Source organism: Hordeum vulgare, chromosome 2H, assembly GCF_904849725.1.
Source record: "Hordeum vulgare subsp. vulgare chromosome 2H, MorexV3_pseudomolecules_assembly, whole genome shotgun sequence".
Lineage (NCBI taxonomy): Eukaryota > Viridiplantae > Streptophyta > Magnoliopsida > Poales > Poaceae > Hordeum > Hordeum vulgare.
Window position 1 is genome coordinate 404,353,829 of NC_058519.1, and position 72,089 is coordinate 404,425,917.

A 72,089-nucleotide genomic window follows, 5' to 3' on the forward strand; every position below is an offset into this window, starting at 1 on the left:
GTTCGATTACCTAGCCGTAGGCTTTAGCAGCATTCCTTACAGGGAAATGCCCCTTTGTGATCCAACGAGACATGGTAGTTCGCTTCTGCTTCGGACACATTGGTTGACCGGCCTGTGTCCTTCTTAGCTGCTGTGTCTGTCCCCTTTGCGGAAATGTCACGTGATGTAACGGAGTCCATGTAGCTTGCTATGACTCGTCTACATTCGTTGGTGACCGACACCTGCTTTGCTGGGTCATGTATGCCTATCCCTGTGCGGAACTGCCGCTTTGGTTTATGACTAGACATGTCGATCCGGGTTCTCTGTCACTGGATTGCTAGCGACACAATTGCATACGCGAGTCAAAAGGCGCAAACGGTCCCGACCAAGGTAAGGCTGCAGCCGTGGGGATAACCGTGTGTGAGACCGCAAAGAGATGAGATGTGTTACCGGCTGGATTCCTATGACTTAGCATCGGGGTCCCGACACCGGGCTCTTTCCCTCTACCTCTTAATTCTCGGGACGAGAATTCTTGTTAGTAGGGGAGAATTGTGACATCCTTGACTTTATCTACAGTAATGATTGTAATTAAGCGACAGTGATCCCGCGCTAATGATGCCACGTCATCGTTAATGATATCAACGATCTCGTGTTGGTTGAAACCAAATCAAAATTCGATACTTTAAGATGAAGTCAAACGAGGAAAGAATTTGGTTGATGAAATGAAAATGTCATGGGAGTTATAAAGATTGCCTAGAGATGTATTAAAATGAATCAGGCACTTTTGGAATTATTGGTAATCCCAATATATTTAAAAATGAAGCTTTAAATAAAATAGAGAAAATAAAATATAGTAAATGTAAAATAAATAAATAAATAAAAGAAAGAAGTAAAAGTATACATAATAAATTATAAAAGATAGTAAATAAAATTAAGTATTAAAAATAATTAGAAATAATAGAAAAAGAAAAAAAAAGAAGGAAAAAGAACCCCGCCCCCCACCCCCTGGCCCAACTGGGCCTAAAGGCCCAACCGGCCAGGCCACACCCACCGCAACGAGAAAACCCTAGCGCACCCGAGCGTCCCCCCCCCCCCCCCGCGCGCTTCCGAGCGCCGCCGCCAGCCTCATCCCCTCGAGGGGGCCCCTCCCCACGATCTCCTCCCCCCCCCCACGTGTCGCCAACCCCCGATCCCCACATCTCTCGCCTCACCCACCGCATGAGAGAAATATCTCTCTCTCTCTCGGTAGCCTACCCCACCCCACCGACGGTTCCCCCCCGAGCCTCCTCCTCTCATTCCCTCCTCTCCCCTGGAGACCGAGAGAACCCCCAGATCCACCTCTCCCTCCCGAGCCTCCCTCCCATTAGACCCTCCCCCGTCGGCCTCCCAGTCCCTCCTCACCGAGGCACCAGCCCCCCGCCCCCCCCCCCCCCCGCCGGCCCCTCTACCTCCCGCCCCCCCCCCTTACGGCCTACCCCTCCTCTCCCTCGGCTCCTCTTCCCACCGGAGGGACCGAGCCCCACCTCGTCTCCCACCTCGCCTCCCAGCCTTGAGGAGACCGGCCGGCAGAAGCCCCTGCACCACCTAGACCCCCATCGGCCCTTCCTCCTGCTCGGTCCAGGAGGGACCGGGCAGGGAGACGCCCCTCCTCCCCGTCACGCTGGTTGACCACCTCCGGGAGGTCTCTCCGGCGACCATCCTCACCGGCATCACCACCACCGCGCCACCACCATCACCGTCTCGTCTTCCTCCTCGCCGTCACCTCCGCCTCACGAGAACTCCGGCTTCACCGGGCCCTCTCGTCAACGTCGATGAGCCCCTCCTCGGGCTCCTCCCACCATCTCGTTCCCCTCGCCGTCCCGGTTCCGTTCCGACGAACGGTGCTCCGTTCCGATGACGTGATGTTCGCGTAGGAGAGATTGAAGTTAGTGTTTCTTCTCTGTTGAGAAGAGGAGAAGCACAGAAGAAGACTCTCTGTTAACTCTGTTAACAGAGAGAGGGAGATGAGAGTTTTTGAGAGAAATAAAAATAAAACTATGTATTTGCGTATTTATTTTTGTATGTATGAGATGCACGTATGTATGTATGTATGTATGTATGTATGTATGTATGTATGTATGTATTTCGGTATATGGCGGTATACGTTATTTGTTTGTATATATATCTGTGAGTAAAAAGGTGTATTTGGCCTAAGCCACTGACCGGTGGGGCCAACGCACCCCGCTGTCTATGACAGGGAGGCCCCACACCCTCTTTTAAAGAAAAGTGAAAAATAAAAAAATAAAAATAAAAATAAAGTTTTTATTAAAAAAAATAGATATATTAATTAATTAATTAATTGGATAATTAGAATAATTAGAGTATGACGCGTGGGTCCCCCACTAAATTAATCTGATTAATTAATATTTAATCTTAATTAAAACTTGTGCCTATGACGTCCGGGACCCACTGGTCAGTTGACCAGTCAACTACTGATGTCAGCATGACATCATGCTGATGTCATAATAGCTTTTATTAAATTATTTAAATCTGTTTTTAATTCCTAATTATTGAATAAAACTTTAAAAATTAATATTAAATAATCCGTAAGTGAGATGAAAATATTTTCAACATGGAAGTTGATCAGCAGAACGAGACGAACCCGGATACACGGTCCATTCGTGTGTCACGCGTCCCTAGCATAGCAAACGTGGAACATTTCCATTGTTTTCCATGTGTCCGGTAGTAGCCCGAGACCCGGAAAATATCGTCAGGTATTCTTCCGACCCGTCTATGACGGATGTTGCTGCGTTAGCTCATGTCTAGCATGCATCTTGCCATGTCATGCATTGTGTTGCACCGTTGCTATTATTTATTGTTTCTTCCCCCTCTTCTTATCGGTAGACCCCGAAACTGACGCTGTTGCCGGGTACATCTACGACCCTGCCAATTAGTCCTTTCCCGCAGAGCAGCAAGGCAAGCAAACCCCCCTTGATCATTCCTATATCGCCTATGTCTTTCTTCCTACTGCTTTAGTAATTTTGCTACTGTTGTAGTTAGCTCCTATATCTGATGCATAGCCTATTTTTGATGAACTGCTTCTTTCAGTCATGTACTTTAATCTGCTTAGTATAGGTGGAGCAGTCATCCCCTCTGACCCCGTAGTCCAGTTGCCCCGCTTGTTTTCAAATCTCGATCCCTGATCGACGAGCCAGACCCGACACATCACTTACACCCCCCTAGTTGTACGACGCTACAGAGATACTATCGGGTACCGAGGGTGACACCTCGCTAGGTACTCCTGATGATATCTCTGTAGTATAGCTAGTCGGTCGTGGTTATCGAGGGTGATTCCTCTTTCACCATTCCCGATGATGCCTCTGTCGTGCAACCCCTCAAGTGTGGGACCCCCGAGGGTGATTCCTCTAAGCCCACCTTGATGGATACATCGTTCGGAATCCAACGAGGGTGATACCTCGGATTCCCCACGATGTTACAACCACACAGTTACTCGACAATGTTCTGGGATCATTGGTGATTAGATGTAAGACGGGTGGATTCCCGTGAGACTGTGTTGTTGACCTAATTAAAATATTAATGGATTTGTGTATTTTATCTGGGTTGGTCGGAGACCTTTTCGCACTAACCGGCTATGCGGGAAGAATTATGGGTACTCGGCGTCGCGGTATCAGTCGAAGCTTTTCAGATGTCAGCAATCGTAGTGGTGCGCGCCCGAGTGGTCCCGAGATGCATTGCGCTTGTGATTAAGGGATGCTAGGACTGACGTCGGCCGCCCTCGCATCATGCAGGAGCGCGGAGGGGAACTGGGCCCATGAACCCTTTGCGCTTAGGATTTAGACCGGCGGGTTGATCTCTCTGATTAGTCTTAGGTGGGGCTGCGACGTGTCGATATTCCGAGGCCGGGCAGGACCCAGAAAAGTGTGTCCGGCCAAAGTATTATCGAGTGTGACGGGACATGTGGTGCACCCCTGCAGGGATGAAAATTAACTATTCGAATAGCCGTGTCCACGGTTACAGGACGACTTGGAGTTGTGCCCTGATATTATACAACTACAATTGTTACTTAACTGGATTTAGTTTGCCTCGGGATTGCTCCCTCGTAGGGAGTCGAGGGAGGATCTTTGGGCGTGACCTCACTTTAATAATGCTGCAACAATATGACTATTAATGTTTTTACCCCTGTTCTACTCTCGTCTATTTCTGCAAGACCCTGAAGATGCTAGTCTTCGATAGGACTAGGCCTTCTCTCTCTATTTCTCGCATTGCTGTAGTCAGTCCACATATAACCCCCCCTTCTTTGATACTGATGCATACTTAGAATAGATCTCATGTAAGACTTGCGAGTACTTTGGATGAGTACTCACCGCTGCTTTGCTCCCCCTTGTCCCCTTTATCCGTTTGCTGCGACGAGATGATGGAGCCCGGGAGGTGGAGGTCCCCGCCGACGATGGCTGCTACCCCGACGGTGCCTACTACTACGTGGAGGCCGCTGATGATCAGGAGTAGTTAGGAGGTTCCCAGGCAGGAGGCCTCGCCTCGTTCGATCGTTGTATCTTTTGTGCTAGCCTTCTCTAAGGCACCCCATGTTTTATGTCTGTACTCAGATATTGTTGCTTCCGCTGACTCGTGTGTTTATCGAGCTTTCGTATTCTAGCCCTTGAGGCCCCTGGCTTGTAATATGAAGCTGATGTTATTTTATTTGTGTCTAGAGTTGTGTTGTGATATCTTCCCGTGAGTCCTTGGGTTTGAACGTACGCATTTGCGTGTATGATTAGCGTACGATTAAACCGAGGGTGTCACAATTCGGCCCGCCATGCAGTGTGATCGATTAGTGGAGGGGCCTATGTATTTTACTTTACTGTTGAGTCATCCTCTTCTTATAAAAACACCAACTGTTGAGAGCATAATTGTCATTCTGAGTGTAATGTGCATTGTCCCAAAGTAACACATTGTCTTCTGCATGATTGTGATATTACTCATTCTGAAATATTTATTTCTAGTCTCCATTAAGACTCTGAAGGGGCGTCTGCATTTATGTTTTGCTTCACTCTTGGGGGCTAGCGAGATACCACTCTAGTATGTCCAAGTCATGTGCATTGTGATCTCGTCAAGATTTTCAGTTGTATATTATTCATTCTTAGTTGTTTGAAACTCTTCACATGATCGAAGGATTGCTTCGTGCATTGTCTTTGTAGCATTGCTTCAATACTTGTTGGACTTGTTCGTCATAGATGCTTATATACATCTAATGAAGCAAAAGAGTTTGTCAAAGTTTTCTTTGTCGCGTCTAGTTCGTTGAACTAAATTTCTTGAGGACAAGAAATATGCTAAGCTTGGGGGAGTTGATACGTCTCAAATGTATCAACTTTTCCAAACACTTTTGCTATTGTTTTGGCCTCATTCTTGCATGATTTGAATGAAACTAACTCGGACTGACGTTGTTTTCAGCAGAGCTGCCTGTATGGTTTTCTTGTGTGCAGGAAAATGGATTTTTAGGCATCTTAGAAAATTCCAATAAAAATAGAGAAAATACACGCACCAGGAGGAAACCTTGACCAGAAGATCGTCCAGAGGGGGGGCCACCAGGCCTCCACGCGATCTAGTGGCGCAACCTGCCCCTTGGACACGCAGGGAGGCCGCTTGGGTGGGGCCCACCTCCTCTGGTGCCCTACCTTGGCTCCTATTTTTACCCGTGACAGAGAAATTCCAGAACAGAAGTTGTTTTGCCAATTCTCGACGCGGAGCCGCCGCCACCCTCGATTCTTCTTTGGGAGAGCTAATCTGGAGGCTGCCTTGGCCTCGGGAGAGGGGAAATCATCGCCATCGTCATCACCATCGCCACTCCATCACCCTTCCATGGATTCCCCTTTCATGTGTGAGTAATTACATGTTGTAGGCGAAGGGGATGGTAGGGATTGGATGAGTTAGATCATGTAATAGTTCGTCAGATTGTTGGGGGCATGTTGCCTATCATCTACTATGGTGTTTATCATATTTGCTACTACTTGTTGCTCTTCATGCTTGTCACTTTGGGCCCGAGTGCCATGATTTCAGATCTGAATACCTTATATTTTCATGAATATATTTGTATTCTTGATCATATCTATGAGTAGTATGCACCTATTATAGTACGGAACTGGCGATCCCAATGGTGACAACTTGGGACACCAAAGGGGATAGACTATAGTTTGATGCTTCCATGTATCCATTGATTGTTAATGCTTTGTTCCGGTGCTCTTTGACAGGAGCACCTTGATCTCCATAAGTTCCTTTTGGCCCCGTTGGTAGCAGGATGGTAGGACAAAAGATGTTGTGCAAGTTCGTATTGCAAGCACGCACGACTACCTTGGGATACATGCGTAATTTTTTATATTTGCCTAGATGATAATTACTTTTCTGTGTGCCTTTCCCCAAGTTAAATACATGATATATCTCATCCATGACCAACCATCCATCTCCCTAGCCTACGGTGTTTTAATCCTGCTCGTTACAAGTTGCTTTACTTTTGTTGTTTTACTTTCGTTGCTCTGCCACCATTATTTCCGTTGCCATCATCACTTCCATATCACCGTTGCTACTAATATTTCGATGCCAAGCAAGTATCTTTCGGGTGCGGTTGAATTGACAAATCAACTGTTAAAGCTTATAAATATTCTTTGGCTCCCCTTGTGTCGAATCAATAAATTGGGTTACCTTACCCGCGAAGACTATTGCGATCCCTACACTTGTGGGTTATCAGCGAGCCGGCGCAGAACAGTCCCTCAAAAAAATTAGGCACGAAAACTTCTTTTTTGGGCACAAAAAAGTATGCACTTTTCATCTTCAATATAACATACATATTGCATACAAATAATATTGAACGCAACTTAGTCCACGATATCAAATCATTACTTAGTTTATCAAATCCACAACATCAATGGCTCGGCGGCAGCTAGATGGTAGCCAGGTAGGTGTGAAGAACAACAACAATTTCCTCCGTGAGCAGCAGAAGAGTCGATATGGTTGCCGGGGAGGAGATGTCGAGATGTGGACCGCCAGCCAAAACTTGGTGGGAAATTTGTTGGACCGACGTGTTGCGTCAGCCATACAGGCAGCGGCAGCCCAACGGTTGGGAAAAATCATTGCGGCGGAGGGGGCTCCGGTGACCCTGCAAGGCGGCACAGCCGGGTCATGGACTCATGGTGGAGTGTGGATGGGTGGCAGTGGGGCCGCGATGGCTTGTGGGGTTGCGGTGCGGTGGTGTAGTGGCGGCGATGGGAGGTGTCAGGTCGGGGCGAGAAAGAAAACCGACACCACTTGGTGCCTTCTTTTTTAGGTTGCCCGAAAAATTACCTATATTTTTATGATAGGACAGCTTGAGGCTGTTTTTTGCCCCCGAATGACCATAAAACTGCCCTATTATAAGGCTGCTATTGAAGATGCTCTAAATTTATAATAAATACTGCATCCTAATCTCAATCATATAACTAGAGGATACCACGTACATTGTTACGGCAATTGGTGGATGAAAAATTAGGTTTATACATGAGAACCAATATTAAAAATACACAGGACTTACTATAATTGATTATGTGTATTTGTAGAATATATATTGAATATAAGCATAATAATTTAATGGAAAACATTCTCATGCATGGTTGAATATTGTGGTGAGTCTGTTTTCGTGCATGCTTGCATTTGAGGTGGATCTTATCCCGTCATAATTATATGATAAGATGGCATGTTTGTATCTTGAGCAAAATAAATTAGTGAGAATCACTCTCTTATGCATATATAATCATAATAAGCATATAAGAGGTATAGGTTTAAAAACCAAAAAATAAAAAACTGGCATTCCATGGATGATTGACAAAGTTCTCTCTTCAAGAGAGAAATTCTTCAGTAATGTGGGTCACATTATTGAAGCTCTAAAAATGTTGCAAGACTGAAATTGTGCTTGCTTGATGAGATCAAAAGAAAAAATATCAATATCTTAACATGTTAGGGGGTTCCTGCAAAAAAAAAAAACTTTTTCCGGTTGTCCCTTTGATCCTTATGAGAGCTAATTCCCGCAATGCCGAAGCCTTGAAATCTATTTTGGATTCTTATTGTGCAGCTTTCGGTTTAAATGGTCAGTGTTGATAAATCAATTATCCTATTATAAGTCCAAATACGAGAGTGAAAAGTAGGAACAAATGTGTACTGGTCTCAATATCTTGATTCGATCTCTCAGTTGTAAATATTTGGGATTGCTAGCAAATGTGAGAACAAATGTGTACTCGTCTCAATATCTTGACTCGATCTCTCAATTGTAAATATTTGGGATTGCGTGCAAATGTGGGCATGGACAAGATTGATTATTTTCAGTTTCCTATTAACATGAAAATTCATGGGCGGAAAGAAAATATATTATATAGTGGAGATAAAAAATCTCCTCAAATCTGTTATCCAACCTATTCCCGCATGCGATATGTCCGTATTTGAACTTTGAAAACAAACTTGCAAAGGAATAATAGACGTGATGTCGCAGGTTTAGTGGGGTGACGAGGACTATCAGAAAATGATGCATTGGATAGCCTAGTGGAAAATGTGTGTCCTAAAAAATCAGGGAGGGAAGGGTTTTTGTGACATTGTTTCAATTTGGTGTTGTTGGATAAACAAGCTTGGCAGCTTCCTAAGAACCCAAAAAGTTTTGTGCCAGAATTTGAGTGCCAAGCACTTTTCTGATGAATGTGAACTTAAAAAAATTCCTCTTTTACTTCGCAAAGCAATGGTCGGAGTCAATTTTCTGAAGCATGATTATATATGACGAGTAGGTAACGGACAAAAAAAACGGGAATGATGTGTGGATCCTAAGTTACGCTAACAGAAAAATTCTCACTTCCAAAGGGGGAACCTTCTCTCAAAGGTGGTTGATCTTATTAATCCCCTTACAAATGTTTGGGATGATGATTTGGTGAGAGAAACTTTGTGGTCAATTGATGCTCAACATGTTCTCGTAATTCCTTTCCCGCTCCATGATAGTGTTTGCACACAAACACGTCACCGTGTACCCCCGATGTTGAGCATGATACGCGGGACACGTCCGAGGAGGAGTCTCGCCAGGAGTGGGATAAGCAAGACACGTTGAATACACATATGCTCCCTTGGTGGTTTTGATAATTCATGACAACATACATTGTCTTTTGAACTAACACTTTTACCTAGTATATTTCAGGTATAGTCCACACAGAGCTTTGGATATAGGATTGTGAGGAGAAGCCACTTTGATGAAAAGAAGGAATAGGATTGGCTAAAGCTTCAAGCAAGAAGACTCTTCATTTTACACTTTGTGAGAAATCACATTTGAGTCCATAGGAAAGACAATACTATTAAAAGGGGATGAGGTATTATGATGAATTAGTTGCTCAAGTGCTCAGAGATAGCCACCAAAAATACTCAGCCACTCTTCCACAATATATATCTGTCCCAAGCCAAATATGGAAAATCTGTGCCACCAACATTTCTCACTCGGCCCTACCGATTTTACACCAGATAGATCATTTGCCAATCCCACCATCTCGGTACAACCAACATTCCTATCGGTGCCACCGTGATTGGGTGACCAACTTTTGATTAAGCTAATTTCGAGTTTCAGAAATTTTGAGTTTGAAGTCGGTCTCACCGAGTTTGGAAATCCAGTCTAGGTTATCATATTTGTACCACCGAGATTTATGGTCTCACCGAGAATTCAAAAGTTTCCACATTTAGTGCAACTCGGTACCACCAAGAATCTTTTCGTTGTCACCGAGTTGGGCAATAATGTTGTAACGGTTGGATTTGGGGGGTTGCCTATATATGCCCCTCCACCCACCTCTCATTCGTAAAGGAAGCACTCATAACACACTTACACTTGCCAGATCCATTTTTCTGAGAGAGAGCCACCTACTCATGTGTTGAGATCAAGATATTCCAATCCTACCATTTGAAACTTGATCTATAGCCTCCCCAAGTTTCTTTCCACGAGATCAATCTCTCCTACCCCTGGCAAATCTGAGAGAGAGTGATTTAGTGTTGAGGAGGCTATCTTTTGAAGCACAAGAGCAAGGAGTTCATCATTCTACCACATTTGTTACCTTTTGGAGGGTGGTGCTTCCTAGATTGGTTAGGTGTCGCTTTGGAGCCTCCTACTTTGTGTTGTGGAGTTGAACCAAGATGTTTGTAAGGGCAAGGAGATCGCCTACTTCGTGAAGATCTACCGTGAGTGAGGCTAGTCCTATGTGGACGGAAGCCGTGGTGGAATAGACAAAGCCACTTTTTCATGGACCCCTTGTGGGTGGAGCCCTCCGTGGACTCTCGCAGTCGTTACCCTCCGTGGGTTGAAGTCTCCACTAACATGGACGTATGATAGCGCCGCCTATCGGAACCATGCCAAAAATCGTCGTGTCAACTTCTTCGTGTTTGATCTTCCTAAACCCTACTCCTTACTACATGTGCAAAAGTCTTTACTTTTCACTGCCATATTTGTTGACTAGCATGTGTAGGACGCACTAGACTTGTTAGAATCGCTAAAACCTGCCAACCATTAAATTGGGAATAGCTAGGCTTTTAATTTATGCAAGTAGTCTATTCAACCCCCCCCCCCTCCTCTAGACACTTCTTCTATCGATCTCACACATGTCGGTGAGGTCTTTTAAAGACTTGAAACCCCACATGCCTAGAAGGGGCACCGTTAGAGAGTGGGACGGCTATGAGTAAATAGCATGAAACTACACTTTACAGGCTAGGGTTCCAAAAAACTATCGATTTTTTATTTTTCACACATAACTACCAAATGGTGGTAGGCTGTTTCAAAAAACCCAAATCATCGAGTGCTTTACGATTAATCGTGATTATGATAGTTGGACCCCACGTGTAAGAGCTCTCATTGTTTGACCGTTTGTTTGACAGTTAGGGGTGGGCCTACACACAAATCAAAAAAGCAATCAAGTTCTTGTAAGTTTGTAATAAAAGCAATCGGGTTCGTACCACATCACGACAGCCATTGGCGCGAGTCTGTCGGACCTCGCGATGCCGCCTCCTTTGGACGGCAACGAGCCTGGCGGCCCCGCGGGCGGCGACCCCTGGGCGGCTCCCCATGGCGGACGGAGGTGCGATGACCCGAGCGGCGCCCCATGGCAGGCGGCGCCTCAAGCCGCTCCCGATGGTGCGTGGAAGCGACTCCCGCCACGAACGAGGCCGGTGAGCTCCTTGTCACCAGGAGCTTCAGCGAGCTCTCACCAGCAGCAACGGCAGAGGGAGGGGCGACGTGGCATAGGGAGGCGTCCGGACATGGCATATGACGGTGACGTGGGCCAGCAGTGTGGCCGGCAGCCATGGCGGTTCTCCGGTGTTCTTCGCGAGCAGAGAGAATGAAGGAGAAGAATGGAGGCAGAGAGGAGGAGAAGAAGATGACTAGATAAGAAGAGACACGAAAATGTGGGCCCCACATGTCTCTTAACGGTCAAACTAACACGACATTTAGGTGTGGGTCCGACCTGTCATAATCAGATTAATCATAAAGCACTCGACGATTTGGGTTTTTTGAAACAACCAACCACCCATTTGGTAGTTATCTAAGAAAAATTAAAAACAGATAGTTTCCCTAGCATGTAAAGTAGTAGTTTCATGATATTTACTCGACGGCTATGGGCTTCCCTACATCGACTGATCGTCCCTTGGGCCTCATGGATCTCCGTTGTCGAACACGAAGAACAAACAAGAAGAAAATTAGGATAGAGAAAAAAAAAGATTGTATGTTAAACGAAGAAGAAGATAATACCTCTCATCTATATATGAGGCGGCTGGACTTCCCGTAAAAAAGACTTCAAATCACGTCCAAAATCAACCGAACTCGAATTACGTGGGCGTGAGACAGTTGTTTGGTGTTTGATCTTTAGAATTCGCATATGAACTCGGATAGAGATGACTTCAAAAGCAAATTTATCTGTTTCAACGAGAGAAACAACTTTCAGGTAGAACATTTCTCGATTTAGGTCATATTGAGGGCTTTTTGGCTTTTTGTAACTTCTGCATCATAAAAAACAAACTTTCTTAGCCAAACAATTGCCTGGATGGCCAGGTTCCACACATATGTTTGGCTTAAATTTTCAACATTCCGTTCTTCCTAGATAATATCTCGAACGTATCGTCCAATCTTGGGCCGAACATCCGGCTACCTGGCCGGACAGACCGCCCATTTGTTGCCACAACGTACAGTTTTGGTTATAACTTTTGCATACGATTTCGTATCGAGATGATTCAAAAATCAAAATCATTCGCTTGGATGAGACCAAGATTTTTCATGCATATCACTTTCCCATCTAATCTCGTTTTGAGGGTGTTATCATGCAAGCCAAAAAGTGGTGTCAACACGTGCATCTATGAAATTGTCATAACTTTCACATCTAAGCTGTACTTTGGACCATCTTTATATCTATTTTGATCTTCTTGGAGAGGGTCATCCAATGGTGACTTTCAATCATAAATTTAACTTCATATTGCTATAGCTTTAAGCCATTTTTGAGCGTTAACGGATATGTCAGATTTCATTATTGGGGTTTCACAAAGAATGACACTTTTATTATTCGTTCAACTTATTTTGTGGAATGGGGTTGCTAACATGGGAGGAAACTCAGACGAATCAATAGGATGGGAAATGCTGTTGTTAATTCTATTTGGTGTAAAATTTGGAAACTATCTTCTCTCACCAAGGTAAAAGAATCTCTTTGGGATACACTATATGACACCCTTTCTTACCGTGTTACAATAGACATGTCAAAGTTTCGCCCTTATGCCCCACTTGTTCTAATGGACCCAAGACACTAAGCATCTTTCGTTCCAATGCCAAAAGGCCAAGTGTGGAGATTACTGAGGCTGGCCGCAATGATTAAAAAAGCTTGTGAAATTGGCCACGCTAGGGAAGTTGTTTCTTGAGTTTTTATTTCATATGTCCAATCATGAACTATCTATATTGGGTATTCATTATGTCCATGAGTTGATCACCATCACCTCTTGGTATTTGTGGTGGGAACGACTGGTCCATAAAGAAATTACCCAAAACGTTGATCAGATTACTATGGGGATTCATATCTTGGCGGCAAATTTTGTTATGGCCCCTTCCCCTAAGGCTACCATGAAGAAAGGGGGTTAGACTCGATCACATTTGGGTTTTGTTAAGCTTAATGTTGATGCTTCTTTGATCTACACATGCTTTAGTACTATGCATATTTGTATATTTTTTGTGGCAAAATAAGTAAATTGTGTTCGTGCTCCACAAGGAACACAAAGTTAAACACAATAAACTAATGAATTATGTATATGAATTAATTTTGATAACGAAACAAATAAACTATTTACTCTATAGGAAAGCTAATTTGAAGACAAAAGGGGAATAAAGTGTGTTCTCTGAGGGGATAAAAATTTAAATGCAAAAGCAGTTTCTTTCTGGACAACAAAATCTCTGTTTCTTTTAGTGTGCAAGAGTAAATATCTACTGATGAAAAATATAAAGACCACAAACAGATAGTACATTTTATGGCCTCTTTGGAACAAACAAAATTTGGAGGAAAATATAATAGCAACCCTATGGATCACAGAATTGTACCATATAAATTTCAAGGATTTGAATTTAGCTTGGCACAAGGGTGTGATAATACTCCTTCCCTTTCGGTTTACAAGGCAAAGGCACATGTGTGTTCCTAGATCATCCAACAAAAATATGAGTTATATACCCTTAGAAACTTTTTTCGAATATGAATTGCTGTGTTTTTTGTAGAATGTAATACTCCGTAGGCCCTCAAATAGATGGCGTATAAACTGAATCAGAAATCGATGCTTTCTAAGTTTGACAAAGCATATAATATAACAACATGGAAATGACAATGATAAATAAATATCTATATATCCACCATTAGATATATTTTATAATGTACTTATTCAATACTTTAGTTGTTAATAGTTTCTTCTATGTATTTGATCAAACTTAAAAAGTATTTGATCAAACTTAAAAAAAATAGTTGACCTTTTAACTAAACTAGCAAAAAAGTCTGTGCGTTGCAATGGAAGAGAAAATAACACGCACTCTTAACCCAATAACCATGACTCAAGATCTTAATATACCCACGTCTTTTAATTCCGAATGGCATCACATTTATATTACCGAGAGTGGCCTGAGATCTCATACAACGAAAAAACGTTTCAATGTGGTCAATCCTAAACATAAAACTATTCTTTCTAGTCAATTTAAAAGAATAGAAATCATATATAATAGGAATTTTTAAGGGTGCATCCAAAACATAATTTTAGAAATAATTAACATACATGATAGTAGCATATTTGGAGCGTACACATTTTTCTAAGGATTTTTCATAAATTAAATGTTTAATTTAATGTTAAGGTTTGAAAGATATACTTTTTTAAAACATTTGATTTGTCAAAAAAGAAAACAAACCGTTGCAAAACTAAGTAGCTGGGCCGACACAGTAACATTGTACGGTCCAGCTACTTTACTGGGCTGATGAAAATTAAAGAAAAAATGCAAAAATATGAAGTAACATTGTGCAGTCCACCTACTTTTCTAGGTTGATGAAAATTAAAGAAAAAATACAAAAATATGATAGGAGTGGAAGGGATTCGAACCCAGGTCCCTACGTAGAGAAGTGAGGCCCAGGCCACTGGGCTATTCGTCTGCTAAGGACAGCATGGATTTTAACAAAAAAAAAGCATTCTTTTCACTTACCGGTGGCATAGGGGGTAAATTCATGCAAACTTTAGGGGTAATTTCACGACAGAAGCACTCCAATTATTATTAGGGAAAGATTTATACGCCGTCTGAGGGCCTACATCCTTGATTGGTCTGATCAAGTTAGGTTGGTGTTTGGTTCTAGCCACACCTAAAATAAGATTCTTTTTGTAGAAAATAGGTCCCACGTGTCACACACACACACACACAAAATGTGACAATATTTTCTAAGGCAAGCCAAAGTGTCGCTAAGAACTTGAGCACTTACGATAAGGGACGTGTGACGAAAACAAGTGGCAACCTATAACAAAGTTGGCCACCAACCACACAGACCCTATGTGACTACAAACTTGGCGTTGCTCCAAAGGCACGTGACCATTTAAGCATCATGAAATCTATGGAAGGATCATACACCAGGGAACATTTTCATCCCAAGAAACAACAAAGCTAATGAGTCCCAACAGGCTAATGCTTAGACTGCCGTGATTTGAAGATGTTCTCCTTGTAGTACTGCAGCTCCATGATGCTCTCTCTGATGTCGTCCAGTGCCCTGTGGTTTTTCTCCTTTCTTGGAGCTTGCTTCCTTTCTGTCAACAGTCAGATAAAAAACATGAACAATGTTTTGTCGTGTGGAGAATTTCACAAGTATTCCACGTATATCCCAAAAATGGAATTAAAAAAATTACTAGGCCTGCTCTGCTTTGGAAATCAGTGGTTGTGAAGACGACGGAACACATAAGGTCATTTTGAACCAATTTCAGTTTCCAAACCACTATTGAATACGATCACGAGGAAATACACCCAGATTGGATGAAAGCCTTATAGTCCAATCATACTCATGTATGTTTCCCATCTCACTAACTGATCTTAAGGCTACCCCTACGTAATCGTCAGTTCTCTGCCACAGGAACATCTTCAAACCGATTAAATCAAACCAAAACATCATTGCAATTTGCAAACACTCGAGAACTGTTCAAATTTTACACCACCAAGCAATATTTTTCAAAATTAGCAAGATATGTTTCAGACCAACTTTATTTTCAAAATATAGGCATACAAGCTACCTCACAGTACATTGTCAGCATTTGGCACATTAATGAAAATAAATACCAAACGAAATGATTTCACAATAAATCGACCTCTAGAATGCATTTTGTTGGGCTTTGAGCCCCCCAATGGAACTCCGCCGGGGATGAAATCAAAATTCATCTTCCGTTTTGAATTAGAGACACTAAAAAAATCAACTAATGTCGACTATAAATCACAATAGAATGCTCAATAATAAGCTTTTATTTCATAATTGTGATCTGCAGACCTTTATGTTTTGGTTTATGCGCCATTGCATAACAGGTGGCCTCAGAGCCTAGCGACAGGCTATATAACTAAAAAGATTCTAAGTTACTTTTTAATTCAACTAGAGAATATAATTTTTTTCTATGTGAAAATGCTAGTATTTGTATGAGGGTAAAATATGCAAAATACATGGATTTATTTGTTTACAAAAGTGAGTCCACTAGCGATACCATACTTGTATAATCTGGTAATGATGAGAACACACAACAATCAAATTCTGCAACACTGCATTGACAAAATACTGAGGAATAATTTACCCTTGGGGAACCAGCGGATGCACAGAGCCGTTATGCTGCTCACATCAACTATCACATGAGGGAATATGCCTGCAAGCTGTGGCATATACTCCTAGATATAGAAAAACACAAGTGTCAGCAAAGAAGTTGCAACGAAAAACTGGAATCCTACTCAATTGGCATGCAAAGATACTGGATTAATTTTTCACAATAATATCTACTGGAGAGTAAATAAATGTATTTTTTATTGACAGTTAAATAATATATTCGGTATGTGTACAAATCAGGAGCATCGATGGTAATAAATATGCCAAAAAATCTAAAGGTCACCCAAAACATCTAGAGAAGTGAGGACATGATAAAATTGTATGAACCATTTCATTTTTAGCAGATGGCTAAGGGAGTTTTTTCTCTTGCTAACCTTCAAAAATAGTAAATCTGTATAGATAGAATTCCCAGCAATCAATGGAGTCGCTGAACCAATATACCTCCTAACAAAGTCTAGCACCTGAAAATAGCTAACACAAGAAAAGTTTGTTGGGACACATTACAGTGGATAAAGAAACATGAAAGAAGCAGATACAGACATTTCCGAGAAACATAATACTGGCAAGAATTAGAAGGGAACAACAAAATACTTGTACACAATAGACTAGCAGCTTGCCAGCATCACACGCCAGTATTGACCAAGGCGAGCAGAGCAGCAACTAGTGCCTAATCACTGGCAGGATAGATCGGATAGGCAGGTGACGTGGCATGGTGTTGCCTAGCACTACCTAGGCGGTTAACTTTGAGAACACACGTGCACATTAGGACAGTTCTTGGAACAACCATGGTATAGTGTAACACTAAACATATAATCTACGGATAAAATTGGTGTAGGAATTACAGACAAAAATATTGCATTTCGTTTGAAATAAACAAATGAACAGTCGTGTTACAAGGTTTCCTTTAGCTAGGGAAGTATGGAAGGTAGGCAGACACATACTCCCTCCGTTTCTAGATATAAGGTGTATCGATTTTTTGAGAAGAAGTTCAGATTATATGGTGCATTGCATTAGTGACATTTTTGCCCTTCCACTAGCTACAGTCCATGCGCATCACCTCCCCAGAAAAAGGAGATGGCACAGCCCGTCCTGTCCGTTTTGTGCATGCGTGTAGGTTGTTAGAGTTTGAATAGTATACCTATTGTAATCTCAACTGTCTCACGGTCTCTCTCCCATATTCTATCCTTCTCCTGTAAACTTCTGGACTCCTAGTCCGAGCCTTGTATTCCACGGCAAGTTTTGCCTCAATATATGCACAGCAGTGGCTCTCCCCGAGGAGAGTAGAAACGCTTATCAGTCTTACATGGTATCAGAGCCTAGCCTCTTCCTATCATCTAGCCAAACACCCGAACAAAAACCCTACCATCGTCGCCATGGCTTCAAGCTCGAACACCATCGCCCTTAACCTCGGCACTCCACCAACAAAGAAGCTCGCAAGAGGGAACTATCTTCTCTGGAAAGCTCAGGTGATGTCGGCATGTGCAGATTTGGGCCCCAGGCAGCCCAGGCCATTGCCTGGGGCGTCCGAAAATTTCTAGGCCCATGTTCATATAAAAAAGAAATTTGGCCTGGGGCGCAGCCCAGTTCCAAGGCCATGCAGCCCAGGCCGACTGGTCCAGCGGCCCAGGCCTGCTCACCGTATGAACCTCCACGACCACGAACCAGCGCACGCACAAACCCTAAGTCACGCCTCGCCGTCACCGCCTGCGCCGGTCGGACAGCTACGTCCGGCAGCAGCCCCCGGATCCTTCCCTTCCAGCGCCGCCCGGTTGCGCCACTGCGGCTACTGCCCTGTCCGCCCCGCCCGCGAGTCGTCGGCGCCGTGCCCGATGCGGGCGCAAGGAGGCAACCCTGGCTAGGGCGCGAGACCGCAGCCTGCCCGACGAGGCGAGGTAGTCCTCTTTCCTCACTTCCTGCAGGCTGCCACATTGTTTTCATTTGGTGATGATTTTAGTTGTAGAAATCGATGGCTTGATGCCCTGTTTTTGTTTGTAGATGCCACATTGTCACAGTTTGGTGACGATTTTAGGTGCTAAGATGCCATTGTTTTCTGCTTGTTAGATGTAGAAACCGATTTTGACATTGAATTTTTTTTTGTTTCTCTAAAATTTTACAAGAGCGCAATACGAGTAAAAGGAACAAGACATTGATTTCTTTTTTCAAGTTCGATTATGCACTGATTTGCATCTATTATTAACTAGTTTTACCTGCTATATTATGCACTGATTTGCATTCCAAAATTGATGATTGAAGGTTTAGCTTCTTCTGCTATTGAAGATGTAGTCATGGGAGGCATCAACCAATCCTTTGATGTGGTATCAATCTTTTTACCATCTATCTATGCTACATATTGGCTTTTGATTTGTCTTGCTTTATTAGTTGACCCATCATGGAACAAATTCTGCCAATGAATATTATGTTTGGTTTCTTATTAGTTATGCAACATAGATTGACTGTTGTATGCCTTGAAATTGGAGTTTTTCTGGGTTGTTTTAGCCTTTAGATTATCGCCTTTAGATTATCGACTGGGACGTCAGCTAATCCTGGGTCCGCCACTGGATGCCGGCACTGCGAGGAGCGCAGGTAACCGGCCTCCTTGATGGCGGCGATGTCGAGTCCCCGAAAACGGCAGAGATCACAAAGGCTGACAAGACAACAGCCATTGAGGCGAACCCTCTGTATGGCCCGTGGCCGGCGAAGGATCAGCAGGTTCTGAGCTACCTACTGAATTCGCTGACCCAAGAAATCCTTGTGTAGGTCATTGGTAAGGAGAGTACGTTTGATCTATGGACTGCTCTTACCACTTTGTTCGCTGTGCAGTCTCAATCCCGGATAACAAATCTGAGGATAGCCATCTCCAATACCAAGAAAGGCAACATGTCCAGCAATTCCTTCATTCGCCAAGATGAAGAGCCTGGTGACAAACTTGCAGCCGCTAGTCATCCAGTATCTGATGGGGAGATGGTTGACTATATACTCGCCGGACTTGATCGGGATTACGATCCCATTCTTGCAGCAGTCGGCCCAATCAAGAATTCAATCACTGTTGATGATCTCTTCTTGCAGATTTCAGCCTTTGATCAAAGGATGGAGATGCTAGGCGACGGAGCATCAGGTTCCGCTCGTATGCAAACACCATCTACAGAGGACGTGGGCAAACCCGCACTAGAGGAGGCCGCGAGCGAGGAAATAGAGGGCGCGGCCGTGGTGATCGTGCCTCTCCATCTCCTGCTCCCGGTGGTGATCGACGGCGGCTACCAGCAACGCCAGCGACAACAACCACAGCAGCAACAACAACAACATGAAGGTGACTACCCCGAGTGCCAAATATGCTACAAATATCACGCCGAAGGTGCAAGGGCCTGCTGGCATCGCTATGATGAGGACCAGGAAGAGAAGAAGAAGGCCAACCTCATCACCAACTCCTACGGGATTGACACAAATTGGTATGCAGATTCTAGCGCTACCGAGCACATCACAGGGGAACTTGACAAATTGACAACACGAGAAAGGTATCATGGGGGTGAATCAAGTTCACACGACAAGTGGAAAAGGTATGGATACTACTCACATTGGTAACTCAATTGTTAAAACCCCCAAGAAAAAATTGCATCTCAATAATGTCCTACATGTTCCTTGTGCTTCAGAAAATCTTGCCTCGGTTCATCGTTTTACCCTTGACAATAATGTTCTCATAATATTCTATCCTTATTCTTTTGTGGTTAAGGACTTGGCAACGAAGAGAGTCATTCTTCGAGGAAGGCGCGAGGGAGGCCTCTATCCACTCATATCATCAATTTCCTCATCATGGTCAAATAAACAAGCATGGAGTGTCACCAAACCATCTTCGGCGACGTGGCATCGTCGCTTGGGTCATCCTTCTTCAACTTTCGTTCAACATGTTCTTAGTAGAAATAAACTTCCTTATTAGTCTAGTGTTGAGTCAGTTTGTGATGCTTGTCAACAAGCCAAGAGTCATCAATTACCATATCCCATCTCAACTACTGTGTCCACTGCTCCTTTGCAACTTATTTTCCGCAGCTCCTACTTCATTGGTAGATTCTCATACTATGTAAGCTCTATTGATGATTATAGTAAATTTACTTGGATTTATTTGCTGAAGAAACGATCCGATGTATTCCAAGTCTTTAGCAATTTCCAAAATCTTGTAGAACGCCAACTGAACTCTAAAATTCTTGCTATGCAAACTGACTGGGGTGGTGAGTACGAGAAAATCAATTCCTTTTTGTCGGGACCCCGATCCTGAGTCATAAGAACCTAGCCTGTAACACATCACATCACTTTGCGGCCTCACGCACGGTAAACTCCACGGCTGCCACCTTACCTTGGTCGGGACCGTTTGCGTCTTTTGGCTCACGTATATGAATATGTTGCTAGCGTTCAAACGACAAAGAACCCGGGTCGACATGACTAGTTATAAACCCCAACGGTACAACCATACAGGGACAGACATACATAACCCAGCAAAGCAGGTGTCGGTCATCAGCGTGTGTAGACGAGTCGTAGCAAGCTACAAGGACTCCATTACACCGTGTGACATTTCCCCGAGGGGACAGACACAGCAGCAAAGAAGGATACATGCCGGTCAATCAATGTGTTCCGAGCAGTAGCAAACTACCAAAGCTCGATGGAATCACAAAGAGGCATTTCCCTGTAAAGAGTACTACTAAAGGCAAACAACTAGGTGTCGAATCCCACACATATAATGCATTTCAAACATACACACATTGTGCACGATATGTGTAGATACAACATGGCATCACAACATAACTCTATGACTCAAGCATTTATTAAAGACTCATAAGAGTCATCATAGTATTATATTACAAACAGGGGTCTCGTGACCCGACACTCAAGTCATACAAACAACAAGCGGAAGCAAATCATGTCTAGGTACAGACATCTACTAAAAGTGGCTGGAAGAGCCTGAAAAGCTACTACGACCCTACCAAAGGAGCCAGACCTCTGTCTGGGATTCCCAAGCTATCCCGGTCAACATCGAACACATCGCGTAGAACCTTTTAATGAGTCTAAGTCTTCACTGCAAAAACATAAATAAAGCAACCGTGAGTACAAAGGTACTCAACAAGTCTTACATCAGAACTATCTACATATGCATCATGTTTCAATGAAAGGATTGTGGGGTTTGATTGCAGCAAGCCAGCTTTGACTCTTGGCTAACCTGTACTACGACTACAAGTTCTTTCTTTGAGGTGGGATAACGCACACAAGTCCACATATTCACCAATGCAATACACCACTATGGATCCACTCTCGTCTCCCAACGAGAAGACCTTCCATAGCACTCACACTTATCTTGCATGTTTTAGAGTATCCACTTAAATTGTCTATGTACCACGTAATGTTTCCAAGTAGTCCATATCCGAGGACGCGGCTATTCGAACAGATTAAATCACCCTGCAGGGGTATACTTCTTCACACATGCTCCCACCACTTAGCACCATATGCACGTCATGCATCTCGGCAACCTTCAAGCGGAAGCACTGGCGTGGGTGTCGGCCACGACCGTTAACCACACAAGACCCTAGTCCAGGTTTATCGCCTATTTGAGACTGAACCCGCAAGGAAGTCCGGCCGAGGTTTCCTCTACGGCCCCAAACGATGTGCGCAGGGTTCCCAAGCCCACCATTCGGGTGCCACTTGGTACACCGTGCCACTGTGTATCTACCGTAGTGAAGCCTACCCCGTCGGGCAGAGCTAAACACGGCCGCCAACACTTTTCCTACAAAAACCAGAAACTAATTTGCAACTCCTGGACAGAGATCTAGGCAATTAATAAGCCGAGCGGGGTCATATTTCAGGGCCCAATGCATGGTAGTATCTTGTCTTGGATAACATACACATAACTCAGTTCTTAAGGACGGTCCCAATGAGACAACCCGCCATGTACTCCTACATGGCCTCTCATCACTACCTTTACCAAATTAGATTCACACCTTTACTCTCACACTGTAGGACATGAACACAACCATTCCGATACATCATTCAGATGGATCAGACCCGACACGACACTAAGCATAGCAGGCATTGTAACAAGCATGGATGAGTAAGCACAACAAGGCTCAAGCAGTTGCTACTCATGCTAAGTGGTTTCAACTATTTACTGTGACAAAATCAGGTTATGCAAAGGAATGGGTTCAACTACCGATAACATGTACAGTTGAATCGCGTTTGTCCTGATGCGGTAAAAGAGAGCAGAAGCGAGAGAGTGGGTTTATTTCAATATGCTCAAGGGGGTTTGCTTGCCTGACACGTCTGAAGATAGCAATGGGTCTTCATCAATGTCAACGATCACATCGTCGGAAACATCGTTTACCGAGAGGGAACAACACCGGCAAACAAGAAAGAACAACAATTACTTCACGGAAATGCAACACTATGATGCATGCTCAAGACATGAAATGAAAGGTGGCAGGGCTAATGTGGCTATCATTTCTTATGTTGAAGTTGGTTTGAATTGGGATCCAAACATCACTTCAAGCCGGGTATCTTTCCAAGTACCCTTATAATTGATTCGACCTGATGCTCATAACAAATTGTTCCAACCTGCATGGGGTTAGTATTTTGAGGTACTGTTGCATTGTCCAATGTTTGGTCATAACAGTTGAAGTGGAAATCAAATAAGTATCAATTTCCAACTCCAAACTATTTATTAAATTTACCCTATTCATCATTTTGCCAATTTGGTGTTGTTAACTTTTTCAAACATGCATGAAAATGCCATAATCAGATTCTTTGGATTTTTCTGATCCTTTTTCATATATAAATTATTTTCATTGGACTTACAGATTATTTTCTATGATTTTTAAAAGTTTTAGGCATTTTCTGGAATTATCTTATAATTGAAAATCAATTACTGCGTCAGCACTGCATCAGCATTGCGTCAGCAGTCAACTCGCTTGGTCAGAGTCAAACCTGACAGCCAGGGCCCACTAGTCAGTGACACATTAGATTAGTTAACCTATTTATTTAATTTTTGAGATTAACTAAAACTTAACACGGGCTAGGCCCCACCTGTCTGTGACCCTGGGAGGTCAAACCCCTGGTCGACGGGGTCAGACCCACCGGCGGCTCGACGCCGGCGAGGTCCGAGGCGGCGGAGGCACGCCGGAGTTGCCTAGATGGCACTACAGGGGCCGGAATCAAGCGCTGAGAGCACTGGGGCGTAGCCCAGGCTCGACCACATCGTGCAGGGGGCTCGAAGGGGGGGCTAGGTCGCCGGAGAGGCGCCGGCGACGAGCTCGTGCGGCGGCCAGATCTCGGGTTCTTCATAACTGGTGCTAGAGGGGACGGACGTCTGCGAGAAGAGGAGAAATGGAACCGGTGGCTCACGGGGGGCTCGACTGGCGGCTCGGAACGCTCGAGGTGGCCCTGCTGGCAGCGAATCGACGACGGCATCCGGCGGCCGAAGATGAGGACGATGGCGACAGTGGCGGCGCTCCGAGGCTCCCGGGCCCGATTCCGGTGACGATGAGGAGCAGGGCGACGCGGCGGTCCTTATGGGCTTTTTGGAGAGGCGAGGGGAGGCCGTAGGCTGCGGCTACGACTGACGGCGGCGACGGCCTCGCTGGAATCCATGGGGGAGGGAGAAGCAAAGAGATAGGGGAGAGACTGGAGAGGGGGATGAGCTCGGGGGTCTAGGTGGTGGCCGCAGACGGATATGGATGCATGGGTGGCCGCCAGCGCGAAGCAGGAGCTGGCTCGCCCGGCGCCGTGCCTCGTCTCGCCTCTGCCTTCTTGCAGAGGTAGAAGATGACTGGCAGAGGCCAGTGGGCTGGGCCATCTCCTTCCTGGGCAAGGTAACAGGTAAGGTTTTCTATTCTCTTCTCTTTATTCTTTTCTGTTTTCTGTTTGCTAACATTTGTGTTGAATTGAAAATAAATCCAAATCATTTTGCAAAATCCTTATAATATTTTTATGTGGCATAAATATAAATGTCCAACACCACATAATAGTTTCAGAATTTATAAAGCTATATTTTATATATAGAAATATAATTCCATTTGAAATAGTTGTTTGATTGAATCAAAAATCCAATATAAAAAGTTTCGGTGATCCAAAATATTGGTTGACATTTTTATTTCAGTCCAATATTTTATTGGAAAATCAGGGACATTTCCTTGAATCAATTTGAAGCAATATTTATGTTGCTTGTTTGACAAAAATTTAAATGATAAGGCTTGATCACTTCTCATTTCATTTCCAAAAGAAAAAAATAGGAATGCATGCATGAGATGCAAAAACAAACAATTCTAGGTCTGGGGCTGTGACACTTTTTCCAAAAATTGAGATTTTCCGTCATGTTCCATGTCCCCATGCTCACCAACAGAATGGCTCTGCTGAACGAAAACATCGTCATGTTGTTGAAGCAGGACTCGCATTATTAGCTCATGCATCTATGCCTCTCAAATTCTGGGATGAAGCTTTTCTTACTGCCACATATCTTATCAATATTCGTCCTAGCAAAGTAATCAAATTTGAAAATCCTATCACACGTCTTTTTGGTGTCACTCCGGACTACACATCTCTTCGAATTTTTGGCTGTGCATGTTGGCCAAATCTTAGGCCATATAATACATGCAAACTTGCGTTTCGCTCCAAAAGATGCGTCTTTTTAGGATACAGCCCCATGCACAAAGGAGTTAAATGTCTTGACGTCTCTACTGGCAGGGTTTATATCTCTCGAGACGTTATTTTTGATGAATCGGTTTTCCCGTCTGAATCTCTTCATCCAAATGCCGGAGCCCTTCTTCGAAAAGAAATACTCCTTCCGGATTTTGATCAAGAGGGTGATAACAATTGTGCTAACCAATCTGATAATATTCCTACTTCTAATGTTATGCCTGTGCAGGTGGCTGGAAAAAACGGTGGCCAAAATGATCAAAATCATGAAAATCTGGCTCAAAATGATCTATTATTTCATGTCAATTGAGAAGAATGGGCTGGCGCAGAACACGAGGTTGATCTGGCAGCGCCTGCCACGCCAGTGCGCCTGTCAGCCTCGGATCAGGCACGCAAATCCTCCTCGGATCACACTCCTGCCAGCAGCGGCAGCAGCCAGGCGGGCCAGGCCGACCAGACCACAGCGGGCCAGGCGGCAGCAGGCCACTCCACAGGTGTCGTGTCGTCACGTAGAGACGCAAGGGCCAAGCGCATGCAGCCAGAAGCTACAGTTGGTCCATCTGCATGCATGCAGAGCGCAGGATTTATTGCAGACGCGGACACTGCGGCTGAAGAGAATTTCACTTCAGATCCGGACACAACAATGACCACAGGATCTTCTAAGTCCATTCAGTCTACACGTTTGGAACTATCCTCTGGATCATCTGCAGACAGTCAAATTGTGCAGCCTCCAGTGCAACCGCAACGTCAACCTGCCACTGCTTCAAGGGTCATGACTCGACTACCAAAGGATATTAGAAATCCAAAGCAGAGAACGGATGGCATTGTACATATGGCATGTTGTGTGTTTCAGGTGAACCAGCGAAACTGAGTGATGCATTTGGAGATCTTAGGTGGAATAAGGCTATGAATGAAGAATATGATGCACTCATAAAGAACAAAACATGGCACTGGGTATCAAGTAAAAGAGGTAAAAATATTATTGATTGCAAGTGGGTTTACAGAATCAAAAGAAAGGCAGATGGCCCTATTGATAGATACAAGGCACGTCTAGTTGCAAAAGGATTTAAGCAATGTTATGGTATCAAGTATGAGGACACTTTTAGTCATGTTGTGAAAGCTGCTACCATAAGGCTTGTGCTAGCTATTGCTGTTTCCAAGGGATGGAGCCTTAGACAGCTAGATGTTCAGAATGCGTTTTTGCACGGTGTTCTGGAAGAGGTGATCTATATGAGGCAACCACTATGTTTGCAAACTTGACAAGGCTCTTTATGGTCTGAAACAGTCTCCTAGAGCATGGTTCTCAAGGTTGAGCTCGCAATTGGAACATCTTGGTTTTGTTGCATCCAAAGCAGATACATCTCTCTTCATTTATAACAAGGCAAATACTGTCATGTTTGTACTTATTTATGTTGATGACATCATAGTTGCAAGTTCCTCACAAAATGCTGCTAATGCTCTCTTGCATGATATGAGCTCAGAATTTGCTTTGAAGGATCTTGGTGACTTACACTTCCTTCCTAGGTATTAAAGTTACAAAGATTCAAGATGGCATAGTGTTGAGTCAGGAAAAATATGCCACAAAACTTCTAACTCGTATGGGAATGAAGAACTGCAAGTCTTCACCCACACCTTTGTCTTCTTCAGAACAACTTTCAGCGCATGAAGGAGAACCACTTGAGGAAGAAGAGAGCACAAAGTATAGAAGTACTGTCGGTTAAACCATTTGAAGAATTCAAGAGGAATCTTAACATAGGATAGTTTAGATTAAGGGAGGGTCTTAGAGTTTGAATGGTATACCTATTATAATCTCAACTATCTCACGGTCTCTCTCATGTATTCTATCCTTCTCCCGTAAACTTTTGGACTCCTAGTCCGAGCCTTGTATTCCATGGCAAGTTTTGCCTGAATATATACATAGCCGCGGCTCTCACCGAGGAGAGTAGAAACGCTTATCAATCTTACATAGGTTAGTTAGGAAAGAAAGATAAGATGTGGTGCATATCCATTCAGCCCTTAGTTTTAGGGGAAAAGAAATCTTGTTCCATCTTTTTCTTCTTTCGTTCGTGTGAACATATCCGTCCATCTCTCTTCCTTTGTTCGCATGGAGAATCAACACGGCAAGGAAGCGAACTCCCATCCCATGGAGCCGGCCACCTCCCTTCTGAATGACGAGGAGATCAAGCCGGTGGACTCAGTTCCCATGGACAGGGAGAAGGTAAAGTCTGTGACCTTAGTTCATTGGACAAAGATCAGATGAAGCCGACGATCGTGCCATGCTTCATGTGTCTTCAAGTGCCTGGAACAACGAATGACTTAGTAATGAATTGGCTCACAGACATGGCTTCCTACAAGTATTCCCGCTGCGGCGAGGCTCGAGTTTTGTTCGAGCCGCCATCAAAAGAATCTTCAAGGAGCAGCTCCGAGTATAAAGGTAGTGATGATGAAGAAAATGCCGGATCGAAGATTAGAGTTTGTGAAAAGCAAGTACGGAGCACCGAACATGTAAGAGTTGATCGGTAGCATGAATACAAAAATTGTTCACATGTCCGGTGTCGCGTACTTGCTTTTCACAAACTCCATAATCTTCAATCCGGCGTTCGAGTAGCTGCCATTGTTTTCATTGTCGCTACCTTTATATTCGGAGCTGCTCCTTGAAGATTCCTTTTGTGAGCGGCTCGAACAAAACTTAAGCCTCACCGCAGCCGGAACACTTGTAGGAAGCCATGTCTGTGAGCCAATTCATTACTAAGTCGTTCGTTGTTCCGGGCACTTGAAGACACATGAAGCATGGCACGGTCGCCGGCTTCATCTGATCCGTTGGCTTGATCTCTTCGTCGTTCAGAAGGGAGGCGGATGGCTCCATGGGATGGGAGTTCACGTCCTTGCCATGTTGATCCTCCATGCGAACATAGGAAGAGAGACGACGGATATGTTTGGTAAGCTTCATGCACTTCCCAACGCAACCAAAAGTCTGAACTGATGAAAAGGGCTAGTGCAATCCACATATACTATAACACCCCCTCTCACGTGTGACGAGAAATACAAGTCAACACATGACTCAAGAGGCCTCTACGTCAACACAAAGGGGGGCTACCAACAATTTTTTAAATAACTGCGAAAGCCAGAACTTGCACTCGAGACCTTAGCTCCGATACCATGTTAAGCTTCATGCACTATCCAACGTAACCAAAAGTCCGAACTGATGGAAAGGGCTAGTGCAATCCACATATACTGTAACAATGTTCACACGAACGTAGGAAGAAAAAGATGGAACAAGGTTTCCTTTTCCCCTAAAAGTAAGGGCCGGCTGGATATGCACCATGTCGAATCTTTCTTTCCTAACTAACCTACACCCATGCACAAAACGAACGGGATGGGCTGTGCCATCTCCTTTTTTCTAGGGAGGTGATGCGCGTGGGTTGTAGCTAGTGGAAGGGCAAAATTGTCAACTAAGCAATACACCATATAATCTGAACTTTTTCTCAAAAATCTATACACCTTATATCTAGGAACAGAGGGAGCACATATCAAGTACCTAGTGTTAGAGTTATAATATAAGTCATGTACCCCTTTGTATTTATCCCGTCGTATAAGGGGTTTTCTGCATATGTTCCACACCTGTACGTGTATATATATCGGTCTATGGCCTCATGGGAATACAAGTTGCATATTCCTAACATGGTATTAGAGCCTAGGTTCTTTTTTTAGCACGCGCAACTCGTGCTCCTCCCGATCTAATCCCTTGCACAGTCGCCGCCGCTGCTGTCTCCGTTGAAGGTTGTTCCTGCTCGTGGCTGTCTCTTCTTCCCTGCTGGACGGCGCCCCCACCGCTCCGAGTCCCGCTCCAACTGCGCGTCGATCTGGTGATCCTCGTGCTCCTTCTACCGCTGGAGGGCGCCCCGACCGCTGCTTGGATCTCGCCCCGCTCCAACTGCTCCCTGGATCGGATCTCGCCCCGCTCCAACTGCTCCCTAGATCGGATCTCGCCCCGCAACTGCTGCCTGGATCGGATCTCGCCCCGCTCCCACTGCGCCTCGATCTGCTGCCTGGATTTCCCCCTGCTTGCTCCAACTGCGCCTTGATCTGCCGCCAACTGCTGCTTGGATCTCGTCCCACGGCTCTTGCTGCGGTTGACTCGTCAAAACAGCCCTTGATCCCGCAGCTCCTCCGCCAGACCCCTGTAGGCTCGATCCTGCATCTCGCCGGATCTGCCAACCGCTGGTTCTCGTGATCTCTGCTATCTCAAAAAAAAAATATGTCTGCTGCATCAGGTTACGTTGTTGTTCCTCATTGTTCAGTGATCTTTGATGGCACTAACTACACTGAGTTCATTGGCTTCATGCGCATTCACATGTGTGGCATCCGTCTATGGGGCGTTCTTTCTGGTGAGGTCCGTTGTCCGCCACGTCCGGTTCCTCCTGTGGCCCCCACTCCGCCGACGCCACCGGTTCTTCCTGCGGATGCTAATCAGGTTGCCAAGGATGCAGCTAAGCTTGAGGCTGTTGTTCGTACTTATGATGAGCAGGTTTTGATTTATGAGGAGGCTCTTCAGGCGTATCATGGTGCTCTGTCTGTTTACACCCAGTGGCTTGATGATGATGCTCGTACTGCAGCTGTTCTCACTGCTAGAGTTTCTGGGTCTTCCTACTGTCTTTGAGATGTGGACCCGTCTTCGTCAGCGTTATGAGCCCTCTGGTGATGCCTTATACTTCTCTGTGGTTCGTCAGGAGCATGCTCTTAAGCAGGGTGACTCCACTGTTGATGATTTCTATGCACAGAGTTCTGCTATCTGGCGCCAGCTTGATTCTCTCTGCAGTGCTGGTTGTCGTACTTGCTCATGTTGCCAGGCTGTACAGGCCAATTTGGAGTTTCATCGTGTCTACTTGTTTCTGTCTCGACTCCGTAAGGAGTTTGAGCCCCGACGTGCTCAGTTGTTTGCTCGTGGCCGTATTTCTCTCATGGAGGCACTTTCTGAGATTCGTGCTGAGGAGACTCGCTTGCGTGGTGCTGGTTTACTAGAGATTCCCTCTGTGCTCGCTGCTCGAGCCCCTGATACGTCACATGCTGCACCGACTTCGTCTCGCTCGAGTGCTCCGCCGCTCTTGTCCACTCCTCCTGGTGGCTCGGGCCGCCCCCGTCCACATTGCGGCTACTGCAACTTGGATGGTCATGTTGAGTCTCAGTGCTACCGGAAAAAGAAACACTTGCGTCAGGCACGATCATCATCTTCAGGGACTTCGTATACTACCTCGACAGCTTCAGCCACCACTTTGACTGAGCAGGATATTCTGAGACTTAAGCGTTTGCTCGCTGCTTCAGGTTCTTCCTCGACGGGTACTGCTGGTTCTGTGACTGATGCTTCCCGCACTGAGCAACCACCTCGTACACAGTCAGGTACATCCCCATGGGTTCTGGACTCTGGAGCTTCTTTTCATATGTCTTCTCATTCTTCCACTTTGTCCTCTCTTCGATCTCTTGATTCTCCTGTGCATGTCCTCACTGCTGATGGTACTCCTCTTTCTGGCGTTAGTCGAGGCAATCTTACTACTCCTTATTCTGTCCCTGATGTTGCTCATGTTCCTCGACTTACCATGAATTTGTTTTCTGCTGGTCAACTTACTGATTCTGGTTGTCGCGTCATCCTTGACGTTGACTCCTGTTCTGTCCAGGACCATCGCACGTACACTCTGGTTGGGGCTGACCCTCGCCGCCGTGATTCTGAAGGTCTTTGGGAGTTAGACTGGCTTCATGTTCCTTCCGCTGCCACCACTATCGCCAGTTCCTCCGCTTTGGTCGCCTCCGCTACTGGTTCCTTCCAGCAGTGGCATCATCGACTTGGTCATCTGTGTGGTTTTCGTTTGTCGTCTTTAGTTCGTCGAGGTCTTCTGGGGTCTGTCTCAGGAGATGTCTCTTTAGAGTGTCAGGGTTGTCGTCTTGGCAAGCAGATTCAGTTACCATATTCACATAGTCAGTGTCTAAGCGTCCTTTCGATTTAGTCCATTCTGATGTATGAGGTCCGGCTCCCTTCGCTTCGAAAGGTGGTCATAAATACTATATTATTTTCATAGATAACTTCTCTCGTTACACATGGCTTTATTTCATGACTTCTCGTAGTGAGGTGTTGTCTATTTATAAGTGTTTTGCTGCCATGGTTCATACTCAGTTCTCTTCACCCATTCGTGTCTTTCATGCTGACTCCGCTGGCGAGTATATCTCTAAGATGTTGCGTAGTGTTCTTGTTGAGCAAGGAACTCTCTCTCAATTCTCTTGTCCTGGTGCTCATGCTCAGAATGGTGTGGCTGAGCGAAAGCATCGTCATCTTCTTGAGACGGCTCGTGCATTGATGATTGATGCCTCTCTCCCGCCTCATTTTTGGGTTGAGGTCGTCTCCACCTCCACCTATCTCATCAATCTACAGCCTTCCGCTGCTCTACAGGGTGGTGTTCCTTTCGAGCGTCTTTTTGATCGTTCTCCCGATTATTCGATGCTTCGCCTGTTTGGTTGTGTTTGCTATGTTCTTCTTGCCCCTCGCGAACGCACCAAACTGACCGCTCAGTCTGTTGAGTGTGTCTTCTTAGGCTACAGTGATGAGCATAAGGGCTATCCTTGTTGGGATCCTATCGGTCGTCGGATGCGTATCTCTCGAGACGTGACTTTTGATGAGTCTCGTCCCTTCTACCCACGCCCATCTTCCTCGACCTTTTCAGTGGCGGATATCTCTTTCCTCACTTTTCCTGACTCACCTATCACCCCCTCATGGGAATACAAGTTGCATATTCCTAACACCTAGTACCAATTTTCTTTCCGAGGTTTCAAGTAGAATATGCCTTAATTATATGAGCCCTTTCAAAGAGGTCAGGCTACCAAAAGAAGGACTAAAATACCTGTTTCTCAGCATCACACTCAGAAATGTCACTCTGCTGTACTTGTTCTGTCAGTCCTAAAGTGGTTACAAGAGCAACAGATTAAATTAGCAAGTCCTAAATTGGTTACACGAGCAAGAGATTACATTCACATGTCACTCTCAATACTATAAGGTATTTACCACTGGCACCATGATGGGTTTTACACCATTCATTCATGTTGTCTAAGCATTCCTTGCTCTGTCTTATAACCAAATCAGGACCCTGCAAAAGAAGGTAATAATAGCTATGTTCAGCACTATGTCTCGCGATGTCATACCAACAGAAGTTGTTCATCACCAATATGATTAACGATAAAGAAACGACAAAGCAACAAATTTCCTCTGTAACCTCAGATACCTAAACACAACGTAAGTATGACATAAGTACATAGCCATAGTCAGTGGTGATGATAGACTACCAACTTGTATTACAGGGTGAATTTGCCAAACAACATGATCATTTAAGGTTGCACGGGGATTCTTAGAATAAGAAAAGATTATCCAAAGTAAACATCAGAAGCTGATGGCATATCAGTATAAGAAGAATTGACCCATCATCCAATAATGTTTTCTTCTCATTGACTCTTCAAAAACAAATTAACTTGGCACTTACATAGTCCTGATGCGATTGGTAATCTTATTCAACTGTTTTGAATTACAATGATAACGAGCTTGGAACAACTCATTAAGTATCACAGACTAGTGTGCCTTATGCACATACTCAATGAGGTAGCAAAATGGAAGCAGCTTCAAGAACAAGACAGAGTAGTCTAAGAAACTACTGGCTTCCAAACTCAAGGTCAAGAAATATGTACCAAACACGAAGTCAAGAAATATGTACCACAACTTCATAACATGTATGTAGCATTAGTTTAAAACTCACCTCTATCCGTTTAGTAAGTTTACCATCTGTTATAATACAAGCAATCTCCAGTATGCGGTCTTTCCTGATATCTAAACCTGAACAATCAGAAACCAGCATGTGGCCTGTTAGTCAGTGTGTAGACATTGTGTAAAATTGATAATACGAGTTCCGACAGAAGCAACAGAATTTCAGTTTGACATATCTACACATCAGTTAGAGGAGAACAATATCAAGAAATGGAATGAAATGCCCACAAGGCACAGTTCACATCAGAAAACAGCAAGAGAAGATTATTCTTGACTTATGATACCAAGGAAATCAGTAATGGGTCGTATATTGTTTACGGCAGAGTAGATATCACGCGCTATAAATGACTTCCGACTAACTGTTCTCGTGCATCTTTATTCGTTTTAATGTAGCAAACTAAACTATAAGTTGCAAAACTTGAACAAAAGAACATATTGAACAAATTAGAAACCGCAAAGGTTTGAAACCCTACTTGTTGTGTTGGCATCAGTCTTGGTTGAATGGCAAATGTTGGTACTTAGTAAACTGGCCTTACTAACTTATTAAACTGGTAACACATAATCAATGGTGTGCTGGTCGTTTTGAATTCTGTATATCAGCTGTCTTTTCTCCATTTGTTTTAAGTTGCTGGTTCGATCGTTTAACCTTTTACATTCAAGTGTTCAGAGGTGCAATGCAACATTGAGTTGACATCACCTACAATATGCTTCTTGTCGGAGTTATTTCCACCAGATCCGACATTGAGTTGACATCACCTACAATATGCTTCCTGTCGGAGTTATTTCCACCAGATCCCTTGATAGGGTATCCCGGCTGGACGAGTAGATCGGATGGGAAATAGGGGACAGGTTTAACCAGATCATCGTGATTGGCGTGTTGACCGGTCTTCATCAATCTCATCCTCTTCCTTGGCCTCGACGTCGCCGGCACGGGAGTCCACAATGTAGCAGGCATAAGTGGAGGTTGCGTGCCACGAGCGGAGAAGCAGTGCATACAGGATTGCTTTCGAGCAGCTCTTAGTTGAGTCGTCCATCTCCATGTCGAGGTCCTCAAGCTCCTCGGTGTCGTCGGGTTCCTCGCAAGCAGTGTGGACTGTGTTGATGTTGGCGACGATGTGGGAGGTGGGTGGGTTCAAAAAATTTGTTGGCCGCTCCTACGCCCGGCACGACGTCGGGCCCTGGAGAACGAGCTTGTCGGGAGAATCGACGACGGACTCTAGGTTGTCGACGTGGATGATCCGGCATGCACCGAAAGTCTCGACTTGGCTGAAGCGGCCTGTCGAGTTGGCAACGTAGCACATCACGCCAAAAACAAAGATCTGCCCCGCCGTGAAGATGTTGGTGTCAATCGAAGATCCCATCTGGTCTCTTGAGTTCGTCCTACAGGACATGTATGGGCCACCACTATCGGAGTTATTACCGGTAGATCCCTCGATAGGGTATCCCGGCTAGGCGAGTAGATTGAATGGGATATAGGGGACGGGTTTAGCCGGGTTCAGGCCCTCACGATAGAGGTAACACCCTACTCTTGCTCGTGGTGTATTGTTGCGTACAAAGTACAAGTATGATCGAGGGATTGAGTTCTTTGCTACTAACCAAGCCTTAGCTTATATATAATACCGGGGCCCTATGGTTTACAAGATCCTAGTCAACTACATCGATGGAGGGGTCGTCCTGGACTCCGGCTTCCTTGTCTTGCACATTAAGGCTTCCGAGTCTTCCTTCTATAGGGCCTATGGGCCGGGATGATGGCCTAGGGCATAAACCGGTCTAGGGGGCCTCGGGCCGGCCTACTTGGGTCGGCTTCCGATGAAGTGAGGCACCCTTGGGCCGTGACACCGTCACTTCCCATCATAAAAGCACTTATGTTGGTACACATGTGCAAAATAATTGGTCTAAACATTGATTGAAGTTGAGGACAAAATTGCATGAAGCCTATTAAATTGAACATTTCATGAAAATAATATGGAACATACAGTATACAATATGAAGGAAGACAGACTCACCGGTCATTTCCAAGTCAATCCACACCAGTGGCATCTTGTATTCACTTGAAGATGAACCAAGTTTATCCCCATCGTAATTTACAATCATTTTGTTATTCACCATGCCAGTATCTGCAAGGAATGTGATTCTTGAATCTCATAAGAAGAAATGAGAGTAATTAAAATGTAATAAAATGGAAAAAATACATCATTTAGTTCTCTTTTGAAGTATAACAAGGCAGAACTTAAGTTATAATGTCACTGCATCGTTCAATTATTTATCATGTAGGGGCAAGATGAAGATGGAGTTACTTGATTCCATCAATGATCCAAGAGAGAGAAAAAATGGGCGCTCGTGATTGTGAAGAGATATGCACTTGTCCATTTTGTCGCTTTGTCTGGTAGGTTTATTCAGATACAGAATGGTACAACTTTGTGCACACTACACATAAATGATTTCGCCTAAAGATTTAGTTTATTCGGAGCATCACGAACATGAATTAGTGAAGTGATCAGGTTTTAACACAAAAGAAATACGGAGTACTTGATACACACGCTGCACAAGCAAATGGCGAGAGGACTGGGAACTTATGCTCCAACACAGCCAACAGCTTTAATATGTTTTGTTAAATCGATGAGCTGAAATATTCTGTTTAGTTCTTTTTTAAGTACTAAAAGTTAGTAGTGCAGGACCGAACCTGATTTCTACGGAAAAAGAATCAAAACATAATACTTGACACTTACACATCTACATTGTGGGGCGCATTCGACAATGTACCGACAAACCTGGGGATGAGTAAAGCAAATCTCATACCACGGACTAACAGGAGCACACAATCCCAACCCATCCTGTGAGGAACCGAGAGATAAAGTGCGCCCTTACCGAGTTTCCTGGCGGCAGCAGCAGCAGCAGCAGCTTCTGGCTTGGTGGATGTTTGTTGTTCCACTTCCTTTCGATCGTCCTCGCCATCCAGGTCAAGGACAGCAAACATGTTGGCAAGATTAGCCATCCTCTCTCAAATCTTCCCCAGATTCAAGATAAACCTGCGACGTTCCAGTGCAGATCAACTAAACGGAAAGAATATGCCAGGTTCGACAGCCGACAACCATTATGAATAGAGCGACTATAAAGCTTAAGGATGGTTCGCTACTTAGCAAACCCCTGACTGGCTTGGGAGGTGGTCTACACGTACCGCGGCGGTTGCTTCCGATCTATGGGCCCCGGCGCTGCCGCCACCGCAGGGGCCGCCGCCGGAGTTGGAGGAATAATTTATTAGAAAGACCTAATTTCTACCGTCTCTCTTTTTCTGCAACACCATGAGGAAACCAGATCCTCTAACATCAGTACCTACTAAAAAAAGAAGTCATCGTGCTACAGTGTTAGCCTAGTGTAAAATGAAAAAGAAAAATTAGGAACTAACATGTTATTTACTGTTGATATTTATTATAGATATAAATAATTTAAAAATAATTTTACTTCACAATTAATTTGTTTGTATGCAGTTACTATAAATGTACACATTAGATCTGTAATTTTCAAACTAATTTAGGTCATTTTAGTCTTACTCATATGGATTGAAAGAAGGTAAGTTAGAGTATTGTAGCTTCTTTAACTTTTCTTCTTAATGAAAAGATTTGGTTCCTACAACAAGATGCAAGCGGCGCACGGAGGGCAAATGCACGGAGGGCAAATGCACGGAGGGCAAACATACGATGATTCCCGGCATTTGGGAGCAAGTACGTTTTATTTTGTTTTGTTTTGAGTGAAAAACAAATGTGTCGAAAGCATTGTTCGAAAAATCTTTCGATTCAGCAATTTATCATCCGATTTATCGCTACATTGGGGGTAATAATAAATATAGTTTCAGCAAGTAGCAGCGTTGGAATTATGCCCTAGAGGCAATAATAAATATAGTTATTATTATAATTCCTGTATCAAGATAATCGTTTATTATCCATGCTATAATTGTATTTAATGAAGACTCATTTACATGTGTGGATGCATAGACAAAACACCGTCCCTAGCAAGCCTCTAGTTGGCTAGCCAGTTGATCAAAGATAGTCAGTGTCTTCTGATTATGAACAAAGTGTTGTTGCTTGATAACTGGATCACGTCATTAGGAGAATCACGTGATGGACTAGACCCAAACTAATAGACGTAGCATGTTGATCGTGTCATTTTGTTGCTACTGTTTTCTGCGTGTCAAGTATTTATTCCTATGACCATGAGATCATATAACTCACTGACACCGGAGGAATGCTTTGTGTGTATCAAACGTCGCAACGTAACTGGGTGACTATAAAGATGCTCTACAGGTATCTCCGAAGGTGTTAGTTGAGTTAGTATGGATCAAGACTGGGATTTGTCACTCCATGTGACGGAGAGGTATCTCGGGGCCCACTCGGTAATACAACATCACACACAAGCCTTGCAAGCAATGTGACTTAGTGTAAGTTGCGGGATCTTGTATTACGGAACGAGTAAAAGAGACTTGCCAGTAAACGAGATTGAAATAGGTATGCGGATACTGACGATCGAATCTCGGGCAAGTAACATACCGAAGGACAAAGGGAATGACATACGGGATTATATGAATCCTTGGCACTGAGGTTCAAACGATAAGATCTTCGTAGAATATGTAGGATCCAATATGGGCATCCAGGTCCCGCTATTGGATATTGACCGAGGAGTCTCTCGGGTCATGTCTACATAGTTCTCGAACCCGCAGGGTCTGCACACTTAAGGTCCGACGTTGTTTTATGCGTATTTGAGTTATATGGTTGGTTACCGAATGTTGTTCGGAGTCCCGGATGAGATCACGGACGTCACGAGGGTTTCCGGAATGGTCCGGAAACGAAGATTGATATATAGGATGACCTCATTTGATTACCGGAAGGTTTTCGGAGTTACCGGGAATGTACCGGGAATGACGAATGGGTTCCGGGAGTTCACCGGAGGGGCAACCCATCCCGGGGAAGCCCATAGGCCTTGAGGGTGGCACACCAGCCCTTAGTGGGCTGGTGGGACAGCCCAAAAGGGCCCTATGCGCCTAGGAAAGAAAATCAAAGAGAAAAGAAAAAAAAAAGGAGGAGGTGGGAAGGGAAGGAAGGACTCCCACCCACCAAACCAAGTCCAACTCGGTTTGGGGGGGGAGCCTTCCCCCTTGGACTCGGCTGACCCCCTTGGGGCTCCTTGAGCCCCAAGGCAAGGTCCCCTCCCTCCCACCTATATATATGGAGGTTTTAGGGCTGATTTGAGACGACTTTTCCACGGCAGCCCGACCACATACCTCCACGGTTTTTCCTCTAGATCGCGTTTCTGCGGAGCTCGGGCGGAGCCCTGCTGAGACAAGGTCATCACCAACCTCCGGAGCGCCGTCACGCTGCCGGAGAACTCTTCTACCTCTCCGTCTCTCTTGCTGGATCAAGAAGGCCGAGATCATCGTCGAGCTGTACGTGTGCTGAACGCGGAGGTGCCGTCCGTTCGGTACTAGATCATGGGACTGATCGCGGGATTGTTCGCGGGGCGGATCGAGGGACGTGAGGACGTTCCACTACATCAACCGCGTTCACTAACGCTTCTGATGTACGATCTACAAGGATACGTAGATCACTCATCCCCTCTCGTAGATGGACATCACCATGGTAGGTCTTCGTGCGCGTAGGAATTTTTTTTGTTTCCCATGCGACGTTCCCCAACAGTGGCATCATGAGCTAGGTTCATGCGTAGATGTCTTCTCGAGTAGAACACAAAAGTTTTTGTGGGCGGTGATGTGCGTTTTGCTGCCCTCCTTAGTCTTTTCTTGATTCCGCGATATTGTTGGATTGAAGCGGCTTGGACCGACATTACTCGTACGCTTACGAGAGACTGGTTTCATCGCTACGAGTAACCCCGTTGCTGAAAGATGACTGGCAAGTGTCGGTTTCTCCAACTTTAGTTGAATCGGATTTGACCGAGGAGGTCCTTGGATGAGGTTAAATAGCAACTCATATATCTCCGTTGTGGTGTTTGCGTAAGTAAGATGCGATCCTACTAGATACCCATGGTCACCACGTAAAACATGCAACAACAATATTAGAGGACGTCTAACTTGTTTTTGCAGGGTATGCTTGTGATGTGATATGGCCAACGATGTGATGTGATATATTGGATGTATGAGATGATCATGTTGTAATAGAAAATATCGACTTGCACGTCGATGGTACGGCAACCGGCAGGAGCCATAGGGTTGTCTTTATACTAACGTTTGTGCTTGCAGATGCGTTTACTATTTTGCTAGGATGTAGCTTTAGTAGTAATAGCATGAGTAGCACGACAACCCCGATGGCAACACGTTGATGGAGATCATGGTGTGGCGCCAGTGACAAGAAGATCGTGTCAGTGCTTTGGTGATGGAGATCAAGAAGCACGTGATGATGGCCATATCATGTCACTTATGAATTGCATGTGATGTTAATCCTTTTATGCACCTTATTTTGCTTAGAACGACGGTAGCATTATGAGGTGATCTCTCACTAAAATTTCAAGACGAAATTGTGTTCTCCCCGACTGTGCACCGTTGCTACAGTTCGTCGTTTCGAGACACCACGTGATGATCGGGTGTGATAGACTCAACGTTCACATACAACGGGTGCAAAACAGTTGCGCACGCGGAACACTCGGGTTAAGCTTGACGAGCCTAGCATGTGTAGACATGGCCTCGGAACACATGAGACCGAAAGGTCGATCATGAATCATATAGATGATATGATTAGCATAGGGATGCTTACCACTGAAACTATACTCAACTCACGTGATGATCGGACTTGAGCTAGTGTAAGTGGATCATGAACCACTCAAATGACTAGAGAGATGTACTTTTTGAGTGGGAGTTTAGCGAATAATTTGATTAAAGTTAAACTCTAATTATCTTGAACATAGTCTAAGTCCACTTTGAATATATTTGTGTTGTAGATCATAGCTCACGCTACAGTCATCCTGAATTTTAATACGTTCCTAGAGAAAGCTAAGTTGAAAGATGATGGAAGCAACTTTGTAGACTGGGCTCGTAATCTTAAGCTAATCTTACAAGCTGGGAAGAAGGATTATGTCCTTAATGCTGCGCTAGGAGATGAACCACCCGCTACGGCTGATCAGGATGTTAAGAACGCTTGGTTAGCACGTAAGGAGGACTACTCAATAGTTCAATGTGCAGTCTTGTATGGCTTAGAACCGGGACTTCAACGTCGCTTTGAGCGTCATGGAGCATTTGAGATGTTCTAGGAGTTGAAGTTTATCTTTCAGAAGAACGCCCGGATCGAGAGGTATGAGACCTCCGATAAATTCTATGCTTGCAAGATGGAGGAAAACTCGTCTGTCAGTGAACATGTGCTCAAAATGTCTGGGTACTCAAACCGTCTAGCTGAGCTGGGGATTGAACTCCCGCAAGAGGCTATCACTGACAGAATCCTTCAATCGCAGACGCCAAGCTATAAAGGCTTTGTGTTGAACTACAACATGCAAGGGATGAACAAGTCTCCCGGCGAGTTGTTTGCGATGCTGGAAGTCGCAGAGTCTGAACTCCGTAAAGAGCATCAAGTGTTGATGGTGAATAAGACCACTAGTTTCAAGAGAAACGGCAAAGGCAAGAAGGGTAATTCGAAGAAGAGCGGCAAGCCTGTTGCCAATCCGACGAAGAAACCCAAAGTTGGACCTAAGCCTGAAACGGAGTGTTACTATTGCAAGGGTATGGGTCACTGGAAGCGCAATTGCCCCAAGTATCTGGCAGATAAGAAGGCGGCCAAAGAAAAATCAGGTATATTTGATATACATGTTATTGATATGTACTTAACCGGCTCTCGTAGTAGTGCCTGGGTATTCGATACCAGTTCTGTTGCTCATATTTGCAACTCGAAACAGGAACTGCGGAATAGACGAAGGCTGGCGAAAGATGAAGTGACGATGCGCGTAGGAAATGGTTCCAAGGTTGATGCAATCGCCGTCGGCACAGTTCCACTTCAGTTACCATTAGGATTAGTGATGAACTTAAATCATTGTTATTTAGTGCCTGCGTTGAGCATGAACATTATATCTGGATCTTGTTTATTGCGAGACGGTTACTCTTTTAAGTCAGAGAATAATGGTTGTTCTATTTCTATGAGTAACATCTTTTATGGTCATGCACCTAATGTGAGAGGATTGTTCATATTGAATCTTGATAGCGATACGCATATACATAACATTGAGACCAAAAGAGTTAGAGTTAACAATGATAGCGCCATATTTTTGTGGCACTGCCGCTTAGGTCATATTGGTGTAAAGCGCATGAAGAAACTCCATGCTGATGGACTTTTGGAGTCACTTGACTTTGATTCACTTGACACGTGCGAACCATGCCTCATGGGCAAGATGACTAAGACTCCGTTCTCCGGAACAATGGAGCGTGCAAGTGACTTGTTGGAAATCATACATACCGATGTGTGTGGTCCGATGAGCGTGGAGGCACGCGGCGGATATCGTTATTTTCTCACCTTCACTGACGATTTGAGTAGATATGGTTATGTCTACTTGATGAAGCACAAGTCTGAAACATTTGAAAAGTTCAAGCAATTTCAGAGTGAAGTGGAAAATCATCGTAACAAGAAGATCAAGTTCCTACGGTCTGATCGTGGGGGTGAATATCTGAGTTTCGAGTTTGGTACTCACTTAAGACAATGTGGAATTGTTTCACAGTTAACACCGCCTGGAACACCACAGCGTAATGGTGTGTCCGAACGTCGTAATCGTACTCTATTAGAGATGGTGCGATCTATGATGTCTCTTACTGATTTGCCGTTATCGTTTTGGGGTTATGCATTAGAAACAGCTGCATTCACTTTAAATAGGGCACCATCAAAATCCGTTGAGACGACACCATACGAACTGTGGTATGGCAAAAGGCCAAAGTTGTCGTTTCTTAAAGTTTGGGGATGTGATGCTCATGTCAAAAAGCTTCAGCCTGAAAAGATGGAACCCAAAGCGGAAAAGTGCGTCTTCATAGGTTACCCAAAAGAGATAGTTGGGTACACCTTCTATCTCAAATCCGAGGGCAAAGTGTTTGTTGCTAAAAATGGAGCTTTTCTCGAGAAGGAGTTTCTCTCGAGAGAATTGAGTGGGAGGAAGATAGAACTTGATGAGGTTGTCGAACCTCTCATCCCTCTGGATGGTGGCGCAGGGCAAGGGGAAACCTCTGTCGTTGCAACGCCGGTTGAGGAGGAAGTTAATGATGATGATCATGAAACTCCAGTTCAAGTTTCTGTCGAACCACGCAGGTCGACGAGACCACGTGCTGCTCCAGAGTGGTACGGTAATCCCGTCTTATCAATCATGTTGTTAGACAACAATGAACCTGCAAATTATGAAGAAGCAATGGTGGGCCCAGATTCCAACAAATGGCTAGAAGCCATGAAGTCCGAGATAGGATCCATGTATGAGAACAAAGTGTGGACTTTGGAGGTACTACCTGAGGTCCGCAAGGCTATTCAGAACAAATGGATCTTTAAGAGGAAGACGGACGCTGACGGCAATGTGACCGTTTATAAAGCTCGACTTGTGGCAAAGGGTTTTTCACAAGTTCAAGGAGTTGACTACGATGAGACATTCTCACCCGTAGCGATGCTTAAGTCCGTCAGAATCATGTTAGCAATAGCTGCATTTTTTGATTATGAAATCTGGCAGATGGATGTCAAAACGGCGTTCCTTAACGGTTTCCTTAAGGAAGAATTGTATATGATACAACCCGAAGGTTTTGTCGATCCTAAGAATGCTAACAAGGTGTGCAAGCTCCAGCGATCCATTTATGGGCTGGTGCAAGCATCTCGGAGTTGGAACAAACGCTTTGATGAGGTGATCAAAGCATTTGGGTTTATACAAGTGGTTGGAGAATCTTGTATTTACAAGAAAGTGAGTGGGAGCTCTGTGGCGTTTCTAATATTATATGTGGATGACATATTGCTGATTGGAAACAACGTGGAGTTTTTAGAGAGCATAAAGGATTACTTGAATAAGAGTTTCTCTATGAAGGACCTAGGAGAAGCTGCTTACATTCTAGGCATTAAGATTTATAGGGATAGATCAAAACGCCTGATAGGACTTTCACAAAGCACATACGTTGATAAAGTTTTGAAGAGGTTCAAAATGGAACAGTCCAAGAAAGGGTTCTTGCCAGTTTTACAAGGTACGAGATTGAGTAAGACTCAGTGCCCAGCAACTGATGAAGATAGAGAGCATATGTGCTCCGTCCCCTATGCTTCAGCCATAGGTTCTATCATGTATGCAATGCTGTGTACTAGACCGGATGTTAGCCTGGCCATAAGTATGGCAGGTAGGTTCCAGAGTAATCCAGGAGTGGATCACTGGACAGCGGTCAAGAATATCCTGAAGTACCTGAAAAGGACTAAGGAGATGTTTCTCGTGTATGGAGGTGACGAAGAGCTCGCCGTAAAAGGTTGCGTCGATGCAAGCTTTGACACAGATCCGGACGACTCTAAGTCGCAAACCGGATACGTATTTATTCTTAATGGGGGTGCGGTAAGCTGGTGCAGTTCCAAGCAAAGCGTCGTAGCAGATTCTACATGTGAAGCGGAGTACATGGCTGCCTTGGAGGCGGCTAAGGAGGGTGTGTGGATGAAGCAGTTCATGACGGATCTTGGAGTGGTGCCAAGCGCACTGAATCCAATAACCTTGTTCTGTGACAACACGGGTGCCATTGCCTTAGCAAAGGAACCGCGGTTTCACAAGAAGACCAGACACATCAAACGACGCTTCAACCTCATCCGCGACTACGTCGAGGGAGAGGACGTAAATATATGCAAAGTGCACACGGATCTGAATGTAGCAGACCCGCTGACTAAACCTCTTCCACGGCCAAAGCATGATCAACACCAGAACTGTATGGGTGTTAGATTTATTACAATGTAATTCACATGATGATGTGAGGGCTAGATTATTGACTCTAGTGCAAGTGGGAGACTGTTGGAATTATGCCCTAGAGGCAATAATAAATATAATTATTATTATAATTCCTGTATCAAGATAATCGTTTATTATCCATGCTATAATTGTATTGAATGAAGACTCATTTACATGTGTGGATGCATAGACAAAACACCGTCCCTAGCAAGCCTCTAGTTGGCTAGCCAGTTGATCAAAGATAGTCAGTGTCTTCTGATTATGAACAAAGTGTTGTTGCTTGATAACTGGATCACGTCATTAGGAGAATCACGTGATGGACTAGACCCAAACTAATAGACGTAGCATGTTGATCGTGTCATTTTGTTGCTACTGTTTTCTGCGTGTCAAGTATTTATTCCTATGACCATGAGATCATATAACTCACTGACACCGGAGGAATGCTTTGTGTGTATCAAACGTCGCAACGTAACTGGGTGACTATAAAGATGCTCTACAGGTATCTCCGAAGGTGTTAGTTGAGTTAGTATGGATCAAGACTGGGATTTGCCACTCCGTGTGACGGAGAGGTATCTCCGGGCCCACTCGGTAATACAACATCACACACAAGCCTTGCAAGCAATGTGACTTAGTGTAAGTTGCGGGATCTTGTATTACGGAACGAGTAAAGAGACTTGCCAGTAAACGAGATTGAAATAGGTATGCGGATACTGACGATCGAATCTCGGGCAACTAACATAACGAAGGACAAAGGGAATGACATACGGGATTATATGAATCCTTGGCACTGAGGTTCAAACGATAAGATCTTCATAGAATATGTAGGATCCAATATGGGCATCCAGGTCCCGCTATTGGATATTGATCGAGGAGTCTCTTGGGTCATGTCTACATAGTTCTCGAACCCGCAGGGTCCGCACACTTAAGGTCCGACGTTGTTTTATGCGTATTTGAGTTATATGGTTGGTTACCGAATGTTGTTCGGAGTCCCGGATGAGATCACGGACGTCACGAGGGTTTCCGGAATGGTCCGGAAACGAAGATTGATATATAGGATGACCTCATTTGATTACCGGAAGGTTTTCGGAGTTACCGGGAATGTACCGGGAATGACGAATGGGTTCCGGGAGTTCACCGGGGGGGCAACCCACCCCGGGGAAGCCCATAGGGCTTGAGGGTGCCACACCAGCCCTTAGTGGGCTGGTGGGACAGCCCAAAAGGGCCCTATGCACCTAGGAAAGAAAATCAAAGAGAAAAAAAAGGAGGAGGTGGGAAGGGAAGGAAGGACTCCCACCCACCAAACCAAGTCCAACTCGGTTTGGGGGGGGAGTCTTCCCCCTTGGACTCGGCCGACCCCTTGGGGCTCCTTGAGCCCCAAGGCAAGGTCCCCTCCCTCCCACCTATATATACGGAGGTTTTAGGGCTGATTTGAGACGACTTTTCCACGGCAGCCCGACCACATACCTCCACGGTTTTTCCTCTAGATCGCGTTTCTGTGGAGCTCGGGCGGAGCCCTGCTGAGACAAGGTCATCACCAACCTCCGGAGCGCCGTCACGCTGCCGGAGAACTCTTCTACCTCTCCGTCTCTCTTGCTGGATCAAGAAGGCCGAGATCATCGTCGAGCTATACGTGTGCTGAACGCGGAGGTGCCGTTCGTTCGGTACTAGATCGTGGGACTGATCGCGGGATTGTTTGCGGGGCGGATCGAGGGACGTGAGGACGTTCCACTACATCAACCGCGTTCACTAACGCTTCTGCTGTATGATCTACAAGGGTACGTAGATCACTCATCCCCTCTCGTAGATGGACATCACCATGGTAGGTCTTCGTGCGCGTAGGAAATTTTTTGTTTCCCATGCGACGTTCCCCAACAAGCAGGTGCGGGCGTCGTCGGTCTAGAAGAGGGAGGAGGAGAGACGGTGGGTGGTGGTGAGGCGGTCGACGACCGCGAAGACGGAGTGCATGCTCGTCGGCATCAGCGGCGGTGTTGCATGGGTGTTCGGCGGAGGTGCGCCTTCCAACGCCTTGTTTGGATGAAGGAGAGAAGAGGGAGGAGCATGAGAGCGGATCGGCATAGCTGGGCGAGGGCGATCGGATAAGAGCTCCAGCGTGCGCGCTCGAGCGGCCATGGCTACTCGTCACGAGCTCCGACGTGCTTGACGGTGGCCTCGTCCGTGTGTTGTGTGTGGCCTCATTCATGTGCTGCCGGTGGCGAGCAGCGGTGGTGGGCAGCGCATTGAGGCATCAGCTTGACAGAGAACTCGCGAGAGCACGAGAAGAACTAGATCCAAATCCCGCAACACATCACTTGTTTAGGTGGGGGGGTTGCAACCAACGGCTCGGTTGTGAAAACTAGTACTACGTTGCTCCGGAGCCATCATTAAAATCCGATCCAACGACCACGGAGCCGGTGGACGTAGAAGTTGTTATCGATCGGATGATTAGAATCATTTCCCAAAAATAAAATAGCCTAGAGTCGCATCATGAATATCCAGTCCCGGGCCACCAACACGATCCCTAAAGTGGGTGCCCATGACAAGTGGACCGAAGGTGCGTCCGGGGCATCATCATGTAGTGAACCCCTATCAATGTTCTTGGTCCGAGAGCGAAGAGAGCCTCCTAAGTGTTTGTGATGGATGGCTTGCGGTAGGAGCCTTTCTGGGCATCTATGAGCCAGCCAATCTATTTGGATGGCTCGGACATGTGCGACTCCACTAAAGAGTCCTTGACGGGTGGACCAGGGGTGCACGTGGTCACTATAGTCAGTGCCCGTCCATAATGGGTGGATCGAAGGTGCGTCCGGGGCCACCGTCATGTGTCGGACCCCTGTCAGCATTCTTGGCCTCTTGTCGGGCCGCTTCGCTTGTGCCAGTAAGGGAATGTACAATGGTTGTTAAGATAGTCTTATCTTATGGCTTGCATGTAATTTAGAGATGAGAAAAAAATGTCTACAATGGGTCATCTCTTAGCCTTATCTTCAATAACTAGCTATTCCTAAAAACATGGTGGGACATATTGTGCTAAGATATCATCTCTTGTCTTCCTTTAAATAAGAGAAGACAGACCCTTTTATGAGTTCTCTCTCCTCCACCTCATCATTTATCCTATGTGGCACTCCTAAGGTAGCACCATTGTACATGCCCTAAAGCGCTCGGCTTGGTGTGCGGGGTATGTCTGTCCGGCTAAGTATTGTTTTGTTCGAGCATAGACGGGGTTGTTTCTCTCGGCCAACTTGAGATGTCTCGGATGAAGAGTTAGTTGCTCACCTAGCAAGTTGGTACTCCCTGTGTACCACAATAGTTGTAGTTGGGATACTTGTATTAGTGTTCTCCAACAACAAGTATTTAGGTACAGAGGGAGTAGTTTATGTGTGTGTTTTGGTCTTTTTTTAAGTTGGTTCAGGTTTTCTATAAGTGTGTTGTTTTATGGCACACATCAGAGCCTCGCATGCTACAAACTAACCCGTGGTTGGATAGTTAGGAGGACTGTGGTATCCCATGCCCATCAGAGTTCAAATCCCAGATTTGACATTAGTGCTTGCTTTTTCCTGGGTTTATTACAGGTCTTCCAAAGATGTGCATTCGGTATGAGGAGAAGGCATCTGTGGCGACTTCGTCGATCTCAAGATGATGTGCGAGCTCAATCTCTCGAAGGGGCTCATAGGGTAAGGTGTGCGTGCATGCATTCATATGGGTGAGTGTATGCTCGTGTATGTGAGCGACTTCGATTGTACTGGGTAAAAAAAGCCTCGCATGCTTGCTTCCTTTTACTTCATTTTGCTTTTGCTGACGATGAGCATGTTTTGCGTCACGGCTGGTAGATGCAGAGCCTTTAGTGTGTGCGTGAGTCTGTTGGCGTGGAGCGCAGTGTGAGAGCATCTACAGCCAGACCCTTCAAACCTGCCTCAAACGTCCGGACAGGCCGCCCGATCACTGACCGGGCACGAAAAAGTGACCCAAACGGTCCTCTCAAATGGTCCTCACAAACCGTCCTCAAATACCGAGGCTGACCGGCACCCCCATTTCCAGCCCAAATATGGGGCAGTTATGAGGAAGCACGGGCACGCCCTCCATGTCGTATTCACGGCGTGGCCCCACGTGGACTTGCCAGGAAACCAACCGTCCAACGGGTGCCTCGACCGTCGTCGCGGTATGAACGTCGCATAGCGCCGCTCTGGCTCCCCGCCCGAGGTCGGGGCCGACTATTTAAGCCAAACGACGCCCCCAGCCCTAGCTCATCCGCCTCCTTCCTCTCTCCACCGCCACCCGAGCCCGTCCGCCTCCTCTCGCACTTCCCTCTTCAAGACTGTTAGTCATGCCACCATGCCACCGACATTACAGGATCCAGCACCGTCTCTTCCTCCTTCAACATGTCCAAATTCGGAGGGAAGCGCGGATACCTATGGAACCGAATGAGGATCTTGAGGATGTGGAGGAGGTGGGGAGGAGATGAGGGAGGATCTCGAGGAGGAGGCGCCGAAGGAGGAGCCACAAGCACCGTAGGAGGAGGCATCGGAGCCGGAGGAGGAAGCACCACCACAGGAGCCGGAGGAGGAGGCGTCGACAGTCGTGGATTTGTGGCCAGAGGAGCTGGCCATCCTCAACTCCATTCGCTCGGAGTCGGTTGCGGAGGTGATGACGAGTTGATGGATATACTTCTCGCCCCTCGTTGGTTGCCCCAAGTGGAAGGTGGACATGTAGTCAGCAGCAGATTTCCCTTACACGGAGACCGTAAGGTTTATCGAATGAGGAGGACTCCTAGGCTCAACAAGTAGGTGTCTTCCAACCTGGCGCTAGCAGAAGACGTGGACCTACACACACAACAAATAACTTTGCTCCCAACAGGTACAGAGAGGTTGTCAATCTCTCCAGCCTTATAGTTTGCAAAGGATCAAAACACAAGCGGGAAAGTAATAGTGATTGCAACGAAAAAGTAAATGAAAGCGGTAAATGATGGAGGTGTAAACAATGATGGTGATATAGACCGGAGTCACATGATTTTCACTAGTGATGTCTCTCCCCCAAAAGACAATAAACAGCTATGCTTGGGTAAACAAATCACAGTTGGGCAACTGACAGAATTATGATCGCACGACAATGCTAATTATGCTACTTGATAGTTAGAGGTTCAATAGTAATGGGCAGTACGCCAAGACAAGTAGACCATTTATTCATCAGCATCTACTTACTAATCATCCACCTTGAGATATCTATCCAGAACATCTCGCTGGTATTAAGTTGCGAGCCCTACCCAAAGTGTAAACTCAAAGCAACGGACAAGTGCATTAACGAACTATGCGTAAGGTAAACAATCCTTGCAACTGTGGTCACAAGCATCGTTGTTTTCTCCCTAGTGGAAACAAGCACATCCCCTAGTCTCATGTTTCTGTCACTCAAGCTAGACACCGAGGGGCATGAACCCACAATCATGCACAACGCTCCCTCTTGGAGTTACAATCTACTACTCGGCCAAAGCAATAAATAGCAACGGAGAACATGCATGAATCACTAAGGAACATAATATAAAAGGATAATCAAATATATAACTCATAACAGTCTGAACATAATCTCATAATCCATCGGATCCCAAAAAACTGAGCATAACAATAGCAAGAGAATTACATAGATGCCTTGATCATGTAGGGCAACTCACAAGGACTAACAATTGAAGCACAAGATTGGACAAAAGACATCACATAGCTACTAGTCATGGACTCATGGTCCAAGGAGGACTACTCACGGCACGTCCGGGAAGCGTCCATGGCGGTGGAGAAGCTCCCAGAGGTTAATCCTTCCTCCGGCAGGGTGCCGGGAAGAGGTCTCTTGACGCTCCCGATCTCGGAAGCGCTGCGGCGGCAGAACGATGGAGAAATTCGCGATTCCAGAAGTTGTGGAAGGGTTTCCTCTCGGGACTCTAAATATAGGCCAAAGGAGGGCACTGGAGGAGATGGGACCCACCCAAGCGGCCTCCTGGCGCGGCCTAGGGCCTGGCCGCGCCAATAGGTCGCCTGGGAGGCCCGTGGCCCCCCTCTGGCCCATCTTCGGTGATCCGGAAGCTTCTGTTTTGCTGATTTTTTTATATATTTTTTCTGGAATTTTTTGGGCTTCGGAAAATTGGATTAGATCCCCTGCAAAATAGACATCAACAAACAGAAACTGGCACTGGGTGCACTTAGTTAGTAGGTTAGTCCAAATATCTGTAAAATTATATAAAAGTGTAGCAAAACATATAACAATTTCACCCAAAAGACCATGGAACAAGCAGAAATTATAGTTACGTTTGGGACGTATCAACATCCCCAAGCTTAATTTGTGCTCGTCCTCGAGTACATAAATGATAACACAATAATTTCTATGGTGACATGCTAACACACATATAAGAACTTCAAAGTAAGGCAAGTGAGATATGCAATTCAAGTCAAGACAGTAACAAGCAAGAGTCTATATCTAGTATTGAATTAAGCAAAGTAAGAACATAAAGGTGCAAGAGCTCTCGCTGTCCGTGACTCGAATGTCTCCAAATGGTGTTTGCGTGCAAGAAGTGGGAGATGGGTTGAGATCATAAAATATATTTTTAATTGAGAACTCAATCTACTAAACCTCACACTTAGTCTCCTTCGAAATCTTATTTTGACTCATCCCCATACCACTAGTCAGGCACAAGTCAAAATGAGCCTCTCCCTTTCGATTTTGAGCACTCATGCAATGGATGAGTGTAAGCAAGATATGTTGGCACTTAGGATGGAAAATAGAATAATGATGAGGAAGGAAGACAAAAAGGTGTGATAGGCTCACATCAATGAGGACAGCCATAGGCAAGAGAAAGCCAAATGATAGATATGATGTGAGGAGTAGGGATTGCCATGTAACGGATGCACATATGAGCTAAGGTAAGCTATCCGATGGAACTAGTGGGGGTGCATCCAACTTGTTTGCTCATGAAGACCTAGAGCTAATTTGACGAGGCTCATCATTGGAATATGCAAACTAAGTTCTATAGTGTAAGGGTCCCCACATAGTTATGCATGAATGATAATCTCTATGCAGTACCAATATAGCAATGGAGTACGAGTGTGGATCTTTAAAAAGGAATAGTAGTGTTGCCCCCTTCTCTCTTTTTATTTATTTTTTCTTTTTATTTTTCTCTTTTTATTTTATTTTTTATGGCCTCTTTGGCTCTTTCTTTTTTTCTCTCATTTGTCCTCTTTGGGATCTTTTGTTTGTCCTCTTTGGGATCTTTTCCTCTCTTAAGGGCAACACTCTATGTTTTACATGAATAAAAAGAAAAATCATCACACTTTATAAGAAGTACTCAACATAAAGACAAGTGAAAACTATCATGATGTATGCAAATGTATGCCTCTACCATTGTAGCAGGATATGCAATGATACTAGCGCATCATGTAGCAGTAATAAGGGCAAGGCCCAACTAGCGTGCGGCTCTACGATCAAGAAAAAGCATGTATGACATGAAGATCAAGTCATGAGATGGTGGATGTTGCATGGCAATGTATCTCGGAAAGGCTATGGAAATGCCTTAATAGGTACGTATGGTGGCTGTTTTGAGGAAAGATATAATGAGGCTTATGTATGACACATCGTATCATGTCATGGGTTTGGATGCACCGGCGGAGTTTGCACCAACTCTCAATGTGAGAAAGGGAAATGCATGGTACTGAAGAGGCTAGCAAAATATGGATGGTGGAAGTGCCAACAATCGAATACTCACATTAGTCCGAAGAACTCATACACTTAATATCGGCAACTCTCTATCTAGTTAGGAAATTCACAAAGAGACAAGTACCCCGAGGAGGAGTGTTTGGGGGTTTAGTTATCCTTGCGCTTCCTCGACTCATGGTAACGTGAGGGTACTGTATATATTCCAACCCCTCCATAGGTTAGCGATCAATTTAGTAGCTAGAGTTCTCAACTAATTTTTAGTTTTTGAAAAACACATGGATTTCCCAAAATACAACACCTATCACTAATAGGCTCAAGCTCTTGGCACCAATAGTCCAAACATTACTCAAATCAACACCTCAAAACTATTGCAAGTTACTACTATACTTAAATAGTAACCTCAATTACCTACTCATGCAGGACACACAACTCAGTGCAACGAGCCAACTCTCTAAACAAGATAAGCATGATAACTCAAGAGAGTTCCAGAAGCAACTTAAATAATAGCTCTTAAAAAGATAAGCATGAAAACTAAGAGCTAAGCATGACAATAGCTACGAAAAGATGAAGAACACACAAAAAGGATAAGCATGAAAACCTATGTTGTCTTCTAGAGTGGAATGGAGCGTCTCTCTCTCCCAAACAAGGTAGGTGATACGTCTCAACGTATCTATAATTTTTTATGGTTCCATGCTATTATCTTGTCAACTTTGGATGTTTTATATGCATGAATATGCTATTTTATATCTTTTTTGGGACTAACCTATTAACTCAGTGCCAAGTGCCAGTTTCTGTTTTTTCCGTGTTTTTGGCCCATTTTCAGACGGAGTCCAAATGGAATGAAACTTTACGATGATTTTTTTGGACCAAAAGAGAACCCCGAAGCTTTGGAAGAAGGCCAGAAGAGCCACGAGGGAGTCACAAGCCCTGATGCCGCCCCACCCCCCTAGGTGGTGGCGACCAGGCTTGTGACCTCCTTGTGGGCCCAACCGACGTAATTCCACCGCCATAAATTCCTATAAATTCAGAAACCGCCAAAAAGAAACCTAGATCGGGAGTTCCGCCACCGCAAGCCTCTGTAGCCACCAAAAACCAATCTGGAGCCCGTTCCGGCACCCTGCCGGAGGGGGAATTCATCTCCGGTGGCCATCTTCATCATCCCGTCGATCTCCATGACGGGGAGGGAGTAGTTCTCCCTCAAGGCTGAGGGTATGTACTAGTAGCTATGTGTTTGATCTCTCTCTCTCTCGTGTTCTTGAGATGTCTTGATCTCGATGTACCATGGGCTTTGCTACTATAGTTGGATCTTATGATGTTCTTCCCCCACTCCTTCTTGTAATGAATTGAGTTTCCCCTTTGAAGTTATCTTATCGGATTGAGTCTTTGAGAACACTTGATGTATGTCTTGCACGTGTCTATCTGCTATGATCAACTTGCGGGTTTGTGACAATTGGGAACCTATGCATACGGGTTGGCACACGTGGATTCATGTGAGTACTTGATGTATGTTTTGCTGATCAACTTGCGGGTTCGTGACATTGGGAACCTATGGACAGGGGTTGGCACACGTTTTGACTCTGTGGTAGAAACTTTGGGGCACTCTTTGAAGTTCTATGTGTTGGTTGAATAGATGATTCTGAGATTGTGTGATGCATATCGTATAATCATACCTACGGATACTTGAGGTGACAATGGAGTATCTAGGTGACATTAGGGTCTTGGTTGATATGTATCTGAAGGTGTTATTCTAGTACGAACTCTATGATGGATCGAACGGAAAGAATAGCTTCGTGTTATTTTACTACGGACTCTTGAATAGATCGACCAGAAAGAATAAATTTGTGGTGGTTTCGTACCCGACAATAATCTCTTCTTTTGTTCCCCGCTATTAGTGACTTTGGAGTGACTCTTTGTTGCATGTTGAGGGCTAGTTATATGATCCAATTATGTTATCATTGTTGAGAGAACTTCACTAGTGAAAGTATGAACCCTAGGCCTTGTTTCCATGCATTGAAATACCGTTCGTGCTCACTTTTACCATTTGTTACCTTGCTGTTTTTGTAATTTCAGATTACAAAAACCTATATCTACCATCAATATTGCACTTGTATCACCATCTCTTCGCCGAACTAGTGCACCTATACAACTTACCATTGTATTAGGTGTGTTGGGGACACAAGAGACTCTTTGTTATTTGGTTGCAGGGTTGCTTGAGAGAGACCATCTTCATCCTACGCCTCCCGCGGATTGATAAACCTTAGGTCACCCACTTGAGGGAAAATTGCTACTATCCTACAAACCTCTGCACTTGGAGGCCCAACAACGTCTACAAGGAGAAGGTTGCGTAGTAGACATCAAGCTCTTTTCTGGCGCCGTTGCCGGGGAGGTTAGCGCTTGAAGGTATATCTTTAGATATTGCAATCGAATCTTTTTTGTTTCTTGTTCTTTCTCTATAAAACTACAAAATTTTTGGAATTGAGGATGCCTCATATGCTCCATCTTTTCAATGTCTTTCGTGAGCATGATGGGAAGGAAAATTGTGCTCAAGTGCTGAAAGAAGAATTACATAGAATGCTTGGCATAGAATATGTGAATGATGAGCATGATTGCAATGTTGTTAGCATGAATTCTATGAATACCCATGATGCTAACGATATGCAAAGCCACAAGCTTGGGGATGCTATATTTGATAATGATGATCTTTTTAGTTCTTCCACTGTGAATGATCAAAATCATTTTGATGAAAGCATGCCCCCTATCCATGATGATTATTGTGAGGATACTTATGCTTTGAAGAAGAGGGATGATAAAACTTGTCATACTCTCGAGAAACCCTTTGCTAAACCTTGCTTTTTCATTGTGGACACAATTTGTAGTGCTCAAGTTTGTACGATACTCCCACTACTGTTCTTGAGAATAGATTTCCTTATGTGGAGAGTAGTAAAATTTCTATGCTTGTAGATCATGAAAAGAATGCTTTAGGTGCTGGTTATATTGTTGAATTCATTCATTATGCTACTGAAAATTACTATGAGAGAGGATCATATGCTTCTACTTATTGCAATAGTATCAAGCTTCCTCTTCATATGTTGAAATTTTTGAAGCTATGCTTGTTTTGTCTTCCTATGCTAGTTGATTCTTGCTCCAATAAATTGTTTGATCACAAAATCCCTATGCATAGGAAGTGGGTTATACTTAAATGTGCTAGCCATTTGCTCCATGATGCTCTCATTGTGTTTCAATCCTTACCTTTTATGTGAGCATCATTGAAATCAATGCCTAGCTACGGGCGTTAAACGATAGCGCTTGTTGGGAGGCAACCCAATGAATAAATTTTTCTTTGCTTTTTTGCTTCCTATTTTGTTTTCTCCACACCATCATAATTCTATTATGATTGTGTTTTTTGTGTTTCTTTTTGCGTTTGTGCCAAGCAAAACCGTTATGATTAGTCTTGGGGATGATCGTTTGGTCATGCTGGAAAAGACAGAAACTTTCTGCTCACGAAAAGAATTTTCATTTTTTTATGTATGAGATTTTGAGTTTATTCTTTTTGCTGCTGATTTCTACGCAAATTCTTCAGACTGTCATAATTTTTCAGATTTTTTGAAGTAACAAAAGTATACAAAGTATACAGATTTCTACAGACTGGTCTGCTGTTAACAGTTTCTGTTTTTGTTGTGTTGGTTGCTTATTTTGATGAAACTATGGATAGTATCGGGGGGTATTAGCCATGGAAGATTGAAAATACAGTAACCCAACATCAGTATAAGTAGAATTTAAGTTTGCTACAGTACCTAAGGAAGTGGTGGTTTGCTTTCTCATACTAATGTTATCACGAGTTTCTGTTTAAGTTTCGTGTTGTGAAGTTTTCAAGTTTTGGGTGAAGTTATTATGGACAAAGAGATAAAGAGTGGCAAGAGCTCAAGCTTGGGGATGCCCAAGCCACCCCAAGAGATTCAAGGATGTCATAAAATCCTAAGCTTGGGGATGCCCCGGGAAGGCATCCCCTCTTTCGTCTTCAATCCATCGGTAACGTTACTTGGGGCTATATTTTTATTCACCACATGTTATGTGTTTTGCTTGGAGTGTCTTGTACCGTATGAGTCTTTTATTTTTCTGTGTCACAATCTTCCTTGCTGCACACCTAGAGAGAGATATGCACTCACCGTGATTTTGTCGAGCTTCACTTACATCCTTTGGTAGACAATTTAGCTCACATGTGCTTCACTTATATCTTTTGAGCTAGATACTTTTGCTCTATGTGCTTCACTTATATCTTTTAGAGCGCAGCGGTGCGTGGCTTGGTAGTTGATCTATGCTTTGAAATTAGTCTCAAAAGGGGTAGTTATCCAAAGGGATACGAAAACTTCCACCTTCATGTGCATTGAATAGTTAGAGAAGTTTGATTCATGTCAATTAGTTTTGAGTTGTGGTTTTGGTAATATTGAAGTCATGCTAGTAAGGTGTTGTGGATCTAGAAATACTTGTGTTGAAGTTAGTGATTGTCGTAGCATGCACGTATGGTGAACCGCTATGTGATGAAGTCTGAGCATAATTAGTCTTTTGATTGTCATCCTTTGCGTGGCGGTCGGGATCGCGCGATGGTTTATACCTACCAACCCTTCCCCTAGGAGTATGCGTTGAATGCTTTGTTTCGATTACTAATAAAACTTTTGCAACAAGTATATGATTTCTTCATGACTAATGTTGACTCCATGGTTTAGATGCACTTTCACCTTCCACCATCACTATGTTCTCAGTGTCGTGCAACTTTTGCCGGTGCACAAAACCCACCATTAGCCTCCCTCAAAACAGCCACCATACCTACCTACTATGGCTTTTTCAAAGTCATTCCGAGATATATTGCCATGCAACTACCACCATGACATGTGCCATCACGTCTACATTTCCATTGCATGATCGTAAGATAGCTAGCATGATGTTTCCATTAATGTCTATGCCATGCTAGATCATTGCCACGGTACACTACCGAAGGCATTCCATATAGAGTCATCGTTGCTCTAAGTTTTGAGCTGAAAGTGTGATGATCATCATTGATGGAGCATTGTCCCATGTGAGGAAATAAAAGAGGCCAAAGAAGCCCACCAAAAAAAAGAGGCCAAAGAGCCCACCAAAAAAATAAAAAAATGAGAGAAAAAGAGAGAAGGGACAATGTTACCACTTTTCCACACTTGTGCATATTAAGCACCATGATCTTCATGATTGAGAGTCTCTCGTTTTGTCACCACCATATAGCTAGTGGGAAATTTTTATTATATAACTTGGCTTGTATATTCCAATGACAGGCTTCCTCAAAATTGCCTTAGGTCTTCGTGAGCAAGCAAGTTGGATGCACACCCACTAGTTTTCTTTAAGAGCTTTCACATACTCTTAGCTCTAGTGCATCATTTGTATGGCAATCCATACTCATTCACATTGATATCTATTGATGAGCATCTCCACGGCTTATTGATATGCCTAGTTAATGTGATCATCTTCTCCTTTTTTGTCTTACAACCTCCACCACAGTCCACACCACTTATAGTGCAAAAACCATGGCTCACGCTCATGTATTGCGTGAGAGTTGAAAAGGTTTGAGAAAGTAAAGGTGTGAAACAATTACTTGGCCAATACCGGGGTTGTGCATGATTTAAATTCGTTGTGCAATGATGATAGAGCATAGCCAGACTATATGCTTTTGTAGGGATAACTTTCTTTTGGCCTTGTTATTTTGAAAGTTCATGATTAGTTTGCTAGTTTGCTTGAATTATTATTGTTTCCACATCAATAGCAAACTATTGTTTTGAATCTAACGGATCTGAACATTCATGTCACATAAGAGGAGTTACAAAGGACATCTATGCTAGGTAGCATGAAAGCATCAAAAATTCATTCTTTATCACTTCCCTACTCGAGGACGAGCAGGAGTTAAGCTTGGGGATGCTTGATACGTCTCCAACGTATCTATAATTTTTGATGGTTCCATGTTATTATCTTGTCAACTTTGGATGTTTTATATGCATGAATATGCTATTTTATATCTTTTTTGGGACTAACCTATTAACTCAGTGCCAAGTGCTAGTTTCAGTTTTTTCCGTGTTTTTGGCCCATTTTCAGACGGAGTCCAAATGGAATGAAACTTTACGATGATTTTTTGGACCAAAAGAGACCCTCGAAGCTTTGGAAGAAGGTCAGAAGAGACAAGAGGGAGTCACAAGCCCTGACGCCGCCACCCCCCTAGGTGGTGGCGACCAGGCTTGTGACCTCCTCGTGGGCCCAACCAACGTAATTCCACCGCCATAAATTCCTATAAATTCAGAAACCCCCCAAAAGAAACCTAGACCGGGAGTTCCGCCGCGCAAGCCTCTGTAGCCACCAAAAACCAATGTGGAGCCCGTTCCGGCACCCTGCCGGAGGGGGAATTCATCTCCGGTGGCCATCTTCATCATCCCGGCGATCTCCATGACGAGGAGGGAGTAGTTCTCCCTCGGGGTTGAGGGTATGTACCAGTAGCTATGTGTTTGATCTCTCTCTCTCGTGTTCTTGAGATGTCTTGATCTCGATGTACCATGGGCTTTGCTACTATAGTTGGATCTTATGATGTTCTTCCCCCTCTCCTTCTTGTAATGAATTGAGTTTCCCCTTTGAAGTTATCTTATCGGATTGAGTCTTTGAGAACACTTGATGTATGTCTTGCACGTGTCTATCTGCTGTGATCAACTTGCGGGTTTGTGACAATTGGGAACCTATGCATATGGGTTGGCACACGTGGATTCATGTGAGTACTTGATGTATGTTTTGGTGATCAACTTGCGGGTTCGTGACATTGGGAACCAATGCACAGGGGTTGGCACACGTTTTGACTCTCTCGTAGAAACTTTGGGGCACTCTTTGAAGTTCTATGTGTTGGTTGAATAGATGATTCTGAGATTGTGTGATGCATATCGTATAATCATACCCACAGATACTTGAGGTGACAATGGAGTATCTAGGTGACATTAGGGTCTTTGTTGCTATGTATCTTAAGGTGTTATTCTAGTACGAACTCTATGATGGATCGAACGGAAAGAATAGCTTCGTGTTATTTTACTACGGACTCTTGAATAGATCGATCAGAAAGAATAACTTTGTGGTGGTTTCGTACCCCGACAATAATCTCTTCGTTTGTTCCCCGCTATTAGTGACTTTGGAGTGACTCTTTGTTGCATGTTGAGGGCTAGTTATATGATCCAATTATGTTATCATTGTTGAGAGAGCTTCACTAGTGAAAGTATGAACCCTAGGCCTTGTTTCCACGCATTGCAATACCGTTCGTGCTCACTTTTACGATTTGTTACCTTGCTGGTTTTGTAATTTCAGATTACAAAAACCTATATCTACCATCCATATTGCACTTGTATCACCATCTCTTCGCCGAACTAGTGCACCTATACAACTTACCATTGTATTAGGTGTGTTGGGGACACAAGAGACTCTTTGTTATTTGGTTGCAGGGTTGCTTGAGAGAGACCATCTTCATCCTACGCCTCCCGCGGATTGATAAACCTTAGGTCACCCACTTGAGGGAAAATTGCTACTGTCCTACAAACCTCTGCACTTGGAGGCCCAACAACGTCTACAAGGAGAAGGTTGCGTAGTAGACATCAGTAGGCTAGGTTCCGACTTGTTATGAACAGAAAGCAAAACTAAAACAAACTAAAAATTAAAGAGCGAGATGCTCCAAGCATAGCACATATCATATGAAGTGACAAAAATATAGCATGGAGATGGACGAACTAATGATTGTTGATAGAGAAGGGGATGCACGGGGGCATACCCAAGCTTAGACACTTGAGTATCCTTGAATATTTCTTGGGGTTCATGGGGGAATCCCCAAGCTTGAGCGCTTGATACTCCTGTATCTTCTTTCATCATCTCCCATCGCATACTTGAAAACTCCCTTCATATGAAACTCATCATAAGCTGATTAGAGTGGTTAGTTCCCTTAATAAAATAATTCATTACCTGCTAGAAATAAAGATTTTCATGAAAAGGTACTGCTTCTTATGAATGCCAAAAGGTTTTTGCAAATAAAAAGTAAGCTTAGGATTTGCAAAACAATGAAAACGCAAAACATGGCAAAATCTGTGAAAAACAGAACAACATGTAGTAAATAATTTATTCGGGGCACTTCTGCAACTCCAATCAAAAAACTCTGAACAGATTCAAGATAGGAAATTATATAGAGCATGCTGTGAGACAAATTCAGATCAAAAATATGATTTGATGATTTTTGCCAATTTTTTTCGTCAAACACACATAATCTGTTTCTAGACAACATGTCACAATTTTTGAACTTTCTTGCAATCGGAGGCTATAACTTGGCACAAAGCTTTAAAATAAAGATACAATGATGTTGCTACAGTAGTAACAAGCATCAAGACCACTAAAACAAAAAGTAAAAACAAATTGGGTTGTCTCCCAAAAAGTGATTTCTTTTATGCCTTTGAGCTAGGCATAATGCAAGAAGATCAAGTGTTATCAACTCCAAAAGAATAAGTTGCCCGAGTAACAGACTCATAAGGTAACTTAATCTTCTTTCTAGGGAAGTGTTCCATTCCCTTTTTAAGAGGAAATTGGAATTTAATAATTCCCTCTTTCATGTCAATGATAGCACCAACGGTGCGGAGAAAAGGACGCCCCAAAATAATTGGACATGAAGGATCACATTCAATGTCCATAATAAGAAAATCAACGAGAACATAATTATCATTGACAATAATAAGCACATCATCAATTCTCCCTAAAGGTTTCTTTATGGAAGAATCAACAAGACGAACACCAAAAGAACATGGATCATAAGGTTTCCAATCAAGCATATCATACATTCTTTTGGGCATAACAGAACCACTAGGTCCAACATCACACAATGCAAAGCAAGAGATATTATTCAATTTAATTTTGACCATAGGATCCCAACCATCTTCTAGTTTTCTAGGAATAGAAGTCTCTAGCTTGATTGTCTCCTCCCTAGCTTTGATAAGAGCATTGGTAATATGCTCGGAGCTCGGTGAAGGCAATATTGAGTGTGCTAGTGTGGGGTCTTTAGCCATTCTTTGCAAAAAAAAGTGATCACTTCGGAAAGACTACAATTGTCAAAATCAATATTATTGCTATTAAGTAAAATTGTAGTGTCATCTTCTATGTTTGATTTGCTCTCTATTATAAGAGTTTGGACGTCTTCCCAAGTTCGGGGACGATTAGGAGCAACTTCAAACCAAAGATCTTGTGGCTTCCCGATGCAACCATGCCAAGGGCATAATTCTCCATAATGACTAGTATAGTCACATGGTTTACTTGTAAAAAGACCCTTAGTGGTAATTGGAGCAATAGAGGAGAAGGTATAATCATTGTTGTTGTGACTAGTGGAGTCACCCAACATGGTGTTCTCAGTGGAACTCATAGCAACGGCAACAAGCAAGAACAAAGCAACTATTTTTTTGTGGTTTTTTGGTATAAGACTCTAAAGAAAAGACTAAAAAGCAAACTAACAAGACTAAAAAGCAAAGGTCAAGGATAGCGTGCAACCCCCCTGTCTTGAAGACTGGAGTCCCCCGCAGTGGCGCCAGAAATTTGCTTGATGACGAGTTGATGGATATACTTCTCGCCCCTCGTTGGTTTCCCCAAGTGGAAGGTGGAGATGTAGTCAGCAGCAGATTTCCCTTACACGGAGACTGTAAGGTTTATTGAACCAGGAGGACTCCTAGGCTCAACAAGTAGGTGTCTTCCATGCTGGCACTAGTAGAAGACGTGGACGTGCACACACAACAAATAACTTTGCTCCCAATGAGTACACATATGTTGTCAATCTCTCCGGCCTTGTAGTTTGCAAAGGATCAAAACACAAGCGGGAAAGTAATAGTGATTGCAACGGAAAAGTAAGTGAAAGCGGTAAATGATGGAGGTGTAAAAAATGATGGTGATATGGACTGGAGTCACATGATGCTTACTAGTGATGTCTCTCTCCCAAAAGACGATAAACAACTATGCTTGGGTAAACAAATCACAGTTGGGCAATTGACAGAATTATGATCGCACCATAATGCTAATTATGCTACTTGATAGTTAGAGGTTCAATAGTTATGGGCAGTACGCCACGACAAGTAGACCATTTATTCATCAGCATCTACTTACTAATCATCCACCTTGAGATATCTATCCAGAACATCTCTCCCGTATTAAGCTGCGAGCCCCACCCAAAGTGTAAATTGAAAGCAACGGACAACTGCATTAACAAACTATGCGCAAGGTAAACAATCCTTGCAACCGTGTTCACAAGCACCATTGTTTTCTCCCTGATGGCAACAAGCACATCCCCTAGTCTCATGTTTCTGTCACTCAAGCTAGATATCGAGGGGCATGGACCCACAATCATGCATAATGCTCCCTCTTGGAGTTACAATCTGCTACTCCGCCAAAGCAATAAATAGCAACGGAGAACATGCATGAATCACTAAGGAACATAATATAAAAGGATAATCAAATATAAAACTCATAACAATCTGAACATAATCTCATAATCCATTGGATCCTAACAAACCGAGCATAGCAATAGCAAGAGAATTACATAGATGCCTTGATCATGTAGGGCAACTCACAAGGGCTAACCATTGAAGCACAAGAATGGAGAGAAGACATCACATAGCTACTAGTCATGGACTCATGGTCCAAGGAAGACTACTCACGACACATCCGGGAAGCGTCCATGGCAGTGAAGAAGCTCCCGGAGGTCAATCCTCCCTTCGGCAGGGTGCCGGGAAGAGGTCTCCTGACACTCCCGATCTCGGAAGCGCTGCGGCGGCGGAACGATGAAGAAATTTGCGATTCCAGAAGTTGTGGAAGGGTTTCCTCTCAGGACTCTAAATATAGGCCAAAGGAGGGCACCGGAGGAGGTGGGACCCACCCAAGCGGCTTCCTGGCGTGGCCTAGGGCCTGGCCGCGCCAGCAAGTCGCGTGGGAGGCCCCTGGCCCCCCTCTGGCCCATCTTCGGTGATCCGGAAGCTTCTGTTTCGCTGATTATATATGTATTTTTTCTAGATTTTTTCGGGCTTCGGAAAATTGGGTAAAAGCCCCTGCAAAATAGGCATCAGCAGACAGAAACTAGCATTGGGTGCACTGAGTTAGTAGGTTAGTCCAAATATGTGTAAAATGATATAAAAGTATAGCAAAACATATAACAATGTCACCCAAAATATCATGGAACAAGCATAAATTATAGATACGTTTGGGACGTATCAGGAGGCGAGCCGTCTTCGTCAGGAGCAAATGGAGGCAGCACGGGAGGCACGGAAGGCGGCGCACGCGGCTCATGCTCTAGTGCAGGCGGATCAGGCCATCTCTGATGACGAAGAAATGTAGTATAGTAGGTAGTACGTAGGATATATTTTGCACGCTTTTGTATGGATATAAGGGATGAAATATGAGAGAGTTGTATGTGGAGGATAAGATTCAAGGCGTGACTGGTTAGTGTCCACGCACACGCTCAGGCACGTTTGTGGGAGTTTGAAGGGCCGGATTTGCAAGGTACGGGTGTAGATGCTCTCACCGTCGTGCAACATCACACGTGGGCGCATGGGATATAGGCGTATGGAAGTCCGTCGCCGGTGTGACCATAACACCTTGTATTTTCAGTCCTTAGAGAAGCTCCAATGGGCCAACCCATTTTGTCTGCGCGCGTCCGTTTGGGTCACGAGGGACAGAAAAGTCGTCCCAATGCGCCGACCCAAATGGATGCGCCTACGCTTTTCATCTACGTGTCGACCCATTTTTTAGCCTAGTTTGCATCGACACGAACACGAGACAGACGCGCACGTCGCGCGCCAACTGCTCCCCTGGACCGTGAGTCTGTGGCGAAGCCTCCTTCATTTCCCTCCACTTTCCCAAAACCCTCTCGCCCGCGCGTGCTCTTGGTCGCTCGCCATGGACGACGACCTCAATGCCGCCGCTGACCTCGCCTCCCTCACCTCGTCCAGCATCACGACTGCCCCCTCTCGCAAAGGCAAGCCTCGTGGCCCCTGCAAGACCGCGACCACACCCAAGAAGAAGAAGGACCTGACGCCCGAGGAGCTGGACAAGGAGTCGGCGAAGAGAAAGGGTCAGAGGAATGCGGCAGACGCAAGGGACGAAGCAGCGGCCGTCGTGGCCATAATCATTGTCACGCCGCGAGAGGATACAGTCGCCCGCATCGCAGCAACAACGAGGGAGGTGCTATTGTACCTCGGGTTAAACCCTGGCTAACACGGGCTCGTCAACACCATCGAGGCCTAGGTCAGTACTGTCTCATCTGTGTTTCCTTGGATGGTGTTGCCAGAGTCGCCTCGCGCGTCGGGAACTCACCCAATTCCCGGCTTCCAGGTCTACCCGCAAGCCTCTCGACTCTCTAAGGAATGCTCGCCGGAGGTGAGCGTGGTGACGCCTTCCACGCCCGGTCCCATCGACCTCAACGCCACGCCGGTAGCCGGTGGCTTGTCATCCAGTGGGCCGAGGTAACGCGCGTGGGAGATTTCAATCGACATGCTCTCCGGCACCCGCATCCTGTTGGACGGAATGTCAGCGGTCGTCGACGATGAGAGGGCCAACCGCTTCATACAGAGTGTCATCTTCGATGGTGATGCGGTGGACGTTGGCGGTGCCGGCGCGGCTACGGCTAGCTACGATCCCGAAGAGACCCAAAGCCAAGACGGTCGAGGGTCGTTCACGTCGTCGACCTATGATCAAGCTGGCATGCAGTCCCCCTACATGCAAGATCAGGTCGGCCTGGACCTGAATGGCTTCCCGCTCAACCACGTGTTTCTAGATGACTACAACCTCGAGGAAGAGGATGAGGTGGACATCGAAGGGGAGCCTTTGTTTAAGACCACAATTTATCCTAAGTAGTTTTTGTGGTTGATGACGATGCCCCTTGCAGACTAATCATACGCATTAAACTTTCAAAGATTATTAGGTGGCATGAGACAATTATTGTCCTCCTAGTGGTTAAAAGAGAAGACGGTGTCTTTCCTAACAATTTAGTGTTGGTGGACTTGAGTCATACGAAAATCTGTAATATCAAGAGTGGGTTCGTATTTGAAAAGGGTGGGAGGAACAATCACGTACACATTTTCACCCCATCCGGTTGCCAACACTTTTGAGCCTCTCTTTTGTCCCTAAGGCCTTCAAGGTCGTATAAGAGGAAGTACCGCGCCGAAGAGTGGTAGTACCGCCCCAATGGTACTGCTGCCCTCCAGTTCCGGCCCCACTATCACTTATATTTTCTCTGTGGTGCCTTTGGTGCCTTTGCCCATTTTGAGCAGAAGTACCGCTCGCAGCGGAGTGGCGGTATTTCCGCCCTCCTCTTCTGGCCCAACTTCCACTTATTTTACTCTTTGTTGTCTTCAGCACTCGAGCAGTTTTTAAGCGGCAGTAAAACATGGAAGTACCGCTTTGGGCGGTACTGACTTACTGCCATCCTCAATCCTGCTAAGTCCGGGCGTCCTTCAGTGCCAAGCGGAAGTACCGCCAGTAGGAACGGTAGTACCGCTCTGGCGGAACTACCGCCTCATGCACCGTTTCCAACTGACTGTGATGCTCAGTACTTCTCCGCAAGGGGAAGTACTGCTCCCCTGAGGAGTACTACCGATTATACACGACTTGTGGGCAGAAAAACGGTCAGATTGTTCTCCCCTATATAAGTAGGTCTTCTTCCCCAAGAGACCTTACCTTTCCTCCTAAAAAAGCTCCATTGTTGCTACTAAGCTTAATCTTGCTCAATATCTCTCCCTAACCATCGATTCTTGTTGATGCTCTAGGGTTTGTAGGAGAATGCCTTGATCTATACTTGCACCAAGAGAAAAGTTGTCCCCCCATTAATCCCTTCTGGATCTTGTTACTCTTAGGTGTTTGAGCACCCTAGACGGAAGAGGTCACCTCGAAGCCATATTCCATTATGGTGAAGCTTCGTGGTTTCGTTGGGAGCCTCTAATTCAATTGTGGAGATTGCCCCAACCTTGTTTGTAAAGGTTCGGTCGCCGCCTTCAAGGGCACCACTAGTGGAATCATGACATCTCGCGTTGTGTGAGGGCGTGAGGAGAATATGGTGGCCTTAGTGGCATCTTGGGGAGCATTGTGCCTCCACATCGTTCTAACGGAGATGTACTTCCCCTCAAAGGGAAGGAACTTCGGAAACACATCCTCGTCTTCATCGGTTCCACTTGCGGTTACTTCTTACCTTTACTTGTATTTGTTACTTGTTTGATATTGTTCTTGTTAGCATCATATAGGTTGTTCACCTAGTTGCATATCTAGACAACCTATTAGTTGGTAATCGTAATTTGTTAAAGAAAAGCTTAAAATTGGTAGTTTCCTACTCACCTCCTCCCTCTAGTCAACCATATCGATCCTTTCAATTGGTATCAGAGCTACGTCTCTTTGTTAAGGGTTTCACCACCCAAAGAGTATGGTTGACGAAGGGGATCGGGTTCTGGAGTTGTTGAAGGCACAATTGCTCCCGAAGCTGGTTTTGGTAATTAATCACAACATATGTGTCATTGAACTAATGATCTTATCGAATTATATTTCAGAAAAGTTCAAAGATGCATTGGCTAAGGATTGTGAGGAGAACCCCTTTATGCAAGGAAATGAATAGGACTGGCCAAGCTTAAAGCTACAAGACTCTACATTTTATATTTGTGAGAAATCACATTTGGTTCCATAGGAAAGCCAATACTATTAAAAGGGGCTGAGATATCTATGATAAATTGGTTGCTCAAGTACTTAGAGATAGCCACCAAAATACTCAGCCATTCTCCCACAAAATTCTGTGTCCAAAGCCTAAATATCAAAATGGGTGCCACCAACTTTTCCACTCGGCGCTACCGATTTTTTCAGAGACAAAACCTATGTCAAACCCTAGAAGCTCGGTACCACCAACATTCCATTCATTGCCGTTGAAAAACAGTGACCAACTTTCTGGTTTGTCGTTTTTCAAGAATCAGAAATTCTGAGTCTTGGAATCGGTCTGACCGAGATTTGGAAAGTGGCCTAGGTCACCATTTCGGTACCATCAAGATTTCTATATCGGTCTCATCGAGAATTCGAAAGTTTCCACATTCTGTGCAAATCGATGTCGCCGAGATTCCCTTCAGTCTCACCGAGTTGGGCAATAAAGTTGTAACGGTTGGATTTTGGGAGATGCCTATATATACCCGTGCACCACCTCTCATTTGCACATGAAGCACTCAGAAGACACATACACTTGCATATTCATTTTTCTAAGAGAGAGCCACCTACTCATGTGTTGAGCTCAAGATATTCCAATCCATCCATTTGAAACTTGATCTCTAGCCTCACCAAGTTGTTTTCCACACAATCAATCTCTTCTACCCAAGCCAAATCTGTGAGAGAGTGATTGAGTGTTGAGGACACTATCATTTGAAGCACAAGAGCGAGGAGTTCATCATTCTACTGCATCTATTGCCTTTTGGAAGGTGGTGCCTCCTAGATTGGTTAGGTGTCACTTGGGAGCCTCCTACTTCATGTTGTGGAGTTGAACCAAGAATTTGTAAGCACAAGGAGATCGCCTACTTCATGAAGATCTACCCCGAGTGAGGCTAGTCCTTTGTGGATGTAAGCCATGGTGGAATAGACAAGGACACTTATTTGTGGACACCTTGTGGGTGGAGCCCTTCGTGGACTCTCGCAAACGTTACCCTCCGTGGGTTGAAGTCTCCACTAATGTGGACGTACAATAGCACCACCTATTGGAACCACGCCAAAAATCGTCGTGTCAACCTTTGCATTTGATCTTCATATCCCTACCCTCTACTTACATATGCATGACATTACTTTCGCCTGCAATACTCTTAGACTTGCATGTGTAGGGCGTGCTTGACTAGTTACAATTGCTAAAAGTATCCGATAACTAAAATTGGGAAAAGGCTAAGTTGCTGAAGTAGTCTAATCACCCCCCCTCTAGACATAAATGGGATGCTACAAGTGGTATCAAAACTTTGGTCTCCATTGCATTGGTTTCACAACCTAGAAGAGTATGGCGTCTAGTGAGGGAAATTATCATCGTATAGGTCCATATTTTGATGGTACAAACTTTTCTAGTTGGAAGCATAAGATGAAAAATGCATATTCTTGGTCATAACCCCGCTGTTTGGGCTATTGTTCTGTTGGTTTGCAAGGTGAATTCTTTGGTGATGGAAAGGGACCGGATCGTGAAGCGACTACGAAAGAATTGAAGATGTTGCAATACAACGCTCAAGCATGTGACATTGTGTTAAACAGCCTATGCCCCGAAGAGTTCAACAAGATCACCCGTCTTGAGAATGCCAAGGAAATGTGGGGCACTTTGATTGATATGCATGAAGGTACCGAATATGTTAGGGAATCTAAGTTGGATGTGCTACAAAGTCAGCTTGACAGGTTCAAGATGAAGGATGGTGAAGGAGTCGCTGAGATGTACTCTAGGCTTGCTCTCATCACAAATGAGATTGCCGGCTTAGGAAGCGGAGAGATGGCCGACAAATTCATCACCAAGAACATGCTTATAGCCTTGGATGGAAAGTAAAACACCATGTGCACATTGATCCAAATGATGCCAAACTACAAAGATCTCAAGCCAACAGAAGTCATTGGAAGGTTGTCGCTCATGAAATGTTACTCAAGGACAAAGAAGAGTTGCACAACAAGTCAAGTGGTGCTTACAAAGCTTCAAGTGATGATCCCGCTACTTCAAATGACAACCTTGTCACCAATGAAGAGATAAGCCTCGTGGTCAAGAAATTCAACAACTTCTACGAGAGTAGAGGCAAACAGGGAAGCTCCAACTCAAGATATGAATAGAAGCGTCCATCTAGTTGTGACCGAAACTGCTACGATTGTGGAAGGCCCAAACACTACTCCAATGAGTGCTCGCCCCCCACAAAAGAAGAGAAGAGTCGCCTAGAAGAAGAATCTCAATAGAAGAGTCAACTCTAAGAGAGAGAAGGAGTAGAGAAGATCGTTATGAACGAATATCCTCCCAGAGAAGCAAGGAATCGGAGAATAAGGACAAGTGCACGAAGAGCCACTCAAGAAGAAGACATCAAGCTCATGTGGGTGAATGGGTATCCGGCTCTGAATCCGGCAACCAGTCCGAGAAAAGATACCACTCCAACTCCGACTATAGTTAAGATGAAGGTGAAGGGATTGGAAACTGCTTCATGGCTAAAGGCCCCAAGGTATCACACCCCGAGTACTTTGACTTTAATAGTGATGAGGATGACTTTCTAGGAGAAGACGACTTGCTCTTTGATAAAACTAGTGATGATAATGAAAATGAACTTGATGATAAGCATACTAGTCAAGATAATTCGTGTGATGATCATAAGAAGGAGATTGAGCGTCTAACTAGAGAATTAAACACTCTTAAGTTAGCCCATGAATCCACTCTAGAAGATCATAGAGAGCTTGCAAGAACTGACGAGAAGCTATGCTTCGAGAAGCTAAATTTAGAGCAAGAGCATAAGTTTCTAAAAGCAATCAATGATGATCTTCGAAAGAAGAGTTCTTCTTTTCTAGCCAAACGATTACTCTTGTCTACTTTTGTTCCACAAGTTAAACCCAAGCACACTAGTAACAAAGGCAAGAAAGTTTCTTCATCCGATAACAACAATACTAATGCTAAATCAAATGATGTTGTTGCTAGTATGTCTCTTAATTCCACCAATGATTCTCTTAGCAAAGTTACATTTGAGCAAGAAAATGATTTATGGAAAGGAATTATAGAGAGAGGTGTCTTCAAGGGTCTTGCCGTAAGTAATCAATTCGAGGAGATTGTATGCAAGCAAGGAGAACACCCAAAGAAGCAAGGTGTTGGCTACTTAAATGCCAACAGAGTTGAATGGGAAGAAGGTCAATACCCCATCCCAAAGTTTGTTCCCCAAAAGGAGAAGTATGACCATACTCTCCCCATGGGAACAATCTCTCAAGATGACCTTCCATGAAAAGACCACAAGGGCAAGGACAAGCTTCAGGAGGAGAGAGACTCATATGAGGAAGAACCCCAAGCCATGGTCAAGTGGATTCCCAAGCCCACTACTAGCTTTACTTCATCAAGTGCTACCACAACTCCAAGGATCCCCATCAAGCTGACGTGGGTCCCCAAGAAGAAGAACTACAGAAGTTCTTGAGGGGTGACTCCGCCAATGAAATTCACTCTTATTCATTTTGGCAAGAACTACATGCAATCAACTCCAACTTTATGCATTAGTTCAAGGAGTCACACATTCCCTCAAAGGTAAGCAAGGGACAAGGTAATTAATGCATCAATGGACATCATCTCATATGTACTCCAGTCCATGTCCATAGATATCCTTGTATTTGTTCCTTGTGTATGGTACTATAACCCATGCAGGTGAGAAGAGTAAGAAACAACAAGGATTGCTCCCAACTCAAGATGACCTTCATCAACAATGAGCATCCACCACTACCACACCTACATGAAGTCTTCTACGACAAAACCCAAGGTTAGTTTATCCCTCTTAGGGGGTATGTCACATGAAGGGGAGAGCTTTACTCTAAGGAGTTAAAGCATATCTTAAGGTGTGAACACATTGAAAGCTTTATGTAAAAGTGGCAATCCCACTTGTGCTTAAACGATGAGTATGACCTATGATCATGTATTCTTGTTTGGCTCCGAAGTCAATATACATGATGACATTGTCATCCCCAGAGTGCTTGGTAGATACTAGAGTCAATACACGAATCAGCTTCTTTGCCGTTTGTCATAGCGGACAACAAAGGGCCACTACACGGATGACAAAGCCCTTTGTCGTCCGCCGGCGAGCGGCAAAATTCCTATGGCTAATTGCGTCGGTAAAGGGCCTTCTTTGTCATCTGCCAATAGGCAGCGGACGACAAAGGGTTTTGCCATCAGTCGGCCATGGCAAGCATACAAAAAATTATTTAGACGGCAGTCCACACACACCTTATCCGTTAGGTGGTTAACGGAGTATTTATTGTCTGCCAGCCCCCCTTTGTCGTCTGCACGGGCCCCTCCTTTATCGTATGTCGGGGGCCTCCCTTTGCCATCTTCCGGGGCCCTCCCTTTGCAGTCTGCCAGGGGACCCCCTTTGTCGTCTGATGGGTGGGCCTTTGACATCTGACGGGGCCCCCTTTGCCGTCTATCGGGGCCCCCCTTTGCCGTCTGCCAGGGCCCTCGCTTTGCCGTCTGCTGGGGGCGGTAGTAGACCACAAAGTGACCATATGGGCCAGCCGGCTGCCCCAAGTTGCACAGGTGGGTGACATATGCCACCTTTGCCATCCGCTGGCCGATGTCAAAGCCCTTTGTCGTCCGCTGGTACACGACAAAACACTTGTATTGCCACTGTTTTGTTTGCTTTTAGTGAGTTACCTACATTTTAAAAATACACATATGATATATATAATTTCTAACACCCACATATAGTTTCAAAATACACATATCATATAAGCAGCATATAGGCCATGTATCGAACATCATATAAGAGCAAGATAACAAATAGGCTAGCTTCCAATACATACACATAGTTTCAATCACCATACATACACATACTTATCTTATCTCCATACATACACATAGTTTCACATTGTTTATCAATACACATTGAAACAAAAAGTAAACAATAGCAGTCCATCAATGTTGGCTTCCATGAATGCCAGCTTCCATGAAGTGAAGCAAATCTGCAAAATGAAAATAAGAAAGTTAGAAGAAGAAGAAGAATAAAACTAGAAGAAGAAGAAGAATAAGAAACTAGAACAAGAAAAGAACAAAACTAGAAGAAGAAGAAGAAGAAGAACATGAGAAGAAGAAGAAGAAGAAGGAGAAACATAAGAAGGATAAGAAGAAGGAGAAGATGATTACTTATCTTATTTTGAGCTTATTATGTCATTTTGGAGGAAGATACGCTAAGTTATGAGCTAACCAAGGTTCTTGTGCTATTTTTGACCTAACTAAGCTAATTATGTCATAAATGAATTAAATAAGCTAATTATGTCATTTTGGAGGATAATTAGCTAAGTACGTCATTTTGGAGAATAAAACTATAAGAAGAAGAAGAAGGAGAAGAAGAAGACTAGAAGAAGAAGGAGAAAAAGAAGAAGAAGGAGAAGAAGAAGGTGAAGATGATTAGTTATCTTATTTTGAGCTTATTATGTCATTTTGGAGGAAGATGCGTTAAGTTATGAGCTAACCAAGGTTCTTGTGCTATTTGTGACCTAACTAAGCTAATTATGTCATAAATGAAGTAAAAAAGAAAATTATGTCATTTTGGAGGATAATTAGCTATGTCATTTTGGAGAATAAAACAAGAAGAAGAAGAAGAAGACTAGAAGAAGAAGAAGGAGGAAAAGGAGAAGAAGGAGGAAAAGGAGAAGGAGGAGAAGAAGAAGGATAAGAAGGAGGAGAAGGATAAGAAGGAGGAGAAAAATAAGAAGAAGGAGAAGATTATTACTTATCTTATTTTGAGCTTCTTATGTCATTTTGGAGGAAGATACACTAAGTTATGAGCTAGCCAAAGTTCTTGTGCTATTTTTGACCTAACTAAGCTAATTATATCATAAATGAATTAAATAAGCTAATTATGTCATTTTGGAGGATAATTTGCTAAGTATGTCATTTTGGAGAATAAAACTAG

General features: G+C 44.4%; 1 protein-coding gene across 2 annotated transcripts; it reads right to left on the bottom strand.

Annotated features, from left to right (window-relative positions):
* Positions 1–14,757: 14,757 nt before the first annotated feature.
* Positions 14,758–36,118, bottom strand: LOC123426427 (oligoribonuclease-like). 2 transcript variants are annotated; one of them, XM_045110264.1, is made up of 10 exons: positions 35,996–36,118; positions 35,686–35,846; positions 34,824–34,934; positions 32,810–32,886; positions 32,068–32,149; positions 31,907–31,962; positions 22,644–22,670; positions 16,730–16,816; positions 16,330–16,420; positions 14,758–15,306 (listed from the first exon to the last, which is right to left on the bottom strand). In XM_045110264.1, exons 2-10 carry the CDS (start codon positions 35,810–35,812, stop codon positions 15,185–15,187), a joined length of 780 nt encoding a protein of 259 aa, XP_044966199.1. In that variant the 5' UTR covers positions 35,813–35,846; positions 35,996–36,118; the 3' UTR covers positions 14,758–15,184. The 2 variants fall into 2 exon arrangements, with proteins under 2 accessions (XP_044966199.1, XP_044966200.1); XM_045110265.1 differs by lacking the exon at positions 22,644–22,670 and having other exon boundaries at positions 35,996–36,117.
* Positions 36,119–72,089: the final 35,971 nt, after the last annotated feature.

Excerpts from the sequence above, each read along its gene's own strand:
- LOC123426427 (XM_045110264.1), bottom strand. The coding sequence starts at position 35,812 with ATGGCTAATCTTGCCAACATGTTTGCTGTCCTTGACCTGGATGGCGAG. Across the intron at positions 31,963-32,067 it reads AACCCATCATGGTGCCAGTG|GACTGACAGAACAAGTACAG; the intron begins GTAAATACCTTA and ends TAACCACTTTAG. Across the intron at positions 16,421-16,729 it reads CAGATTTACTATTTTTGAAG|GAGTATATGCCACAGCTTGC; the intron begins GTTAGCAAGAGA and ends TTCTATATCTAG.